At 53.4% G+C, this 70,655-nt stretch overlaps 1 long non-coding RNA gene across 1 annotated transcript; it reads left to right on the forward strand.

The window, feature by feature from the left end:
• Window positions 1–43,454: 43,454 nt before the first annotated feature.
• On the forward strand, window positions 43,455–56,438 carry LOC131820781 (uncharacterized). The gene is made up of 4 exons (XR_009349780.1): window positions 43,455–43,569; window positions 43,668–43,773; window positions 47,271–47,366; window positions 55,924–56,438. It is a non-coding gene; the product is annotated as an uncharacterized LOC131820781 (long non-coding RNA).
• Window positions 56,439–70,655: the final 14,217 nt, after the last annotated feature.

Raw genomic sequence — 70,655 nt, forward strand, 5'->3', positions numbered from 1 at the left:
GCAAAGTGTCAGGGACTGCAAAGACCATCAAGGGCCAAGGAGGCAGGGTCTTCTGAATTATGCTAGGAAGGTACTGTAGGGTTCTTAACAGAACATGTGACTTGGCCAGATTATTTACTTTTAAGAAAGACCACTCTGACTTGGTGTGGGAGGTGAAATTGAGGGGTTGCAGGGACATGGGTGAGAAGTCTGTAGTCAGAGCTCACGAAAGCTGGGCCAAGGTAGCTGCAGTGGAGTGGAGAAAAAGGTATGGACTGGAGAATTTCTTAGTGGAATGGGTAGGACTCTGCGGTAGGATAGACTGGATGTGGGGATCAGAAAGTGAGTGATGGTGGATAACCCAGGCTTTCCCCCAGTAGGAAGCGAGAGGGAGGATGGTGCCTCCTCCCACAGTGAGTGCCTCCTGGAAAAATCCTTCTCCTTCCCATATCCATTGAGCTTAGATTTAGGGCCTCACTCCATGTCCTACCTCACCACCTCCAGGAAGCTTTCCCTGCTCCCTTACGGATCTCAGAACATCAAAGCTAGTATTTGGTTATTTCTGTTTTGATTAGTTCTAGAATTAATTTGTGTCCATCCGTCTTCAAGGGAGCCCCGCATGGTGGTTAGGATCACATTTGAATCTTGGCTCTCCTGCAGACTTTGCTCTGTGATCTGGGAAAGTCAAAATTACTCCGAGCCTTGTTTTCATCTGTACAATGGAGATAATAATCCCTCCCTTGAAGGATTAATACTCTATATGACTGGCATATGGTATGTGCTGAGTGAGTGAGGTTTTTCCCCCCCTCCACTGGAGCTGGTCAACCTGCAAAACAAACGAGGGTCTCTACAGTGTCTCCTGAAACTTCTTGTCTGGAGCCTTTTGGATAGAGGTTAGTGACAGTGAGGTAACAGAAAGATTTTGAGGCCAGGGATGGGAAGGCTTGACTTCCTGCTGAAGACTTCCTATTTAAGCAAGTCAGGACCCCTTTGTCTACCTTGGACAAGAGGAAATAGGCTGGACCGCCCCAGAGATCCCACTGTTGCCCTTGGTCAGTTTCTGGAGGAGTTCCCTAGCTCCCAGGAGATACTGAGCCCTGTGGGATAGCCGACCTTCCGCCACTGGGACTGACTGAGGTTACAGCCAGGCCCCTGGGACTGGTGGCCTCTTCCCAGGTGGACAGTAGGTGGCGCTAAAGCTCTGTTTATCATGCTTCAGGGGCGGGCCTACTTGCCCCTCTCCTAGGTGGGTGAGACCCCTTCTCAGGCTTGGCCCAACTGCTTTTGGACCCCATCTTCTGCTGATGAGGCTCTGAGAAGGGCTGGGCTAGGCTGGGCTGGGCTTTGCTCTCTCTTCTCCAGAAGCCGGGAAAGCCACTTGCATGGCTTTACAGAGCCACAGGACTTGTGAGCAGGGAGGGCTTCCCAGGGCTCTTCTGGCCCATTTCACGGAGGACACCCTGGAGATCCCTTAGTCCAACAGTCCAGGCCTTGGGAGCAAGACCCTCTCCCTTTCCCAGGCCTCAGCCATGCTCATCTGCTCTGAGCCCCTCACACTTTGCCCATGCTGATTCTCCCTTCCCTGTTTCACCGTCAAATTCCAGCTTTTCCTCTACCACTCTGTGAGCCTCTGAGATATGGGGGCTCAGGGGCTCCTCTAGGCTCCCAGGACTGTGACTGTTTTGTGTGACTGGGTGTCCTGTGCCTGTCTCCTTTGCTGGTGTGTGTGGGGTGGGGGGCTGGCAGAGGGTTTGGCCTCCTGTTAGAACTCAAGTCTTTTTGGGTGAGTGACAGAGGATAGGTACACTGGGATGAGGGTTATTAGATGATTGCACACTGCTGTGGCCAGGGATGGGTACTGTAATCGTCATCTCCATTTTACAGAAGAGGAGATGGGAGATGGAAGTACAGGTCGTCACGTGGCCAATGAATGAGCGAGCGGGACCTAGCTCATCAGGCTGTTGGCACAGTAAGGCCTCAGGCCACAGCCAAAGGGGGTTGCAGGCCTGTGGGAGCCACGTGTCCCTGAGGATAAGAGTAAGGCTACTCTGGGGCAATCAGGAGGCCACTTGGGGGTGCCTGGGGCAGAAAGCCTTCAATAAATAAGGCTTCCATCCCGTCTTATAGCATGGGGAGCCCCCAGCTCTTCTGAGCCAGGCAGGGGCCTGGGACTTGAGTACCAGAAGTGTCCACGTGGCAACTATGAGCAGAGACCAGTGGCTGGAAGCCAAGGAAGAGGCTGACCTGGTAATCCAGGGAGAAGCACGGCCCAGCTCGGCGGGTGGCTCATGGTCTGGGATCAAGCTGGGCCAAAATAACAAGACTTTCCAAGGAGACCTGTGGTCAGAAGGCTGGAAGCTGGGAAGCCAGAGGCAAGGCTGCCCGCAGAAGGCAGGACGTGGTAAGAAGCTGGAAATATTTGCTGCAGAGACTCTCAGGGACTGGGGATGGGCAAAATGAAGGGCCTATAGGATGTTTCAGGTTTCTGGATCACAGTGTCAGTAATGGGGCTGTCTTCAACTTGCTGCACAACACTGATGTGTTCTAGGCGCCCATAAGGAAAATTCTAGCCTGGAGTCCCCCCAAAGGCCCCTGTGTCTGGGTGTCCAGTCTTGAAGTTATACAGAAGTCAGAAATAGAAGGGCCCTCGTGCTTAAGCTGGAACCCTTCATTTATCTGAAGGAGAAACTGAGGCTCAAAGAGGGACTGTGTCTGCCCAGTCTCACAGTAAGCCAGGTCTCCCGGTTCCCAGTGTGACTTGGTGGTGACTCCAAGGGCACTTTCTCCTGCTGTTTCAAGACTTGGATCTGATTCTTTGGAGGAATGACCTTAGGGAGGTCATTTGGTACACCCCACCACTGGGCAGCACCACCTTACCCCCAAGGAAGGAGGGTTCAAAATGTCTTACTGGTGGAAATTCATTCCTGGTAGTACTGGAGAATGTCCCTCTAGCCGCAGTCATCTGCTTGGAGATGTGTTTGGGGCTGGATAGTGTGAGGAGTTGCTGGTTAGTGGGGTGTCTGCTTGGTGACAACACCCAGTTCAGCCCAGCGCCTGCTCGCCTGCTGGTGGATGAGCTCATCCTCTCTCTGGGAGGCTTGCTCCCTGGGGCTCCCTGGGGCTCCCATGGGGTCCCAGTCAGGTCTTCCGCCTGACTCAGCAAAGGGGTCCAGCCACTTCTGGAAGGTAACTCTTCTCCTGGGTCATCAATGTCCAGAGGGACTGCCTCTTCGTGACACCCCATCCTGGATCTGGGGCCTCTGGCCACTAAATCCCAGCTGCCTCCAGCTGGCCTTTTGAGGGGCAAAGCATCATCCCACCCCAAGCAGGGGACTCAGGCAGGTCTTGACATGCCACAGAGCCTCTGTTCCTGGCCTCCTCACTCTTCCTCGGGCTCTGCCTCACCCCTGAAACAGCCTCTCCCTTCCAGGGAAGGGCACACTGAGGGTGCTCACCCCACTGGTCAGGAGGAGAGGGGACAAGCATTTGCTGAGCTCCTGCTGGTACCCAGGGTCCCTACCTTCTCTGGCAGTCTGTGGAGCTTCTCTGTGTGGCGTGGGTGTCACCATCCCGGATGAGCAGCTGAGACCCCAAGCTGCCAGGCTACTAAGTGGCGGGGGTGGGGGTGGGGGGTGGGGATGAGAACTTGAATGTCCCTATTTGTGTTTGGGGGGAAGATCATTATTGTTTTTTCTTCAAGTGATTGTAACTGGTGCAAATGGTCATGTATTTCAGCTATCACGTAGTAGTAGGGCTTAATAAAAATTTGTTGAAGGAATGAGTGAGTAGATGAACTAGTTCTCAGTGGTTGGGGGTGCTGGATGAGGACCTGTCCTTACTGGCATTCAGGCTGCTGCCCAGAGAGGAAAGTCCCCTTGGGAACCTGAGGGCAGAGCCACCCTTGACCCTCACAACTAGCTGGGGTGTCATTTCCTCTCCCTTTGTCCCCCACCTTCAAAGGAGGGGATGAGGGCCAGGATATGAACAGAGGCTGAATGAACAGTGCGATGTCCCCTCCGCGAGCTCCTGTGTCTTGCTCTCCTACCTCTGTACTCCCTGCTCAGCTGGGAGTACACCCCTAGGAATCCCTCTTTTCCTGCAGACTCCACTTTGCACCAGAGCCTGGGGTGGGCCTTCCCCGGGCTCCCTTAGCCTCGGGAATTGCCACCCAAGCTCCTGTTGTCATTGACTAGTTATGCGGTGGTTTCCCCGTAGGACCAGGAGTTCCCTGAGGGCAGGGCTTGTCGGCAGCTCCCATGACAAGGCCAAGAAGGAAGGTTGCTGAACCAGTGAAGGGTTGAATGAATGAAGAAATGAATGGATGAAGAGAGGCGCAGCACAAATATTCCCAATTGGCAAGCCTGAGGCCTCCATTCTGCACCAGTTGGCTGGTGGACCCTGGTCAGAACCGTGTTCCACTTTGGTTTCAAATACCCCATCTCCCCACTGGGGTCATGGAACCTCCCAGCTGTCCCTCAGAAACCAGGAGTGAGGGCAGGGTGGAGTGCACCCGCAGATTCTCAAGTTGCCCTGCTGTCACCATCCACTGAGTCCTAAGCCCCTCTGAGGAAGGGTGGTGGAAGGACTCACCAAGTCACTTCAGCCCCTCGCTGCTACATATGGCCTCATCCCTGAAATGCTCTATCTCAGCTCTGCTCTCTCTGCCCTGAGCAAGCCTGCTCAGCCGGCCGACCCGGAGACACCAGCCAGGGCTTGCTGGGGACAGGTTCCGCAAAGCAGCCCCAGGGGCAGACAGCATCTGCAGTGCTCTCCAGGTTACCAAGCCTGCGCCACTCCCCAGCCACTCTCTCCACAGCCCAGGTGGCCAGATCTGGTCACCCAGGAAAATGGAACCTGCAGAGGGAGGGGCTGGACTGGCCCCAAGTGCTCAGTGCCCGGTGGCCTGGCCGGGAGTCTGAAATCAAGTTGTAAACTCCAGATTGGTTTATTTCACTCCTCAGTGCCGCCTGAAGGTGTGAAATTGGGCAAGTAGGTAATTTCCTCTGGGCCCCATTTCTTTATCTGTTTTGGGAAAATAACTTGCCCAGGAGCCCTGAGGGTGCTGGGAGAGATGGAGGGGCCACTACAGGAACACTTGAGGACCTGGCCGCCTCTTTCTTTTCCAGCTTTCCCTGGGGCCAGTGAATGACCCCTGCCATCTCAGCGTCCTTACAGACTTCCTTCTCCATCTCCCCCAATTGTGACACCTCAACAAACACGCAGTCAGCTCTGGGGAGACTCCCTCCAAATAAGTGTCCACTATTTCCAGTTTTCTCCAGTTCTACCATCACTAATCTCATTGAACCCTCATCACTAAAGTTTCCCTGTGATCAGGACAGTTGCCCAGCCAGTCCCTCTCCCCCATCTTCCACGTGGCAGTGGGATAGCTTTCCAAAATTAGACCTGACCATGTCTGCTAGAAGCTCTTCCAGGCTCCCCATCGCCCACACACAACCGCCACGTTCTATGGGTCGATGCCTGGCTGTGCCACTTTCCAGCCTTGTATCGTGCCCCTTGCTCTTCACGCCTGGCCTTCTTCTACCTCCCCAAACTCCTGCCTCAAAACCTTTGCCTTTCTGCCCCCTCTACGCTCCCCTCACAGCATCCACTGCTGGCCAATTTCCTCCTTTCATTGCCTTCCTGGAGCTATCTTACTCGACTTCCTGAATCTACTTAGGTTCCTGTATGTACTCTCTGACTGCCTCCTTCCCCCAAGACTGTGATCTAGTCTCATGAAGACCTCTGTTGACCCCATGGGGCCTTTAGAACAAGGAGGAACCTCTAAATTGTCCCAATCTGGGGTACCAGGAGCTGGGCAAGTTGATGGGTTGTTGGTAAAGCCTGGCCCTAGGAGGGGGTGTGACCTCGGGCAACACAGTTGTCTTCAGCAGAGCTAGTCTCCCAAAGGGTGGACATTTGAGGCAGGACTCTGGGCCCTTCAGTCCTGAAAAGGGACCTGGCTGGCTCAGCACAGCCCATGGCGTGTGGGGATATAAGGTCACAGAGCTTCTGAGATTTGCCTCTGATTGCTCTGGGTCTATGGTTTCTCAGCCTCAGTTATCTGTCTGCTCCCAAACATCCTGTCTGGACGTTTTACCATAAAGCGTACCATAAAGCGGACATCGCTTTGCACTTGGAGCACTGTGGAGGCAGCCGAGCACCAGTGGGCCTTAGGGATACTTCAAATAATCCAATGGTCCCAGCGCAGGGACAGGGAGGCAGTGCTCCTGCCATCACATCGTCTCACCGGGTGCTCAGAGAGGCATTGCTGAAGTCATCTCTGGGGCACAGAGGGAAGGGGGAGATCCCAGGCCTCCTGCTGGTGTTGATAGTTTCATCCCTGTCCTCACTCGGGCCTCAGTGCCATCCCTGGGCTCCCACACCCTTCAACGCATGGCCAGAGGGCCTGGAGCACAGGAGGGTTTTACAGAGGTTGGTTGGTATTTCAGGGTAGATGAGGAAAGAAGCAGACAGACCAGTAAATACTTAGCTTCTGCACCGCCTTTAGGGCCCGTGTCCCTTGTCTCTTCTTGACAAGGTCCTCAGAAGGACCTGCCCACCCCCACCCCCTGCTGTGGGTGTGTGGCACACACACTTGCCTTCATGCATGAGTGTGCTGCTTCTGCCTCCGACCAGGGCCCCAAGGGCCTCCAAGGCCACGTCTACCCTCCAGATGGGGCTCGACCCAGAGGATTCTGTTCATGGTGCCTGATTGCTTAATGAGCTTGGCATCAGGGTTTGAATAATTGCACCATAAAGAATGTAAATCTAATCATAACAGCACCACGCTGGGCAACCCCGCATTCTCTCAGCTCTCAGGTGCCCTAATCCTGGGACGAAAGTTCCGTGGGAACCACGCTGCCCAGCTCCCTCCCACTTTTCTGAAATTATAACTGCAGTGTGTACCTTGGCCTCAGCAATTACGGTTGCACAAAGGGCTCCCTGCCCCCCACACCGCTGGAGTCTCGCAATAACAATGAGCGACCATTTACCGAGCACTTGTAATAGGGAAAGCATAGTTGCATCTATTAACTCATTTAATCCTCCTAATAACCCCGCGAGATAAGCGTTAGTGGATTCCCTGCTTTGCAGATAAGGAAGCTGAGTCTCAGAGGGGCTGAATCCCTTGCCTAAGGTGACATAGCTCCTCAAGTGGGAAGCCAGGAAGGTCTGCAGGAAGAGAAAGAAACAGAGGCACAGAAGGAGGAAATGGACTTATCCAACAGCTCGTGGTCAATCAGGGTTCACCCAGGTCTCCTGGGACCCCTTCTGCTATCTCTGGGGTTTGTGAGGGCTGAAGTGTCACGTCGATGTGTGACTGTGTAGCCGGAGTGTGTGTGTGTATTTTTTGGAGGTGTGGACTGGGGCCTCATTCTGGGAAAGTCAGGCAATGCAGCCAAAGTAAAGAGCTATTTTAAGGCCTCCCTGGCCTTCCCTGCTCCCCACATAGCCCCTCTGCTGAGCCAGGCTGCCGTGGCCGGGGGCCTGGGCCAGGCAGGGAGCGTGTGTTCCGAGAGAGCCCAGGGAAGTCTTGGCTCTGGGACATTCACACCCAATGAATTACTTCAACGCTAGATTAGACTTGCAGGCTTGGAGCAAAGTGATAATAGGGCTCAATTAAATTAATTTATATGGACTCTGTGCTCCCGGCCCCTCCCTCAGTGCCGGGGCAGGCCTGACCCACCGCACCTTGGCCCTCAGGCCCAGCCCACGCTGGGAGTTTTGGATAGCGGTTGGCGTTGGGTGCGGAGGCCGCTCCTTCCATGATGGGAACAGCAGGGCTGGGGCTGCAGGGGGGCGGAGGGAGGGAAAAGAAGCCAGGATTGTTGTTTTGTGTTTGTTTTCCGTCTGATGTGCAGGCTGGGATAAAATGACCCTAATGAAACAAAGGTAAGGACTGGTAGGTCTGGCTGAGGCCCAATTTCCAAGGTCCTAGGGAGGGTCCTTGAAGGCATCATTTGGGGACGCCCTTGGCCGGTGGCCTGGCCTGTGTCCCTCACTATTGCAGGCAAGGGGACATGTGGCTCTTTGTGGTGAGTGGCTGGGTAAAAGGGAGAGCCAGGTTCCCAGGACATGGCAACTTGCTGTGTGAAGGAATCACCGAGCCCTCCCAATCCAGCTGCAGTCTGCCTCTCCTGCTTCATCTCCTGGCCCTCATCCTTCTGTGCTACCTGCCTGCCCCCCTACTCTCTAGCTGCCCTGAATCCACCTGCAGTTCTCCTGGCTGGTGCTATTTGCCATTCTGCAAACCCCCTCCCCTGGGCCTTTGTACTTGCTGTTCTGTCCGGGGTGGCCTTTCCCTCCACTTTTCCTAGAGAGTGCCTGATTCTCTCCCTATCCCTGCACTTAACATTCCGAATGTGGGGGTCTGTCTCAGGTTCTGTTGTCTCTCCAGAAAATGGCCATCTGGAGGGCAGGGGCAGATCTGATGGCCCCTGTGGCCCCAGGGCCGTGATAGGGCTTGGCACAGAGGTGGCACTGGAGGGGTAGATTAGGTAATCTCAAGTGTCCCCTGCAGCACTAGTGTCGTGACACTATCGTGGCCTCTAGTCCAGGCCGGAGCCATCATTCAGCGGTGCGGGCTGCCCTGTATAAAGAACCGGGTGCCTTGTTTGTGGCCCGTCTCATTCACTGGCCTGAGATGAGTTACTCGCTTCTCCTCAGTTTCAGGTTCCCATTCTGCAAAAAGTGGGACTTGCTGGGGTGCAGGGACTCAGGCAGCCTTTGGCATAGGTCTTACTGCACCAAGGGGAGGCCGGTGCTGCTGCTGTGAAGTGGGGGGTGGGGGGGTGGGGCAAAGGTGGGCCCTCTGAACTGAATCTCAACCTACAGACTGCTCGAGGGCTTGCCCGGGAGCTCGGACTCTCTTGCTGTCTTTTCCCTGGCAAACGGGGTTCATTCCACAAGTATTTATCAGGTGCCCTGTGTGCTGGTCCTGTCTCCACCTCTGCCACGGAACCCCCACTTTGGGGCCCTTGCTGCCTTCTGCAGACTGAGACCTTCTGCCAGGCCCACATGGGTCTGAGCCCCAGAGAGCCCCAAAGGGTCTGGGGATAAGGAGTCAATCCCCCCTCTTTGCTGACTGGACCCCCTGTTTTTTGAATCCAGATCGAGGAGTTTGAACTTCACCTGAGAAAAGTGAGTGTCTGAAAAGCAGGAAATGCCCTGGTTGGCCGGGGACTTGGGCGATAAACCTGTCCTGAGTGGCCACCACGTGGGGTCTCTGTGGGCGGGCTCTGCTTCCCCCAGGGCAGGCCCATCTTTTCCTCTGGCATAGATGAGCTATTTTGTCTTCCTCAGACTTTCCAGCAAGGCATTTCCAACCACGGAAAGACCCCCCACCACTCTCCCAACTCCACCCCCACCCCACCAAGATGCCAGGCCTTTTTGGGGTTGTAAATTTACGGCGGAAGCGGAGGACCAGGCCAGCTGCAGGCAGATTTTGAACCTCAGCCTCACACTCAGCACCCACCAGGCGCCCTTCCTCCAGCCCGCAGGAGGAGCAGGCCTTTGGTCTGCAAAATGAAAGGCGTCTGTGGGGAAGCAGGAGCCTGTCACTCTCCCTGACCCCCAGCTTACCCCTCCCGGGCCCCATAGGCAGCCCCTGCTAGCTGAGCTAAGGAAGGGCTGGCTTGAAAGCCCAGAGCCAGCTTGGGCCCTCCACCTCCACAGGCCTCCTCTGCGTCTTTCCTTGGTCAGGACAGCTCATGGGATGGAGACTTAGAGCTTAGAATCCCAACCTTCCAACTCTGTCTTCTCTGGGCCTCATCTCCTCTTCTGCAACAACAGGGGGTTAGATAAAGTCGTCTGTTAAGTTTTACTGATTGTCTCCTTTTCCACCGCATTCCACATTCCTTTCTGAGCCGCTCTTTTGTGCCAAGGCCAGGGTCAAGAGAGATGCCAGGGCCCGCTGGTGTGTGGGAGTGGGGAAGGGGACAGGGAGTGGGGCTGAAGAAGTCCAGGACACACTTGTTTGCTCTGGAGGCCGGAGGAAGGAGGCCAGCAAGACTGCCCACCATGGGTGAGAGCTGAGTGGAGGACTGGAATTGCTGATGCATTCATGTATTGATTAGACAAACATGGGGCACCTACTGTATGCCATAAATACACTAAGTGTTGCCACTCTCGCTATTCTGTATGTGTGTGTAAAATAATGACCAAGAAAGAACAAAAGTTTTCAGATAGACTTGGAGGGAGGACATTCCAGGCAGAAGGGGCTCTAGGCAAAGGCAGTGACTCGTGAAAGAGTATCGTGGGTTTGGAGAAGGACACACGTTTGTGTGTGGCTGGAGCAGGGAAGACATGAATGTTTTCTGGTGTAAACAGCTCTGGAACCAGAGAGACACGAGATCAAATCCCTGCTCTGTCCTTACTAGCTGTGGGATGGTGGGGGGTTGCTTGATTGCTCTGAGGCTCAGAGTTTGTAGAGAATCGGCTATAATCCTTACTTCTCAGGGTTGTGAGAATTACACGAAAGGAGGTAGGGGAAGCACTAGCTCCATGTCTGGTAGAGGTCAGTGCACATATAACCAGTAGGGGCACAACAAATAGTTTCTTATCTGTCAGAATCTTCTTACTGTGGAAGAAGCTACCAAGGAGGGAGTAAGTTCCCTGTCACGGGAGGTATGTGAGCTGCTCTAGGAGGCAACGGACAGAGATCTTGAACCAGAAATCTCTAAGGTCTTCTAGTTCTCAGATCTATAATTCAGCCAAACATATATGGCCATCTATCCTGAGACATCCTTATTGAGGTCTGGAACTAGCACCCTTATCCCAAATTTGCTTTTCTCCAGGGTGACCCGGCCCAGAAACCTCAACATTCTCCACATGTTCTGGGTTCCAGAACTCTCACCTCCCTAGTTCCCTCCTCTGACCACACAGTTCCATTCCCACACAGGTCACCTCTCTCTAGGAATCCAGTCAGCATGGAGTAGATTGAGAAAACCACCTCCCTGGATTTGGGCACATCCTCTATTGATGTGGCCAAAGAAGCCAATGGTTGTTTGGCAGCCTGCTTTTCACTCAGCTGCAGCTCTGGAGACCCACCCACTTCGGCTAAATGCTCTCAGACATCTCAAGATTTGTAGAAGCACAGAGCATTCCAAGGAAGTGATAAATCCTTGTGGGATGAATGAATGAAGTGTCTGACTTTTGGCTCAGGCCAGCCCTGAGGAAGGAAATCCAGAGAATTAGGGGGCGCAGAAGGATCCTAGGCTGGGGGCCATGTTGCAATCTTTCCTTGGGAGCTCAGAACACTTCCTGTCTCCCCATTCATCATCTCCCCACCCTGCTGGTTGCTTTCTGTCTTCACAGTGCCCCTCTTTGGGGGATGGAGTCACAGGCTAATAAGACTAATAGACTCAAGGAATCACAGGCTGTCAGTTCTGCAGGCCTCCACAGAGGATACAGTTCGACCTCCTTTTCATATAAAGGGTGAAACCAAGGCCAGAGGAGAGGGAGGCTGGCAAAGGTCTCCCAGAACCAACCAGCGAGTTCCTGATGGAGGACAGTGCTGGCAGGTGGTGAGGACCACGTTGGTGATGTAAGTGTGGGTGGCTCTGGACCCAGGGGGACATCTGGTTCATCCTATTGCTGAGGTCTTGAGGCTACCCCCATCTACCACCACCAAGAACCCTGCATAAACTAAAAAAAATCTCTCAGCTCAGTGACCCTGGCAGAGTCCCAGGCCCCAGACCCTGCTGGAGGAGCCTGGCAGAGGACCGTGGGAAAGCATCCATCCGGAGTACAACCACAGGGTTGGTTCAGGTGCTGGTTCTGGCTTTGCCCCTGCTCTCTATGGGACTCTGGGCAGGAGCCACCCCTCACCGGGCCTGTTTCCCAGCTGTGAAAGGATGGTGCCAAACTGGACTCCAGGGCCTTTGGGCTCCCACCAGCTGCTTATCTGAATGCTTTAGCAGGGAGGAATCTGAACTCACCTTCAGCATTTCCTGCCTTGGCACACATCAAGACCCCGATCTCATCCTGGGGTCCCAGGCCTGCCTCCAGGGAGAGATTGCTGTGATTTAAGGTTCCAGATTTCCTAGACCATTAGTGTCATGATACCTTATATCTGGACCTCAATTGCTTTTTAATTAAATACGAATCCCTCCCAATCCTGGTTTTCTGTGCATCTCTGGAAGCCTGTGGAGACTCTGTTCTGCCTGATGTTCTGTGTAGCCCTGCTTTCTGCTGTTCTGTTTCCTCCCTTATTTTAGAAAGAGAAGTGCCTGGGATTATTTATGGACACCTTCTTTGTGTTGGGTGCTGAGGCCCCAAATTGCATCCCGTAGATGCCTAGTACCCCACATTTGAAGGCATCTATGCAGAGATGGAGCAAGGGTCGGCCCCGAAGTAGTTCTGTGATGGGCACTTACTGCCAACCTAAGTATGAGATACAGCAGGGGCTGGAAAGAGAGGCATGGTGTGCAAGGAGACTGTCCCCTCCTCTTGGCAAGTCCTGGAGTCTGGGGGCAGAGAGACGTGTGTCTGATTCTCCCCTAAAACACCATCTGAAGCCTTGAGGCTGGAGGGAGAGGAGAGTGGGCTGCATGGTGAACCCTGCTTTGGCAGAGTTTGGCAGGCAAAGAAAGAATTTGCCTGTGTGCCAAGGTGGACACTCTGAAATGGAGTGGAGGCACAAATCATTTAGCAAGGATGAGTCTGGGGGTCTGCTGCCTGCCAGGGACAGGTGACCCCCACAGAAAGTGTCAGGCTGCATCTTTAACCATCGCCTCCCACGGAAAGGAAGCAGAGGGAGGCCCGTCTGGTTCCTGCCCTATTACAGCTCCCTGAGGAACACCCAGGGCTCATTCTGCTTAGGAACACAGCCAGTCGTTCAGCTCAACCAGCTCCCAGACCAGCAGTCTTCCAGGACCTCCTCCAGCAGACTGATTGGGTAGAGAGCCCTTCCCCACAGGGCCACAGAACAGCAGGGCAGGCAGGGGGATTTACCTCAGTGGTCCAGTCACAGGGACCCTGGCAGCTTCCCTTTGGCTTAGGGGGTGCAGTCGCTCCCCAGAGAGCTCGGGGTGCCATGCGTAAGGGGATCCCGGGCGGTCCCAGGGCTTGTAAGCCGCCTGTAGTGACTTTATGGGGCAGCCGTGTTCTCTGGGCCCATAAAACACATGGAGTTTGAGGCCCTCAGAGTTTCCACATCTTTCAGGCCCAAGGCCAAAGCCAGAGGAGAGGAAGCCCCAGGGAGCGGCACCTCTTCAGGGAGGCTCCCGGTGCTAGCGCCTGCCAGGGGCCCGGGGGCGGCTTCCTGCCTCCTCCAGGCACCTCAGCCCTCGCGCCCTCAGGGCAGGGGGACCCTTCCATTTCTAAGAACACATTTTGGTCTGTTTCGATTTTGTAAAATAATCTTATATCCTCCTTTCACAGGAGATGAAGCTGACGCTGAGAGAGGAGTGAGGGTGGCTGGGGACTATGAAATGGCCCCGGGGGGCCGGTCCTGGGGCCCCTCCCACCCCCCACTACAGAAGGGGGTTCTCGTCCCTATGAAATTGTACTCAAAGCAGAGTTTATTCCACCCCCACAACTATATATGAAAGAAATAATGTGGACAAGGTTTTAGGCTCCAGCGTGGTGGATAATAAGAATTGATTTGGCCTCAGAACAGCTGTGAGAGCAGACGGGGCAGGGGAGGGCATGGAGGGGATTGCCTGATGTGAAGCCACATGGCAAGCTGGTGGCAAGCTGGCCAGGGCCATTTGGGTGAGGGGCCGGGGTCATCTGGTGTGGAGGCCTGTCATTCTCAGCAAGCCCCCACCCCACCCCACCCCCACCCTCTGGACCTTCCGGGAAGGTCACCTTTCAGCTGGCTGATCTCTGGCCTACAAGCTCTTCCTCCTCCGGATGGGAGCTCACTCTAGACCCCAGCAGCTCTGTGGAAAGAATCCTCAGAACCAGAGACACCAGATCTTTAGGAGGGAACCCTGGCTCTAGCAATCCTAGCCAAGTGTCCTCTGCAAAGTGACTCTTCCACTGTTCCTTGACGGGGAGCTCACTCCTCCCAGGGCTGCACCCCCGTGGGGCTGTTCTGCCTGGGAGCAGGTCCTCCCACACACTGGTTCAAATTATTGTTTCCCTGTGCTGCTTTTCTCTTGGCCCCCACTTTACCCACTGGGACCTCACACCGTCCCAGAGCCCCAGGTGGGGGTGTGAAGGGACTGGGGTTAGCTCTGGGCCTGAGACAGCTCTGTGTCTGCTCCCTGGGGGCCTGCCTGGGTGCCCTGTGATAAATGCGTCTCTTCTATATAATGGGGAATTTAAAGCAAATGGTATTGAGGTGGTCATCCTTTTTCCCTGACCCTCAAAGCCTTGGACAAAGGCCACCTCTAGCCCTCCGAGGCCCTGCTTGTAGTCTTTCAGTTCCTTCTCTGGGAATGGTTACCTCTTCTTAGTATTGTCTCTGTCTGAATCAGACCTGCCCGGGGAAGAGCCCTGAAGGTCTGTCCTGGACCCCTGCCCCAACACCAGGCTGGGGACAGAGGAGGGTTTAGTTAGCATGGGAGTGAACTGAGAGGTGGGTGGCCCCGGGCAGGGTCACAGTGCACACTTTGCGGGAGGGTGATAGAGCTTGAATCCTGACCACAGCACAGGTCTTCTCTGTGAACTTGAGCAAGTTTTTAAGTTTTTAACTTCCCTGAGTCTCAGTTTCATATAAAATGGGAATAATACTCAGAGGCAGAGTTAAATAATAAAAATACATCTTATTATAGGCATTCAACAAATTACATTGAATTATATTATACAATATATATTATTATATTATTTTGTTTTATTTTTCCCACATAAGGCCAAGCATTTCTTTAATAAGTGTGTGTTCTATCAAATGCGCCTACAGAATGTAATTGTATTGAACTTATCTGTGCATCCTGCCTGTCCTACTGGGCTTCTAACTGTCCTTCCCAATCCTCAATGACTGCATAGGGCGGGCAACCAAGCAGACTGTGTGGCCAGTGGCCGGCTGGTGGTAGTAGACTGGCCTTGGAACACCCCGCTTTCGGAGGTCTGGAGGCCAGCACGGGCAGGCTCAGGGGGCCAGGCCTTCTGCCAAAGTTGGGCAAGCTCCACCCACCCTCCTGGCCTGGCCCAGTTAAAAGGTTCTGCGCCACTGGATGTGGAGTCCCTGGGGCTGAGGAACCTACGGGAGAGGGAAGGCCCCAGCTCAGGCCAGGCTCTGCACACAGATGCCTCTTCCCTTTCCCCAGCTGGTTCAGCTCATTCTCCAGCCCTTTTCTGAGCACCGACTGTGCGCCGAGCCCTGGCTATGCAGTCTCACTGCTCACTGACCTTCGAGGCGGGGTTATCATTCCTAATTTGCAGATGAGGCTCAGAAAAGGGAAGTGACTTACAGGGTTACCCAGTCTGCCGACTGTGGGGCCAGGACTTGAACTTGGGTTTGTGTGATTCCAGAGTCCCAAGTGTGTTCCCACTACTACACCATGAGTGAGAGATGGGTTATGACGTGGGACATCCCCCACCCCTTCATTCTTTCTGTAAACACGTCCAGGGAGGGTGTTGGGTGGGTACATATGGCCCCTGCCCTCAAGGAGCTCATCGTCTAGTGGGGACAACAGCCAGGAAGCTGAGTGCACGAGGGAGGCTGGAAAGGAGGGAGAGGGAGAGGATCATGAGGAGGGCTGGACTGGAAGAGAGGAGATGTTTTCAGGACTCTTCATTCAAGAGACTTTTATTAAACTTCCAGATTAATTTATTTTGGGCCCATCTTGTGGCAAAAGGGAGGCGGTCCACAGACGTATGTAGAAAACAACCAGTTCTTAAAGGAAGAAGGGACAATAAGAAAAGAAAAAAAATATCAGGATACAGGGGGTGAGGTCAACTCACAAAAGGCCAGGTGGGAGGTTCTCTCTACTCATCAGATATAAGTCTGGAACACAGCTCTGGCCTTCTGGGAGCCCACATGAGGCAGGAGAGACACCAGTGGTTTTCCATCTAGTTTTTAGTATTGTGTCTCCAGATGAATTCTGCTTTCTCATGAACTCTCAAGCAGAACCCCAGTGCATATGCTCTAGGTGGAAGGAGATGAAGGGGCTTGGAGCCCCAACCCCTTAGCCTTCCCTCAACCATCTTGGCTTTTCCTCTGAGGATCCTGAGGGCTCAGTTTAAGAACACCAAGCTAGGGATGCCTGGATGGCTCAGGCAGTTAAGTGTCTGTCTTCAGCTCAGGTCATGATCCCAGAGTCCTGGGATTGAGCCCCACATTGGGCTCCTTGCTCAGCAGGAGGCCTGCTTCTCTCTCTGCCCCCATGCTCTTGTGCTCTCATGCCCCCATGCCTCTCTGCTTCCCATGCTCTTGTGCTCTCTCTCTCTCTGACAAATAAATAAGACCTTTTAAAAAAAAAAAAAAAAAAAAAAGACTACCAAGCCATACTCTTCTTGGTCCTTTAGCTGAAAAGTGAAGGAAGCTAGGGGACCCAACTTTGGTTGACCTTGAGCCCAAGACTGATTCTTCCTCTGGGACCTCCTCCATGCCAGGCTTGGACTGGGCACTGGGGACCCAGATGAGTCAGGCCATCCTTGCCTGGGAGCCTCCTCCCTGGCGGAAGAGACAGGTGTGTGGCAGGGACATTGGCTGGCTGAGCCAGCATTCACCTTGCATCTGCCCCTTTACCTTCCTCCATTTATATATTTATAATTGCAACATGGGTAGGAGATGTTGAGTTCCATGGTGGGAGGAGGAGGAAGACTTTGACTGGAGTCCTGGCTAGGGTAGGAGGACCAAATCAGAAATTTCCAGCACTTATGAGACTTACTGTGGGCTAGGCAGGGTCAGATCCAGATTTGGGAAACCTGAAACTTACACAATTTAGGGAGCCCTCTTTAAGAAGAACAATACAAAATCAAGCCCAGAAGTGAATATTTATTTCAAATGCAAAAAGAATTCACAATCAATTACACATTTTTTAGAGTGGAAAAACACCACAAACTTCACCAAATTCAGAAAAATTATATTTTTCCTAAGTGCCATAAGTACCTCTAGGACACTTCTTTTCTTTTTTTTTTCTTTTTTTTATAATTAATTTTTTTTTAATAAACATATAATGTATTATTAGCCCCAGGGTACAGGTCTGTGAATCGCCAGGTTTACACACTTCACAGCACTCACCATAGCACACACCCTCCCCAATGTCCATAACCCCACCACCCTCTCCCTACCCCCCTACCCCCAGCAACCCTCAGTATGTTTTGTGACATCAAGAGACTTTTAGGGTTTGTCTCCCTCCGGATCCCATCTTGTTTCACTTATTCTTTTCCTATCCCTCAACCCCCCGACGTTGCATCTCCACTTCCTCATATCAGGGAGATATATGATATTTGTCTTTCTCCAATTGACTTATTTCGCTAAGCATAATACCCTCTAGTTCCATCCACGTCATTGCAAATGGCAAGATTTCATTTCTTTTGATGGCTGCATAGTATTCCATTGTATATATATATCACATCTTCTTTATCCATTCATTTGTTGATGGACATCTAGGTTCTTTCCATAATTTGGCTATTGTGGACATTGCTGCTATAAACATTCAGGTGCACATGCTCCTTTGGATCACTATGTTTGTTTCTTTAGGGTAAATACCCAGTAGTGCAATTGCTGGGTCATAGGGTAGCTCTATTTTCAACTTTTTGAGGAACCTCCATGCTGTTTTCCAGAGTGGTTGCACCAGCTTGCATTCCCACCAACAGTGTAGGAGGGTTCCCCTTTCTCCACATCCTCGCCAGCATCTTTCCTTTGCTGACTTGTTAATTTTAGCCATTCTGACTGGTGTGAGGTGGTATCTCATTGTGGTTTTGATTTGTATTTCCCTGATGCCGAGTGATGTAGAGCACTTTTTCATGTGTCTGTTGGCCATCTGGATGTCTTCTTTGCAGAAATGTCTGTTCACGTCCTCTGCCCATTTCTTGATTGGATTATTTGTTCTTTGGGTGTTGAGTTTGCTAAGATCTTTATAGGTTTTGGATACTAGCCCTTTATCTGATATGTCATTTGCAAATATCTTCTCTCATTCTGTCAGTTGTCTTTTGGTTTTGTTAACTGTTTCCTTTGCTTTGCAAAAGCTTTTGATCTTGATGAAGTCCCAATAGTTCATTTTTGCCCTTGCTTCCCTTGCCTTTGGTGATGTTCCTAGAAAGAAGTTGCTGCGATTGAGGTCAAAGAGGTTGCTGCCTGTGTTCTCCTCAAGGATTTTGATGGATTCCTTTCTCACATTGAGGTCCTTCATCCATTTTCAGTCTATTTTCATGTGTGGTGTAAGAAAATGGTCCAGTTTCATTTTTCTGCATGTGGCTGTCCAATTTTCCCAACACCATTTGTTGAAGAGGCTGTCTTTTTTCCATTGGACATTCTTTCCTGCTTTGTCGAAGATGAGTTGACCATAGAGTTGAGGGTCTATTTCTGAGCTCTCTATTCTGTTCCATTGATCTATGTGTCTGTTTTTGTGCCAGTACCATACTGATGACAGCTTTGTAATAGAGCTTGAAGTCTGGAATTGTGATGCCACCAACTTGGGGTTTTTTTTTTTTTCAACATTCCTCTGGCTATTTGAGGTCTTTTCTGGTTCCATATAAATTTTAGGATTATTTGTTCCATTTCTTTGAAAAAAAATTGATTTTGGTAGGAATTGCATTAAATGTGTAGATTGCTTTAGGTAGCATAGACATTTTCACAATATTTGTTCTTCCAATTCGTGAGCATGGAACATTTTTCCATTTCTTTGTGTCTTCCTTAATTTCTTTCATGAGTACTTTGTAGTTTTCTGAATATAGATTCTTTGCCTCTTTGGTTAGGTTTATTCCTAGGTATCTTATGGTTTTGGGTGCAGTTGTAAATGGGATGGACTCCTTAATTTCTCTTTCTTCTGTGTTGTTGTTAGTGTAAAGAAATGCAACTGATTACTGTGCATTGATTTTATATTCTGACACTTTACTGAATCCCTGGACAAGTTCTAGCAGATTTGGAGTGGAGTCTTTTGGGTTTTCCACATATAGTATCATAGCATCAGCAAAGAGTGATAGTTTGACTTCTTTGCTGATTTGGATGCCTTTAATTTCTTATTGTTTGATTGCTGAGGCTAGGACTTCTAGTACTTTGTTGAATAGCAGTGGTGATAATGGACATCATTGTCGTGTTCCTGACCTTAGCAGAAAAGCTCTCAGTTTTTCTCCATTGAGAATGATATTTGTGGTGGGGTTTTCCATAGATGGCTTTGATGATATTGAGGTATGTGCCCTCTATCCCTACACTTTGAAGAGTTTTGATCAGGAAAGGATGCTGTACTTTGTCAAATGCTTTTTCAGCACCTATGGAGAGTATCATATGGTTCTTGTTCTTTTTTTATTGATGTGTTGTATCACATTTGATAGTCTTTGGTATCACATTTGATACTCTTTTGGTACTTGATACATGATACATTTGATACTGATCAAACACTGTTTTGATTTGTGGATGTTGAACTAACCTTGCAGCCCAGGAATAAATCCCACTTGGTCGTGGTGAATAATCCTTTTAATGTACTGTTAGATCCTATCGGCTAGTATTTTGGACACCTCTTTTCTTACAACTTTGGACTACATACTCTTTATTTGCTTCCTCATAGTACAATAACTTTCACAGTGTTTTCTCTGGAAAGACTAGAAGGACAACTGATTCTCCCTTCTTGTATGGTTATGTTTATTGAATACTCATTGTTAGGGTAGTTGGGATGCATGAAATATGCCACTTTACATGTAGATACACTTGCTGTTTGTTGTCCTGCTACAGATTGTGTTCCACAAATCCAAAACTTCTGGTAAGTTCTGTTTCACAAGATTCCCATCAAGGAAAAAAGGACGTATTTATAATGTCTAATTCCATTGGCTTGGTCATCAGTGACGGGACAGACGGACGAGTTTCTGTTTTGATGAGGCCTAAATGATTTGCATGCAGTTTGCCACATTGGATGCTGAAAAGAATATCCCCCAGATGAACCTACAGTTCCATACATTTCGAACCTTGTTTTTCTTCCACTACCCACAGACCTCCAAGGCCATTCACAGGCCTGGTGTTAGCTGAGTGGGCTCAGTGGGCAGCAGGGAACTTGGTTCTGGAAACTTTCTACACCAGGGCAGCAGGCACTAACTATACCTATAAGTGACTGTAAAGCGTATAAATATAAACCACTAATCCCAAATCACTGTAAATGTGTCCTCACCTTCCCTTTAGCTAGATTTCCAAAAGGCCTTAGCCCCACAACAGCCCTCAACAGGGAAGAAAGATGGGAGGGGGATTCGGCATGGAAAGAGAGGGTGCTATCAACACTTTATGGTTAAAATAGCTTCCATTTTACAAAATTTCCCAAAGATGTTTGGCCATGCAATCACATTTTGAGAGTATCTTCTTGAAAAAGGACAAATGCAAGCAAAGGGCCTTGAAATGCTGACTTCATTACCTCCTGGGTGAAGCTGCTTCAGTGCCAGTCACTGTTCTAGTCAGTTTATACATGTTGTCTTGGGAAATCTCATACCTGCCCTGTGAGGTAGGAGTTTTTATTGTTGTTTTTTAAGATTTTATTTGCTAGGGAGAGAGAGAGAGACAGACAGACAGACCACAAGCAGGGGGAGCAGCAGGCAGAGGGAGAAGCAGGTTCCCCGCTGAGCAAGGAGCCTGATCTGGGACTTGATCCCAGGACCCTGAGCAAAGGCAAATGCCTGAGCAAAGGCAAATGCTCAACTGACTGAGCCACCCAAGCCCCTGTGAGATACGGTTTTTAAGGATGAGGCTGAGAGAGATGGAGGGGGAAGCCAAAGATCATACAACAGAAAATAGTGTTGAATTCAGAACCACGTGACTCCAGAGCTGGTGCTGGTGGTGTCTTTGCTGCCCAGAAGCTGGTGGGACTGTTGTCAAGAGTTGGGTGGATGGGGTGGACAGATTCCTGCCTTATCCTCTAGTGCATTGGGTGCCCAATTGTTTTTACTGGGAGTTTCGTGAACAGACGAGCCCAAATCCTCCTCCACGGCCACGTTGCAGCTCCCAGGGGAGTCTTGCATGGGCTAGGCAAGGGCAGGGGGCGGGATGTGCAGGTAAATTGATTCTCAGGTCCCGAAGCCTGGCAAACCCATCCTTGTCCACTCGCTGCTCCAAGGTAGTACCAAGCCTCCCTCTGGAGTTTTCCAAGATATCTAGGGAATGAGATGCCCACCCGGGTGGCCCATTCCAAGGTTGAAGAGCCGGAACGGACAATGCCAGATTGCTCCAAGCCGAGCTCAGTTCCGCTTGAAGCATTTTATGGGCCCAGCCTGGGTAAACACGAACCTCATTAATGTACCGGGGGGCTCCACCTCCGCTGCCGTGAGTCTCACCTCCCAGAGCCGCAGGCGCTGAAGCGTGAGGCCCCAGGGCAGCATGGAGAAGACAGAGCTGGGGCTGAAATGGCTGCCCGGCAGTGGCCCTCGCCGGCTAGTCTCCTTTCACGGACAGGGGACTGAGGCATGGGGAGGAGACGGCACCCCCTGCATTCCATCCCTGCCGCAGGCCCTTGCCCTCCCTTAGATGCAGATGGTGTTTTCCAAAACATCAGTCAAAACACATGGCGTGATAGTATCTGAGTCCTTATGGGAGCAACTGGAAAGAAACACAACCACCTTGAAATCACAACCGCTGTGAAAACTCTAGGACTCTCTCTCCCCTTGTTCATCACTGAGTCCCTTCACTTACTGCACACACCTTTCCTGAAAGCAGCTCCATTCTAGGCCCCAAGCTGGGGCTGGGGACCCCAAGATGAGTCAGACCTGGCCTTTATCCAGGATGAAGTCACAGTCTGGTGGGGAGACAGGTGTGGACCCAGGCAATGGCAATGACAGAACGCTGTGCTCGGTACTGGGACCCAGGGAAGCTCAGGGGCTCTGGAAGCCTCGAGGAGGGTCCCCCTCGCATAGCCTGGGGTCAGGAGGGTAGAGGAGTTCCCTAGAAGGAGAAGTGAAATTATTTTAGTTTTTTAAAGATTTTGTTTATGTGACAGAGAGCAGAAGCAGGGGGAGCGGCAGGCAGAAGGAGAGGGAGAAGCAGGCTCCCGGCTGAGCAGGGAGCCTGATGCGGGACTCAATCCTAGGATCCCAGGATCATGACCCCAGCGGAAGGCTGAGGCTTAACCAACTGAGCCACCCAGGCGCCTCAAGAACTGAATTTTAAAGATGAGTTAATCCAACAACTCAGCTATGAGAAAGCCTGTAAGATCTAAGGCATCACACCTGCAAAATAACGGTCCTTTAGAGGGTACAGTGGGGTTGAGTAAGAGAGCCTGGCCCACAGTAAGCGCTCTGTAAATATCTTTTGGATAATCAGTGTTAAGAAGTTTGGTGTAGCTAGAGTGTGGGAGTTTTGGGGGGTGTGTGGGGGTTGGAAGAAACTGGAGAGGAGCTAGAGATTGAGACAGTCTTAAAGGTCATACTAAGGAGTTTGGGTAGGACCCTGTGGCCACGGGGGAGGTGATGGGGCAGGGAAGGGATGTGGCCAGATCTGCCTTTGAGAAAGGGCACTCAGAAGGTAGGGCTGGAAATGGGCTGGGGTAGAGTTTCCGATAAAATATAGGACACCAAGTTCAATGTCACTTTCAGATAAACGGTAAGTCTTTTCGTTGTTGTTGTTGTGTACTTGGCAACGTTAATCTGGAGCAGGGGTGGAAGGAATGGGAAAGTAGACCCATGAGGAGAAGGCCCGGCAGTGGTGCAGGAGGGAGGTAATGAGGGCCTGAATGACGGTTGGGGCTGTGGGAGGAGAGGAGAGGACAGCCACGAGGGTGAAGTGTTTGTGTGTTTGTGTTAATGAAAACTCGTTCGTGAAACATAACACGCACGCAGGAAAATGCACAATTTGTAACAGCTTGATAAATTATCAAGAGTGAACATACCTGGGGTGCCTGGGTGGCTCAGTCAGTTAAGGTCATGATCCCAGGATCCTGGGATCAAACCTCCACATCGGGCTCCCTGCTCAGCGGGGGGCCTGCTTCTCCCTCCCGCTCTGTTGCTGTTCCCCTGCTTATGCTGGCTTATACTCTGTCAAGTAAATAAATAAAATCTTAAAAAAGAAAAAAAAAAAAAGAAGAGTGAACACACCTGAGGAGTCACCACATAGATCCAGAAACAGACCAGGGCCCTGTGCCTGCCTGGTCAGGACCTCCTCCTGAAGTAACCACTGTCCCATCTGCGGTCACTGCAGCCTCCTTTTGCCTGCCTGGGGCTTCTTCGTCCAGGATGTGCCCACGTGCGTCTGGCTGCTTTAGTGGAGCCTCGTGTCCATGAGGGTTAATCGGGGCTGCTTGTCACGGAGTGCCGTCTTCATGTCTGTTGCCACGTGTCATTCTGCTGTGTGACCAGAACGTGGTTCATGAGCTCTTCCCACTGTTGGTGGGCATTTAGTGGCTAGCAGGAATTCCGCTGCTGTGAATGTTCTAGTCCCTTTGTGCGGGCTCTATCCAGTAATGGGCAGGAGACCACCTTTCTGGCTTCCAAGACCCCATTCAGTGCATCTCTTCCCAATGCTGCGCCCAGTGCCGCCACACTGACGGTCTGCCACGGGCTGTGCTGGGATTATTTATACCATGGGAACTGGCAGACGCCACAAATCAGGGAGCTTGTTTCTCCCCCAATAAGGCTGGCAGGTCAGCATTTACCTGCCTGCCTCCGGGGAAGTCCCCAGAAGTGGACTGCTGGCCCCCTGGATATGTTCTGCCCTAAAGGCAATGCAGTTTTCCAAAGCTCTTGTGCCAACTGGCACCCCCTGCCCCAGGAGCATGTGAGAGTTTAAGGGGGTCCACGCGTTCATTGTGGACAGGCTGTCATGAGGTGGGGCTGCCAACTCTATGGACAGGCTCACGAAGGGCAGGGAGGGTGAGCCAGGACCCTGGAGAAAGCCCACCCTCTGTCTGGGGTCCTGCTGGGGGGCAGAGAGAACATAGGGGGAGACTGGGGTTAGGCGTCAGGGGCACTTTTGGATGTGCAGGGCTGGGTCTGCAGGCCCTGTGGGATGTCCAGGGGTTGTCAGATGTGTGTGTCAGCAGCCAGCCCGTGGTCCAGGGCCTGGGCGTGAGTGTGCTGCACGCCCCCACTCGCTGCTCTCCTGTAACCCTTCCTCAGCTCCCCCAGACTTCATGCCAGACCTCTGCATGTCTTCTCGCTCCTTTTCCACTTTCCTCCCTACCTCAGTGTCCCTATCCAGACTGGCGACGTCTTAGAACGGGTCGTGTCCTGCTTCCCCATCCCCCCAGTGCCCCGCTCAGGCCCTGGCATGGAAGAGATGCCTGATGGAAGTCTACTGCATAAAAGTTGATAGCACCTGCGCCCAGTCCTCCATACAGGGCTCCCCGTGCAGGAGTCCGGGAATTGGGCCCGTGGATGGGCCGAGTGTGTGCATCTTGGGGGAAGTAGATGCATGGGGGGTGAAGGAAGGGGGAGTGGGCAGGGGAGAGGCGAGAAGGGGGACACGTCCCTGAGCAGCTGGGCCGTGGGGGGGTTGTACACAGATTACGCTGAGACCATGGCCCATTTCACCCAGGCAGCTCTCTGCGAAGCCAGGAAACGGTTTGTATTTTCAGACGGAAATGAGTGGATTTTACTCATGGGGAGCAGACAGCTATGGGAAACAGTTCCAAGGGAAACAGGCCATGGGATGGGGGGGCAGCGGGTGAGGGCCAGATCCAGCAGCTCCCGCCTCTGTGAGGCGAGTGGGGGGCAGGTGTGGACCAGCAGGTTGACAAATGGGCTCCCCATGTCCCTTCCCACGCTGCTGAGAGATGCCTCTCCCGAGGGGGTTCTCTGCCCCGGAGACTCTCAGAGGTGCAGGGGGACCAAGCAGGAGGGGAAGGGCACCCAGACTCTTTGTACCACCTTGCAGACCCCACAGATCTGGGCTGGTGATGGGAGGGCAAGGCCCACTGTTGTCTTGCCTGGGAGGCCAGCACAGGGATGCCAGAGAGCCCCGGGAATTAGCTGGAGGCCTTTTGGAGGCTGGAGTGTTCCTTCGGTGGCTCCATTCGCTCATCGTCCTTGCACCAGCCAGCCAGCCCGCCGGCGTGCACCCCGCTGAGGTCCCTGAGCCGCGACGGGGTGATATGGCGATGCAGACTCGGGGCCTGACATCAAGGGGCTGCAGACTTAATGTGGAGGGGGGTGCCCCTGGTAGACAGCTAAGGAATAGTAAGGGGGTACCCTGAGTGGCAGTCAGCAGGGACTCAGGGAGCAGGTAACATCCGAGTTGGGTTTTGGTGGGAAGAGGAGAACGTCAGAGGGGAAGGTGAGGACACAACCCTCTCGGGCACTGTTCGAGGAAAGGCCTAGATCCTCAGGCCTCAGGAAACTCTGAGGAGAAGGGCAGGGCAGAAGGAGGCTGTGGGTCTATCCCTGGGCTGGCCTGGGTTCTGTCCTCCCTAGTACCCTGGTTCTCCACACGAGGCCCACTGGGAGCCACCCATGCTCTGCTCAGCCCCTGGAGGCCTTGACGGACTCTGGGAACCGTGCACAAGGACTCAGTGAGGCTCAGCTCCCCAGCCTGGAGGGGGTCCTGAGCTTTCCAGGCCCAGCTGAGGGTGGGTGAAGAGTTGCCCAGGAGGAGAAACGCCAGGCAAGTAGGGAAGAGGCTCAGGCTAGAGCTTGAGAAGCTCCCATGAATTTGTCCCCTTGTTCCCTCCACAGTGGGACTCAGGCCGTGGCCTCTGTTTTCCCCTGCGCCTCCAGTCTTGCCCCTTCCCATCTATCGCCTGCCAGCAGCCAGGAGGGTCCTTGTCCCCCCAACCAATTCCATCTGTCCCGAAGCTCCCCAGTGCCCGACCTTGATTGTGGATCCCTTTTGGATCCAGCCCAGCCGCCTCTCCAGGCCTCTCCTTTCTTCCAGCCTTTCCACCGTGCTCTCCTCAGCGCCTATGGTAGTGTCAGCCTTTGGGGTTTTGAATGTGCTTTCCACTGGCACCCTGTGTCTATGTACGTGAATGTACGCATCATTCAAAATCCAATTTAGCACACCTCCTCTGAGCAGCCTTCCTTGATTAGCCCCTTTCCCAGCAGAGTTACACACACTCTTCTGGGTGGCCCCTGGCCTCCCACAAGCTCAGCTCACTGTTTCAGAGGGTGTCCTATGCCTGTCCTCTCAGCAGCCTGGGAGAAACCTCAGGACAGCTTATGGAGTGGGAGGTCAGAAGGGGAGCTGAATCGTCCGGCAGGAAATGCCTCTGTTGAGTGAAGATTGGGTATAGGGGAGTGGGGTATAGACTACGCTAGGTCCATGGTGGGTGCTCAACCTAGAGACTGAGCAGACAGGGATGTCTGGGTTGGGAGAGGTCAGTATGGGCTGGGTTGGGCTGGCCTAGCAAGTCTCTGGGGAGACAAAAGCTATCAGGGAGAGAAGCACACCCAGCAGGCAACAGTCTGAAGAAAGACAAAGGGCAGGACCCCATGGAGAGTCAGGGATGGGGAACAAAGAACACCAGGAAGTGACATGATGAGAGGGACTCTGGGAAGGCCCCAGAATGATGGCCGGTTCCCTCTGAGCTCACCATGGCCAGGCATGGGCCCTGCCCTGGCTCTTCTAAACCACAAAGCCCTCTGTGAGGTGGGTGCTACCATCATTCCCATTTGACAGAGGAGAAAACGGAGGCATGGGGAGGCCTGACCACCTGCTTCGGTCAAAGCCAGTATCAGGGATTCCAACACCCAAGATCATGACTACCACATCCTTCTGTGTCTGCTCCCCTTGACAGAGGGGGAAACTGAGGTCCCAAGAGCACAGTGGCTTACCTGAGGGTGCCCAGCCTATCCGAGGAAGAGCCCGGCCTGGGGCCCAGGTCGAGCAAACCATCCCAGCCGGGCCTTCCTAGCTGCAACGCCCACCGCAGGGCCCTTCCTCTGCGCACCTGGAAGAAGTTCAGAGGGGCTGAGCTGGGAGGGGAGTGGGAGGGCCATGTGGCTTGGCACCTCTGTCAAGACAGACCCTAACCCCAGCCGGCTTCTTTGAAGGAGGCTGAGGGCAGGGGTGGGGTCTATGGAATCCTTGGAATGTTCATTGCCTCCTGAGCTCCAGGCCCAGGGATCCCAGGGGCAGGGCTGGGAACAATGGGGGTTTGGGTGTGGGGGCTTCTGGGACTGTAGGGGGCAGGGCTGGGAGGGGCAGGGCTGGGCACTGGCTATGCAAGGTCCTCAGGGTAGGGTGGCTCAGACGAAACCACAGAGCAGACAGGGAGTAGCCTCCTTTCTCCTGGAGTGGGTGCAGAGGCTGCTGGTCCTGCTATCCTGCTTGTGGGGGATGCTTAGAACACCCACACGTGCCCGGCCCCTCGGTCTCCGCAGGCCCCAGACAGCCTGTCAGCGTGTTTGGGATGCACACCCCTGGTGCAATGTTTGCTGGCATCACACAGGTCCTCCCTTCGGACACCTCCATGGCCCACTCTTCCTCCTGGGCTCTTACCTCAACTCCACAGAACCTGGGGTAGAGGCCAGTCACCTCAAGGTAGGCACCATCAGCCCCATGAGAGTGCGTTGGGTTCCCTGGCCCAGGGTCCGAGTGCCAGGTGCCCGGTGGGCCCCCACACCCTCCTGCGAACTCCGCCTCCCCCTCCCCTCCCACCTACTGAGGCCATCCATTTGCTTGGGCTGCTCTCAAGGCTGCAGAGTAAGGGACCCCAGTGATCTGGTGTTCTTGTCTCTCAGTAGTCCAGAAAGATGGAAAGGGTGTGGGTTTAGGGTCAAGTCCACATGGGTTCAAATCCCAGCTCTGCCACTTCCTGCTGGGTGACCTTGGAAAATCACTTCCCCTCTCTTGCCTCCCTTGATGGCTGCTGTGAGGACATCACTAGATGCCGCTGGTAAAGACCCCACCACAGGAGTGGTCTCTCTCCCCATCTCCGCGTCCTCCTCATGCCTCCTCTCTACCCCTTTTGCCCTCTGAGAAGTCAACAGAGTCTGGCCAGCTGAGGCAAGGAAGGAAGGCTCAGCCCAGCACAGGCTTCCAGACTCTGCCCCTGAGGGGCCATCTGCTGGGGGTCCTACTGGGGTCCCTGGTATGGTCTCTGACACCGAATGGCTGCCATCAAGAGCCCAGAGCCTGTCTTGTGCTTCCTGGGAATTCTAAAGTGCTGGGAGCCACACACACCTGTGTCTCCTTCTCATGGCTCACCCTCATGACCTCACACTACTGAGTACCGTCACATGCTTATTTGTCCCCACCCAGCCAGCCAGCCACCAGCTGGCCTGCACTGAGCTGGACACCACGGCTCCAGGCTCAGTGCCGGTGAGGGGGAGAGAGAGGAGTCACACCCAGGAGTCCCAGATCTCAGGCTGACCCCAGGTGCCCCGGGTAACGGGTGCGGACTCAGCATGATCCGAGCTGGGAAGCCCAGGGACTGTGGGACTCCCAGGAGAGGACTTGGGGGGGAGACTCAGAGGGGCTGCCTGGAGCAGAGGCGGTCAGTCTGAGTCTTAAGCGTGGAGATGAGTTCTGGGGAGCTAAGGGGAGGAGGGCTGGTTGGCAGGAGACTCCTGGGTGTTGGACCAGACAGACAGGGCAGACGCAGACACACTGAGCCCCAGGCTGGGGAGACAGTGGGCTGCTGGCAGAGAGGGAGGGCTTCCCAATACACACTGGCCAAGCTCGTCTTGGGGTATGTGGTGACGGCTCCTACTCCGGGCCCCACACAAGGGGACTCTCCTAGACTGTGGAGCCCACCCCCGAGGCTGTCCTGGGCCCCACAGGCTGAGGCTACTGAGCACCACACCTGTCCCCATGCCTGCCCTGTGGTGAGAGACCATGCGGCTCAACAAAGCCCCTATCCAGAGGGGTGGGCACCCACTCTCTGGGCCATCCTGACACTTCTAGAAAGACTCTGGAACCCTCCCTCCTCTTCCAGTCCTACTCTCCTGGGCTGCTGTCCCCCATCTCTTTGCCACCTCTCTTGGCTTGTGCTGTGCCCTCCACGCTGTGGACAGACAGCCCCTTCCTGGAGCAGATGGGTCTGAAGGAGCAAATGCGTCCTGTACTGTGGCCTCGCGTCACCAGGCCTCAACCAGGCATTCAAGGCCCTCTCAATCTGCCCCCAGCGCCCTCTCCAGCCCTGTGCTCTGGCACTTCTGTCCCCACCCCATCGCAGTCCTTGAGCCACACCAGGGACACTCGGGGCCAAAATGGACCAGGTGTCTTTGGGCTGTGAGCATTTTGCCTGCTGTTCTCTCTGCCTGGATTCTATCCCTTCAGTGCACACCGCCCTGGGGGTTTCTTCTATGCCAGGCGCCCACAAGAGACCTCCCCTTGAGGAGCTCTGTTTGTGGGGGGTGATGCCTGCAGCCTCTGGCAGGAGGGAGGCAGATGTGGGGTGGGGGGGGGGGCAGGGAGCCTGTGGGATGATGTGGCACAGGTCAGCTGAGGGACACCCAGGAGAGGCCACAGTGGGGTGAGGCAGGAAAGAGACGCAGAGGCCCAAGAGAGCAGCCCTAGCTCTCTCTTAGGCCTGTTTCAGCCACGGAGCTCTCCGAACGTTAACCCCCAGCCTCGGCCAGGGTCACACATCTTGGAGAAGCAGAGTCACAGAGACATGGGTCTTCCTAGTTCAGGCAAGCCCAGCCAACCCCCCTGCAATGCTCTGGCGACTTCCCCTCACCCTAGAGGCCCATCCGAGGGGAAGGCTGGAAGCACCGTTAGCTGAGACCCGTCCTGCACCCAGGCTCCCCCTGTTAACGTTCCCATGGCGTCCCTGAGCAGGCAGGTGCAAGGGAATTGGCCTTCCCCAGGACTCCCTGCCCTTGTCCATCTGCGGTCTCTGACAGCAGGAAGGAGCAGCCAGATTAACAATTTCCCGGCTCCCCTTACTGTTCGCATGGCCCAGTAATCACTTGACAGTAATCACTTGACCGGGCCCTTGCCATCCTGTTAGGGAGCTGGGGGACCCCTTATCTGAGCAGACTACATCTAGCCCCCACCTGGGGCCCCGCACATGGGTACCCTGAGGTGACCTACCACCACTGACAACAGTAAGAAGGATACACAGGGGACCCCTCCCACCACCACCACCAACGGAGTTCACATACATCTTCTTGCTGGATACTTCCACCAACCAAAGGGCCAGCAGGCAGAAACTGAGGCTCTCAGAAGGCAAGGGGCTTGCCCAAGACCACCTTCCAGATCCCAAGTTCTGAGGCTCTCACCTGGCACCCTTTTCTCTGCCCCCAGCCTTCCATGCACCCTCTCTGGAAACAGGAGCTTCCCCAGGAGCTCAATTCGGGAACCATCTTACACTCTGACTTTTCTCACTTAAACGCAGCTGCAAAGCTGTCGTCCCAGCCCTGAATGATATCTTCACCCGGACTCCGTTGTTTAAGTGTCCCATCTGGCCCCAGCCTTCTCCCTCAGCCTTTGAACTTGACCAGGGCTGGGCTTGGGTTGCCCACTGTCTGAGGCTCCCCACAGGTGTGAAGCTTGGGGCAATTCCTTCAATTCCTTCCCCAGCCACTGCCCCCTGTTTCACCTCCCATGCACGCAGACACCTGCCGAGTGGTCTTCAGTGACAATGCATTCCCTCGGTCAGCAAATATTTGCCGCCTCTGCTTCGGCCCACCTGCAGGCCACCCAGGGTAGGAACAGAGGGGTTAGTGGCTGTGAGCCAAGGTTCCAGGCTACAGAGGATGCCCAGATCGTCTCTGCCTGGGTCACTGAGGAGCACAGGGGCCCTCTGGGCTCTGCAGATAAACTGGAGCTTGTCCAGAGGAGACAAACTAAGTTGGCTGGGTCCTCAAGTGCCTCCTGGGACATCTGGCTGGGAGGATGGGGATGCCCACCGGGAGAAGGGCCGACTGAGAGGCAAAAGTGGGAGAATGGAAGGCCATGAAAAATGACTTTCTCCCAGATGGAGCCAGCCCACCGTGGGAAGGGAGCTTCCCCGTGAAGGTGAGCTCCCTCCACGGATGGTGTGTGAGGTGATAAATGCGAATTCCTGCCCCGAGGTGTTGACTGGTCACGGTTGGTGCGTCCCAGCAGGCAGCTGTGTGGGGAGAAAGAGCACCAGGCAGGGAGTTTGACACGCGGCCTCCAGGTCTGGCGCCGTCCTTGACTGTGGGCTCTGACCTAGGTCCCCCGGCCTGCCGAGCCTCAGTTTCCTAATTGTCATGTGGGTACACTCATGCTCACCTCTGAGAGCTGTGGGGCAGTGGGTGAGAGGGGGCCCAGCACACAGTAGGTGCTCTGGAAATGTCCGTTTCCATCTACCACATAGAGACAAGCTAGATATGGGAAGGAATTACTCCTGTTTTACAGCACCCTTCAGTTCGGTGATCTGTCCGCGAGTCCCCTCAGGAGTACCCAGCTGCTGGTACCACCTGGCTGAGGGACCAGGAAGCCACGTACTGTGGACAGACTGGGCCTCCCTGGGAAGGTTGGGAGTCAGGGGTCCTGTACCGGGGATGCCTCTAAAGACCTCTAAAGGCACTCTCCCCTTGGAGGGGAGTCCCAACCTGTCAGATGAACACAGAACATGAGGTGAATGGGTACCCCATTTCCATGCCGCTTGTCTGATTCCCCACCCACCACCTGGCCACTGCCTGCTCCAGAACCTTCTGTGGCTGCCCAGTGCCCACAACATTCTTACAGACCTGTAGGCTACAGCCTACAAGGAGACAGCCTACTGTCTCCTTGGGCTGGCCTCCCTCTCCAGCCTCACTCCCACTGCCTCTGACCGTAGCCCCACCCCCGACCCCCCATCCTTTTCTTGCTGCTCCCTTCACTTGCAATGCTCTCCCCATCCCACCTCAGCCTGTTAAACTCCATCATCTGGGCTTGAAGGAGCTGCTAGAAACAGGGTAGATGTGAGCTAACTAGGTCAGCGTCTTTGGAGTTTGGATCCGCGTGGCCTGTCTGTCTGGGCGTGGTACGAAACTGTAGTGCAAAGTGGCCCTGCTGTGTGGCTTTGTCCCCTGAACAGCGTAGGCTGGTCTAGGCATTGAAGAACACTTCATCGGGTTCCTCCACCACCAGATGCTTTTGAGATTTGGTGCAAAGGAAAAAGGCAACGGGTTTGGGGTATCAGCAAGAGTGTTACTGGAATGATGGACTTTGGATAAGGTGGAAGCCAAGAAGAGGGAGCTCCCAGAGGAGTCAGAGAGAGCAGTAGCACCGACTAAGCGAGGTGGGGGTATCTGTAGCAGCAGTGGGGTGTGGACCGGAGATCCTGAAGGTGGTGGTTGTGGCCAGTGATGAGGGCTGGGGGGAAGCCGCAGGCCTGGGGGCCGAGGGAAGTGGAGATGACAGTGGGAAGTGAGAGGCAAGTCCAAGCCACCACCCAGGATCCGCCTACCCCCCCTCCCCACAAGGCCAGGGCTGGACAGGACAGCTGGATTCTGAGAGCAGAGCTGTGGGTGTACTGTGGAGGATGAGCAGGTGGGCGAGAGATCAGCCCAGAGGGCAGTAAACGTTCTCTCTAAAGGGCGGATGGTAAAGGTGTTAGGGTTTGTGGTCCATGTGGTCTCTGTGGGGCGAGAGCAGCCAACGGCAATCAGTGAAGGCATGGGCTGGGTCCCAGTAAATCTCTGTTTACCAACACAGGCCAAAAGACGGGATCCGGCTCACAGAGGGAGACAGACGACCCCGGGGTTCCAGGGTAATAGCCTTGAGCTGGAGATTGTCTGGTCTTTCTGGAAGCCTGTTTAATATAGTTGGCGGTATTTAACAAAATGTTAGCGGATCCATGAGGGACTTCACCAACTTTAATTGTGGAAAATGTAAACCCTGTATAAAAGTACATAGAACGGTATCATGAAATCCCCCATACTGATCTCCCAACTTCAACAATGATGGATACACATCTGATCACCTCTACCTCTGGCATGAAGCTCTCACTCAACCCCAGCATTCTGGCCACCGCATCCGCCTCCCCAGGGACCCTTGAGTTCATGGAGAGCAGGGACTGAGACTGGTCTATGTAGGTGCCTCTGCCCACACCAGGTCCTTGGTCATTTTAGGTGGCCTCAAGGTCACTTAGAGGAGGGACCCTCTGGTTAGGACCCACTCTGGTTAGAACTCTTGCATGTGTCATCTCCCTGTTGAGGGGAGGACCGTTATTCCCATTTTACAGATGAGGAACTGGGGGACAGAAAGGTCGACTGTCTTACCCAATGTCATGCAGGTAGAAGAGGTGGGTTGGGAACCCACGTTTTTTTGGCCCCAAACCACACTACGGCCCTCGTCCACCCAGTCCCGGAGAGGAGGACTTTTCCAGATTTGTTTTTGGAAGGGTAGATTTGGGTGCCACTTGGGGTGCCCCAATCCTGATCCTTTTCTCATTGTCTGAAGGACCTAGCCTCAGGGATGTGGGCAGGGGACTCAGTACCCACCCACTCACATGAACCCCCTCTGCCTCTGCCTCTCTCCCAGTGACCTCAAAGAGACCATCCTTCCTCCCTTGCCTCTGGCAAGGATCACCTGTCCTCAGCTCCAGGGCCTGTGGTTCACCTGTATAATCGGATGCCAGTGCTTACCCTAGCTGGGCTCGAGGAGGGCACAGGACACAGTATGGTTAGATCCTCAGGGACTTGGACACTTCCTAGGCTGCCCCACTCACTTTGCAGGTGAAAGACTAAGACCCAGCAAGGGGAAGGGCTGTTGGAAATGGTTCTAGGGCAACCCTCCTCCCACAAACACTGCTTCTCTGTTGAAAGGAGACCTAGCCCTTGATCCCAGGATCGGGCCTGACACCCTGCTTTGTCAGGATTAGTGGTTCATTGTCAGAGCAACCTTATGAGGTAGACATTGATATCATCTATCAAGATATTGCATATCGGCTGGGACCCAGAAAGGCGAACTGGCTTGCCCAAGGTCACACAGAGGTGGCTGTGATTTGAACCCATTCGTGCGGGTCTATAGCTATGCTAAGCTCTTCTGCTCTTGCTCCTGGAACCGACTCAGAGTTTGCCTGCTGGCCTTTCACTGGGGCTGGGGAATGTTGCGGTTAGCCTGACAGCCCCCTGGTCCCTCTGGTCCACTTTCCCCCACCCCCTGCCTGGCTCGCCACCCATCCACCTGTTCCAGCAAAGTAGGCTTTGATGGGCTATTTGCTCTCACACTCCAGCAAGAGAGGGAAGCAGGAGGGCCTGGGTGGTGCTGCTTGTCTCCTCTGGCTCTGCAGAGAGCCCCCTGACCTACCCAAGGTAAGAGTCCCGGGCCCCGGCCTGCCTAGCCCCAGGTGGGCCTCCCAGTTCATCCTGCTCGCAAAGCCAACAGACCGTGGCATCTGCAGACCGTGACCTCCTCCCAGCAGACGGCAGCTCCGTCATCATCGCCCGCTCCAACGCCTCAGTGCGCTTGGTGGGGCCCAGCCTCCTGCCTCCCTGAGCCCACCCGTGTGAGTCAGATAGGGACCAGGGGTGGTGAAGGAAGCCTGGGACAAAGGAACAGGCTGGTGGTCCTGGCTCAGCTGGGTTGCGGTGTGGCTGTGTGACCTTGGGCAAGTGACTTGAGCTCTCTGAGCCCCCCTTGCCTCACCTCTTCTTTTGCAGGTTCAGTGAACCAAGGTGTGGAAATAGGCTTTGCACGGGGTAAACCGCTGTGTGGATGGGAGGGGCTCCCATTATGCTTGCGCTCTCTCCCATGACCCATTTCTCCCGCCCTTTCCCAGTGACCCCTGTGGTCACGTCACATTGACGAGGAATGCTCCCGTGAGCTTCAAGGACCATTGCCCTGGCTCGAGGGCCAGTCTGCACACACTCCCATGCAGAGAACCCAGACTGTCCAGGCAGGCAGGGGCCTTGCGGATCCCTCATCCAGCCCCCGCTTACTCAGCAGAGGCAGAGAGACATGGATGGGGAGCTCCCGGCGCAGATGGGGGAAAAGCAGCAGGCATGTGCTGCAGGGAGAGAGGTTGGAATCAGGCAGTAGGGTAGGTACAGCAAGTCAGAGAGACCTCAGGTCAAATTTTGGCCTGGAGACAGGGGGCATAGGAGGGCTATACAGCTCTGCTGGTCGGCCCCGTGCCACTCTAGGGTCCACCCTCTCCATTACAGTTGTTCTGTGATTTGTATATGAAGGCAAATTTCTGCTCCGAGGAAGGGGTGCCTTTTGTCTATGTACAAAGATGCCAACTCCCTGCTTTTTGTCATCTCTTTTACTGCACTTCTTGCACCTGCCTGGGACTACTAGAAGGCAAGGGCTGGGTCTGATCACCAAGATAGGACTTGCCACAGAGAAGACGTTTCCAAGCATTTGCTGAGTGCCTGAGTAACTCCCTGGGTGTGCCCTGCAGCTGAGAACCCTGTGAGGGCCTGAACCAAAAAGAGGTCCCTCAAGCCCAGGCAGATTGACAGATAGGAGAACATCAGAAATGCCCAGGTAGGAGAGTACAGTGGGTTGGGAAAGGTGTTCCCCTCTCCTGCCCAAAGCCCACAGTGTGGGTGACATACAATCTACCTTTCCTGAGGCACTCCTGCCAGGGCTGTGTACAGGTGTTCAGGTTGTGCACTGCACAAAGGGCCACCTGAGGGGCTGGGAGCTGCAGTCCAAACCGGAGTAAGGCTGCACTGCCAGGGGAAAGGAGCAGATTGTTTTATTTGTACTGAGACACCACATGGGGCAGCAGCAACCCTGCCCCTAGCCTTTGTCCAGACCTAGACCTTTCTCCAGAGCCTCCCAGGCCTCCCCAAACTTCACTTGAGTCTGGCTTCAGGCCATTGAAAGAGGGCTGCAGACTTGAGATATGGATAGAGTTACTATGATGCCAACAAGTGACATAACAATATGGCAAGGGTAGTAACTGGGGGCGCTCTGCCCAGACTGATCCAGTTCAAAGCCTAGCTTACCCACTGATAAGATGTGTGAGCTTGACAAAATCACTTAACTTCCTTTAGCCTCAGCTTATTTATTTATTTTTTTCTATCAGCATACTAAAAAAAGCAGAAGTGCAATTGACAGAGTTAAGTACACCAATCTGGAGTGTACATCTCAATTGCTTTTTCCACATGTATACATCTGTGTAGCCACCACCTGAATTAAGATATCCATTTTCATCCCCCTCGAAAATTCCCCGGATGAGTCTCAGTTTCTTCATCTGCAAAATAGGAGAAACAAGAGCCTCACAGAGGGTGGTGGAGATGAGATAGAGGAAGCTCGTTGGGGATTTATTCTGTATATTTATTTATTTATTTATTTTTCTGAGAGAGGGAGAGAGAGAGAGAGCAGGAGCACAAGTTGGGGAGGGGCAGAGGGGGAGAGAGAGAAAGAGAGAGAGAATCTTAAGCAGGCTCCATGAGTAGTACAGAGCCCAACACGGGGCTTGACCCCACAACCGGGATATTAAGACCCGAGCCAAAGCCAAGAGTCAGACCCTCACCTGACTCTGCTGCTCAGACACCTCGTTGAGCGTTTTCATGGTGCCCGGCATTCTGTGTGCACTCCACCCATGGAGGGCTATTATAATTTCCTTCTCACAGTCTGACACTTAGCTATTTCTGCCTCATCAATAGACCCATACCTTACCTCTGGGGAAACTGAGGCTTGATGAGGCAGGAGCCCTAGCTTTGCTGTGTGACCTTAGGAAAGTTACATCCCTTCTCTGGGCCAAAGAAGGAGTCAAATTAGATGCTCCCCTGGGTCTCATTTGACCTCTTGGAGTCTGTTGTTAAATTCTGCAGTCTGAGGTTGGGGGCCCCTGACTGCTTCTACTCAGTCAGGGGGTCTAAGCCTCTGTGACTTGTGTGTGTTGGGGGTTGGGGAGACAGCTGGCTTTTGGCTATCAGTCAACTGGGCCTGTCCTTGGGGATGGACCAGCTGAGCCCTAGTTCAGCATGAAGTCGCTGCTTAGCCCCAGATTGCGTGCAAGACACTTTTAGGGATCTGTTTACCTCCCCTGCGGTCCCCGACCCAGTTCACATTTGTCAGAGAGAAACTGGAGGAGCCAGACTTGCCCTTCCTCACCTCAGCCAATTCCGGGACATTCCTGGATCGGACAAGAGTAGAAGTGACAAGAGAGAAGAATAAATCCTGAAAGACAAAACTGCATTTTTCCTCCATCTGATACAAAGTCCCCACTTGGTCTTGCTGGGGGAGTTTGGAGCTGGGGACGCAGAGGGGAGCAGAAATCTAGATGTGGATAAAAGGAATTTGTTCCCCGGGAGTGGGAGATCTCAGTCTCACCCCCACTATCCAGGCAAACTTGTTCTCCATTTATTCCTCACTGGCTGGCCCAGAGGACATTCTAACTACCCCTCCTCGGGAGTCTTTATGTCAGGACCATACAGGGAGCAGATCCAGGAAGGGGCGGGTGGCCTCAGCAGGACGTGACCCCCCGGCACTGCAGGGCTGAAGCAGAGGTGGGATGTCCCCGGGCAAGGAAGTGAAATGAGGACCCCAGTGTGACTCGAGGCCAGATGGACAAGTGTTTGAATTTTGGCCCCCTCTTCTACTAGCTGGTTGACTCTGGAAAGCAAGCTGTGCCTGGAGCCTCAGTGTTCTCCATCGGGCCATAACGATGATCATACCATCTCCCAGGATGGCTAGGGAACCCCAAGTGACCATGTCTGTCAAGTGCCCAACCAGAGGCATAAAATTAAGATCAAAGGGAATATTGTGATAGTGGGATTTTTTGTCTCGCTCTCTGAATTCGTTTTTGTGGCTGCTGTCACGAATTACCACAGATTCATGGCTGGAAACGACACAAATTTATCTTACGGTTCTGAAGGCCAGACGTCCAAAATGGGTCTCAGAGAGTTAACAGGAAGGTGTCAGCAGGGCTGCGTTCCTTTCTGGGGGTACTGGGGAAGACCCATTCTCTTGCCTTTTCCAGCTTCCAGAGGCTGCCCCCTTCCTGCACCCATGGCCTCTTTTCCCTCCAGCGGTGGCCCACTGAGTCCGCCTGGCAGCCTACCACTCACACTCTTCTCTGGCCCCCATCTTCCGTGTCCAAGGACCCTTGTGATGACCGTGGGCTCATCCAGGTCATCCATGGTAACTCCCTTTAAGGTTGGCTGATTAACAACCCCCATTCCATCCACAGTCTTAATTTCCCTTCGCCATTTAATGTGACCTATTTATGGCTTCCAAGGGTGGGGAACAGCTTCATGGGGGACATCATTCTCCCTGTTGCTCCACCCTCATCCCACGTTCCTGCCTTGGGAAAGGGAAACGTTGCCACTCCTGTTCGGTGGGAACCCATCAGCACTGCCGACTGGTGGACTGGCGGCCCCAGTGCTGTTTTCCTTTCTTTCCTCTTTCAGATGGGTGTTGACCTTGCAGTTTCTCCCAAGTGCAGGGTTATTGGGGGAGGGGGGAAACCACGTGGCACAGGGCCTCCAGGACACATCAGACTCTGAATGAGAAGAATATAAGTTACCTAATATACATGAGTCTTCCCTTCATCTCCCAGCCGGGGAGAGGGATGAGAGGGGAAGGTCTTACCTTGCATTTGAAGAAGGGCATTTGTGAATGTCACTGGGGGTGGACAGACCTTATTTTTGCCACCAGTGTCATTTCCCCTTTTATTCCAATGACAGCACTCTGCCTTTGCTTTGGGGCGATCGTCCCTCTCATGCACTCTCCCACACCCCACTTCATGTATTTCCGAGAGCGTGGTCCCGACCCCCCATCCCAGAACTAGCCGTGAGACACAAGCCCAAACCATCAGAGCGTCCATATTCCAGACCATGGTGGCACTCTCAGCCTCAGAACCTTGAGGGCGAAATACTGGAATAAGTTGCTGGCGCTACTGTTTCTCTCTCTTTTGGGGACCCGAGTCAGGAATATACCCCCTAGTTCTCTTTCCACCTCCTGGAGCCTGAGAAGAAGCAACGTGGAAACCAGGAGAATCCAGAGGTGGGGCAAACAGGTCCTGGAGACAGAATTAGAGTCCCTGAATGAAGCCATGCCTGAAATTCTCATCCCTTTGGACTTCTTTTTAGATCCATGAATAATTTTTTTTTTTTTTTTGGAAGCCAATTTTGGTCACTTATATGGCAATGGACTGTGGTTATAACTGATAGACTTACAAATGCTCTATCATTGACAAAGAACTCTGATATCCTTGACTCTGGGGAAAGCAATCGCTGAGCTGAAGTAAGGAGTACCAGCCCTAAATCATGGATAAGAAAATTTAGCCCGAGAGAGTGGATTTGATTTGCTGATTGCTGTGCGTTAGTTACACGCCAGGGTCAGGTTTCCTAAGATGAAACTTACACTTTTTCTCCCCTCTGGTGTCACTGCTCCAGAGAGTGAGGGATCAGAAGCAGTTCTGGGATGAAGTACAGTTTGCACTGAGCCTTGACAACTAGGGTTCCTAGAGAAGAAAGCAGGAAGGACATCATCAGGAAAGAAACAGGTGGGCTGAAACCAGAAGGTGGCGGTATGTGTGACAGAGAGGGATGGACACACAGGTCAGGGCAGGTTGGCCCGGCCTGGTGCCCCCCGCCCCAGGGAGATGTAAAGGACTGAGATGTCCCAAGGGGCAAAGCTAAGCCCAGAGGGCAAAGCACCACTGGTGGGAACTGAGGCCCCTGATGTCTGAGGAGATGGACTTTGGAAGAGGCAGTAGGGTCTGTCCTGGGTCCCACGGATCACACACTGTGGGGTGATGCCACTTTGCTCGGTTTCCCGAGGGGACCCCTCTGTTTCAGATTGGGGCAAGGGGTCTGCTGTCATCTTAGCTTGAGCAGACACCCCGTGAGTGCTAGCTGTTAGTATGATTATCCTCAACAACATCGTTGTCGTCATCATGGTAGGCCCACTCCTTCCCATTCTTTCTCCCAGGGCAGCTGATGGACCAGCGGCCTGATTCCTCTCCCTGGTGTCTCTTGGGCCCAGAGCGCCTGTTGCCTGCAACTTGGAGCTTGGAGTCTGATTCCTAGCCTAGAAAAGAACATCTTCAGTCCTTTGACTCAGGGATGTTGTAAGTTACCACAACTGCGACGCATCACGTGTGTGTCCTTTCGCATTCATCTCCCCTGTTCTGTTCACTTCTCAAAGGATGGGCACACATCTGTCTTGGTTGGCGTCCTGCTTAGTGCCTGGTGTATGCATGAGGCTCCCTAAATATCTGCTGAGAGAAAGATCGAATGAGGGACCCCTGAGACCCCAAGGACCCACTCTGAGCTCTCAGAGTGAACAGACAGTGGCACCAGGACCACGGGCAAAGGCCCCAGCCTCTGAGGTCCTGGGAGGCCACTACTGGCCACTCATGAAGGGATGGTGGAGTGAGGGGACCTTTTCCTGGCAGCTCTACGAGACAGGTGGGATTTATCCTCATTTTAGAGTTGAAGAAACTGCAGCTTACAGAGGCTTGCTCAAGATCAGCTTTTCAGTGAGTGGTGGGCTGGGACTTGATCCAAGACCTGCGACCAGGGCCTATCTCTCGAAGCCCATCTAGTGCTATTTTCAGTGCCCACAAATCGGCCTGTTTATTTTCATCTGAATGTTCTATTTATTTCACCAGTGATTTCTGTTTGCAATAGAGCTTTTTTTTTTTTTTTTTCTTTTTAAAGTAGGCTCCCTGCTCAGCATGGGGCCCACACTCAACTACCCTGAGATCAAGACCTGAGCTGAGATCAAGCGCCGGATGCCCGACCGACGAAGCCACCCAGGCGCCCGGGCTAGAGAGCTTTTTGTTCTCAAAATGCTATTGGGCAAAACTAGAAAAAGGGGCAAGCATTCTTGGAGTGTTTTCCACAGCCAGTCATGGTGGGGTACGATATCGGGATGCCAGCTCCTGCTGTTGTTCCCAAAGACCCTAATGGAAGTCATTACACAAGCCAAGCTGCTAACCTGTAAGCAAATGTGTCAACTTACCAACAATCAAGAAATTCCCTGATCCATGTTGGATATTAGCCAGGGGCTGGAGATCAGCCAGCTAAGCGAGTTGCACAACACTCTCCCTGGAGGGGGATTGTTGGATGGGAGGGATTTTCCAGCTCGTGACTTGGATGAACCTGGAGTTATTTCCCCATTGAGCAGCCCCAGCCTGAGAGGCTCCAGCAGCTTCGGCTGAGGGTGGCTGGGACAGACCAGCCTGTCCACGCCTAGCCTGATGGTGTAGCCCTCAGAAGTCTCAGTAGGATTTAGCCTACCCAAGCAGCCCAGGAGAGCCCCCTGGAAACCCAGGAGCTACCCTGGGTAGGGGGCTGGTTTCCAGGGAGATAGGGTACCCGCTGACTGGCCGGTGGAGGGCAAGAACCTGAGGAAAGGCCAAAACCGCAAAGGAGGAGACCCCGGCCCTTGGAGCTGAAGGGTCCAGGGTGGAGGAAGAGGACGCTGTGTGGGAAGAGGGCAGGAAGGGGGATTTGGCACAGGCCTGTGCTGCCTGGTCTCAATTTACTTGTGAGGAGGCTCCTAATAGCTGCGTAAGAGCTGTGCACGCTTTCCTGAGAGCCTGCTAAGTGTTTATGGAATGATTTGTGAGGAGAAGTTTCTTTGGAAGCAGCTTGGGGAAGGTATGTTATTAAGAGAGAGAGAGAGCTCTCTCTCCAAGTTCCCGTTGGCCCGCTTCCCCCAAGGCCCCTGGGGTCTGGGCAGCCCATGGTCACAGCAGCTGTTTGCTATTTTGTAGGCCGTGGGGCCTCGAGTGTATTGGGGCTGGGGGAAGTTAGGGAAGTAGGGCAATTTCCTCCTCCCTGAGGTGGCGTCATGCAGCAGAGGACGACCAGAGCCAGAGTTAGGAGCTTGCCTCTGAGGGAGGTGCCCTGGCCTGGGAAAGCGTGGGGGCTGTTGCAGGGGCCGAGAAGGAGCGAGGTCGGCAGGGCCAGAGGCAGCTGAGAGGCTGTAGATGATGGGGACGGAAGCGTAGCCTTTGGCCATCGAATAAGAAGGAAGCTACTGGGGAGGGATATGGACAAGCCAAAAGGACAGGGTGGAGCCAATGACCCAGCGATGAGTTTGTTCTCTCCAGGGAGGCGCCCTGGGCTCAGGGACTGTCTGGCTTATCTTGACATCACCAGCATCATCAAACATCAGGGCTGGCCCAGAGCAGGGGCTCGGTGTGATGAGTGGTGGGCCCTCACCCAGCCAACCATTCCACCACCAGACAATATGGCCCCGTGCTGCCGTTGGGCCAGCCCTAGAAGTTAAGTCCCCATGCCTCCTGGTGTGGGAAGCTCAGGACCACCTACTAATCAGCCCCTCGGTGGAAATCTGCCCACCCTGGTCTCCACAGAACAGCCACTTTACCTCAGGAACCAGCAGCCAACCACACAGGTCTACTAGGCAGCCCTGGTGACCAGCCATTTCGGATTCTCTGGGGCCGCTGCCAGGGCCTGTAGGCCCGTTATGATCTTTATCCCAATTTATTTGCACACCAGCCATGGAGGATTGGACTTTTTACTTGCCATGATTTTATGGCTAAGAAAAGCTGATGTCCAGGGATCATGGTCACGCTGCTAAGATCACACAGGGAGGGATCAAACTTCTGTTCAAGCCAAAAGCTGGGGTAAGCAATACTGGTGTAAAGTGTTCCCCTATGTTGTCTTACCCTGCACGCCACAATTGTCACTGTGATGTCTCTGTTCGGTTGTCTCCATGCTTACTCGGGAGCTCCCTTAGGATGGGAGGCAGGTGGGCTTTATCCTGGGTCCTTAGCTCCCAGTACTGGGCCTGACATGGAGGAGATGGCCGGCTGACTGGGTAAACTCTAGCTCAGAATTTGGAAGGCAGGATACCAAGGAAGCGCATGAGCAAGTTGGCAAAGCTCCTGGCATGGTCGGGTCTCGGGGAATGGCCAGTCCAGGGTGCAGGGGTATATATTTGGGGCACTGGGTCTCAACGGGTGCCAAGTACCAAGCCCAGGGGCTGTACTGGAAATCGGAGGGAGTGATTTTTGGATGTCACAATGATTGAGGGTGTCCACCAGCAACTCCCAAGTGGGGACATCTAAAAATCATTTAGAACATTTGAGTGAACGAAAAGCCTAGGCCTTAAACCTAACTCCATTTTCTGTATGAGCACAAAGGATTTTTTTTTTTTCCCAAAGATTTTATTTATTTATTTGTCAGAGAGAGAGAAAGAGCACAAGCAGGCAGAGTGGCAAGCAGAGGCAGAGAGAGAAGCAGGCTCCCCCGCTGAGCAAGGAGTCTGAGGCAGGACTCAATCCCAGGATCCTAGGATCATGACCTAAGCCGAAGGCAGTGGCTTAACTGACTGAGCCACCCAGGCATCCCACAAACGATTTTTTTGCACGATTCTGATATACCCCAGATTTTCTGGGAATGTGACTACTTTGTAAATTGAAGGAAGATTATCCTTTTTTTAGAATGTGTTGGAGGCCGATTCACTGTTTCAGAAAAATGACGTCACCATCAAATGGCAACCCTTCTCACGACTCTGGAGTGACCTACGACTCGGCCAGCCTCCATCTAGGCCCTTCTAGTGTGGCTTCTTAGGGGAGCTGGCCCTGAGCAGGAAAATAATGAAATACGTATTTTTGTTATAAATTACTTTCCATTCATTTCATTTCAGTTTTACTCAGTGGTGTGCGGGAGCCAAGTCACACGACAGCATAGCGCGTGTATTTCTCCCCAGCTCGGAGTTCAGCGTCATCACGTCAGCAGTTTTGAAATTAGCCGTGGTGGAAGTATTTACAGCATGCAACTTGGCAAAGGGTATAAATCAAAGATTTTTTTTTTTCCTTCAGAAATTTGAGTGTTAAACTTTACAAGCCCACCACGGGTGACATTAGCTTTCTTCGTTGTGTCTGGAGGCAGACTACATTATCTAGGAAGACCATTTCAGCCTAATAAAGGAGGCATTGGACCCCATCGATGGAAAACCACAGAGGGAGGGAAAAGAGCCACAGATGCTTATAGGTAAGGACATCCTGCCCAGGGCAGGTAAGGAGTGCCCTCCTGCAGAAGGAGATTGAGTCCCTGGGAGGAGGCCTGGGTGGGGGTATCAAGCAACCACAGGAGGGGCTGCCCACCTCCATCCCCCGGAGACCAGAGCCAGACCAAAGGCAGCCATGGCTCCCTCCCTAGGCTGACCTGTGCTGTTCTCTATTTTGACACATAAAGCTGGTCAGAAAAGGAGAAGCCAGATGGCCTTGATAGCGGCCTGCCCTTGAATTGGCCTCTTGGGAGTTTTGACCCTCCATCAAGCTGCCCCCTAGGGTCAGCCCTAACCTTCCCCGCCCTGTTGCACTCCAGCCCACTTCCCAGGACTCAGCATCTGCCTAATATGAGCACCACCCAGCTTTTTGAGCCCCTGCTGTATGCCAAGCACTGTGCTACGTGTTTCCTGTTATCCCGCTCCCTCCACCTCCCATGGGAAGCCCTCTTATTTTTCAGATAAGGAGACAAGCTCAGATTGAGGGTATGACTTGCCCAGGATCACCCAGACCGCAAGTGGTGAAGCCAGAACCCAGGCTGTCTGACTCCGCACTGGACTCTTAGCCCCACACTTGAGCTTTCAAAGGGAAGATGGTATCTGTTCAACTCCTCCCTTGATGAGGTCCAATGTGTAGGTCAGAGCTGGAAGGGACCAGAGAAATGACCTAATTCTACGAGCCTCAGCAGTTCATAAATCCACCCCGCCCCCAACATACAGCAGCTTCACTATCAGAAAACCTGCTCCCACCGTGAGAGAGGCAGGGGCCTCTTTTTTCTAAGAAGGGATGTTTCTATTGGTGTTTATCGTGTAGGTAGGGTCAGGCTGAATAATGGTGATTTCAGCGGTGTCACGGAGAGCCAATATTATTGCTATGGCTTTAAAACACAAACAACAAAAAAAGAATCTATTAGTCACCAAGGAGTGTAATAAGCCCGTTGAGTAATCAGCCTGCCGGCCATGGTACCTGTAAACCGCATGGATGATAAATGAAATACCACTGCCAAATTCCTGGACACTTGCGGGTGGGCGTGAGGCCTGTGGGCTGAGAGGTCACAGGCCTTGTCCTGGAAACTCTGTTTCCTGCCAGTGGACTGAGGACCCCTGCACAAGTTCATTTCCCATTACATAGATGAGGAAACCGAAGCCCAGAAAGGCAAAATGGTTTACCCAAGGTCACCCATCAAGTTCAGGACAGAGTCAGGGCTAGAGGCCAGCTCTTGCTGGCTGTCCACAATCTGGGAGGACAGCAAGTGCTTTTGAGCTGTGGCTGCGGTCACATGGTGTGTTCTCCGTCCCTCTCCGATCTGCCTACCTCCTCCCTCTGACATCCTTGGCTGACCTCAGACCCTCTCCTCCCTCCCCACTTGGCAGATAAGGCTGCCAAAGTTTCCAGAGGGACCTGGGGACAGGGTGTGGCTTCCGGAATGTCCAGCCTTGGGGACGGGCTGGAGAGAGAGCAGGATTTGGGACTGCTTTCCCCTTCCCCAGGCCTGTCCACTTGCAGCTGCGTGGGCGGATCCAGACGTTCGGGCACTTGCCAGATGGACAGAGAGACCAAGGTTTCCCCAAAATCCAATCAGAAAGGGCCTCCTTGGAAGGAAGAGAGACAGGGAAGGATTTGGCCAAAGTTTTGGCTTCTGAGCATGCTTGATATTAGCCACTAGTGTTCGCCAGCCATTTCCCTTGCCCGGCCTCGTAGTTTTCCTCCTCTGAGAAGTGGGCAGAGGGATGCTCATCCAGTCCGCAAAACTCAGATGAGTGCCCAGTCATCAAAGTTAATAATTCAGGGCTTACCATGTTTCAGGCACTGAGCTAGTCACAGTCCGCGTGTTCTTGTATCTCCATCTCATGGATAGGTTTTTGTTTTTTGCTTTTTTAATTTATTTGACAGAAAGAGAGATCACATATAGGCAGAGAGGCAGTCAGAGAGAGAGAAGGGGAAGCAGGCTCCCTGCTGAGCAGGAGAAACCACAGGCTATGGGCAGGCTCCATCCCAGGACCCTGAGATCATGACCTGAGCTGAAGGCAGAGGCTGTAACTGTAACCCACTGAGCCACCTAGGCACCCCCCCTCACGGATAGGTTTTTTTAATTTCATGTTTCTATGACAAGGTGACGAGGGCTGGGGGAGTTTTAACAACTTGTCCAAGATCCATACCCAGGGGCCAGTGGGAAGCGTCTGTGCCACATTCTGAAGGTACTTTGAGCAGGAGGACGGTGTCAGCTGGAGTAGGACTCTTCGGTCAGCCTTGGAGAGATTGAGGCAACAACCTGCAGAGGATGGCGGCACTCTGTGAAAACCACGTCCCGTGGCCCAGCCGCTCTGAGCCTGAGAGGAGGGTGTCTGACAACCTCCATCATGATGTCACTGATAGGCTGCTGGTCACCTGGCAGCTGGGGGATCCATCGGCAGAGCTGGAGAGGCACAGGGCCGTCCCAGGGCCTATCCCCTGGCCTGCTCCCTGAGGAGCAAGTGTGGATCCTGGGAGGGGAGCCAAGTGCTAAGAATGACAACAGTGACAAGGCCAGCCACCAGGAAATGCGTCAGGGCGTCCCAGACAGTTGCTGATTTGATCTCCTGGGAAGTCCTGGGAAGCGGGGATTATTAGCCTCATTTACATATAAAGAGACTGAGGTCCAGAGCAGGGAAGTGGCTAGTTCAGAGTCACCCAGGATCTTGATTTGGACCAGGGTCTGTCTGCCCATAGCCTGTGGTTTCTCCGTGACCCCGGCACCGGTCTGTGTTTGTTGAAGCACACTGTGTGAGTCACCACACCTCCCTAGGCCTCGGTTTCCATGACATGAGAAAATCCATTCCTGCCCTTGTTAAAAAGTGTTGGAAGATTTCAATGAGGTCATAGATGTAGATGATGTGCTTTCAAGTTCAGCCAGTGATTGACACCTTGCTCTTACGTGATTTTAGGAGGATTGGTGACTCCATAGCCAAAAGTATCACCTCCGGCCTGCCCCCTGTCTCAAAATTCACCCTTAGAGATACTCTCCAGGGTCTGATTTGTCCCAGTAAGTCCCCCGGCAGAGTGGTATGTTTGGGGCACAATCACCCACCAGGCAGTAGAGGCTTACACTATGACTGGGTCAAGTTCAATGGCTTCCATGAAAGCAAATGGTCTGGGAAGATGAGCCGTTCCTCTAGATCTGGGTGAAGTCCTTTCTAAGCTCAATCCCTTCCTCTTAGAGACAGATGTACCCCTTCCCACGAAGGGCAGAAGCGGTCTGGGGAGGAGTTCTGGAAGTCAGAGAGGTGGGAGGCCTCACTGATCATAATCTAGCCAGACAAAAGGCATTGGGAAAATGGACAGCCCCACCCGGTGGCCCGAAGTGGCTCAGAGGTAGTAGGGACAGTGCTGAGATTAGAAGCTGGTGTGGGTCCTGCCAGAATGGACAGGCAGAGTGAGGTCAGATGCAGGATATGGGGGGCAGGACATCTCACTCATTACCTTCAGGACTTTAATTTACAGACGTGACTGAGCGTCTGAGACGATGCCATCTTCAGCAGTGAGCTTCCAGGCCGGGGTGATGTCATCTGGGACGTGGGACTGAGGGATACTTTCCAGGTGGGTCCCCATGGAGCTGATGGCTGGCAAACACCTTCCATGTTTGCTTGCAATGATGACTTCTTTGGAAGGCTCGGGTCTCCAGATTATAAATCCATGAGCACAGCCAGACCCATGGTAATAAGACCACAGTCACCAAAATGGTGTGTGGTTACACTTGACGGGTTTTTATAATTTCTGTGGAAGTTCAGGTTCTGAGGGGTCCCATGGCAGGTGAGCAGTTGCCTGGCCTGTTGGACAATCTGTGGTTAATGTGTCCCATGGGAGGGTGTACCCAAGGTTTGGCCTCCGGCCCTTGTGGGATAGGAGGAAGTTCAAAAATTTATAAAGAGGGGTGTGTGGGTGGTTCAGTTGGTTAAGCATATGCCTTCAGTGTGGGTCATGATCCTGGGGTCCTGAGATCAAGTCCCACATCAGGACTCCCTGCTCAGTGGGAAGACTGCTTCCTCCTCTCCCTTTGCAGCTACCCTGACTTGTGCTCTTTCTCTTACTCGTGCGCACGCACACACACACACACACACACTCTCCATCTCTTTTTCTCAAATAAATAAATAAAATCTTAAAAAAAAAAACCATCAAAATTTATAAAGTTAGGTTAAGGCATAGGGCAAGATGGAGACTCATTTAGGGGTCTATTTGCTAGACTGGAATTTTAAAAGGAGTTGTTTGAGGAGAACAATTATGTTCCTCAGGGAAGCTGGCTCTCTGGGATCTGTTGGGAACATGAAAGTTTGACTGAATGCCTCTTCCAGGAGGCCAGAATTGTGTATTTTGAGAAGTAAAAAATGGTGTCTTGGTGACTACCAGCAATGTCTGTGCCTCTGAAGGGAGTGAGGAATGTCCTGACAAGGTCTGATACTGTGGCCTTAGTACCTGCGGATGTGTGATCTTCATTTATATTGTGGGCATCTGTGAGGCAGGAGATTTCAGAGTTCTTCATCTTGTAAAGGACAGTTTTTAGGGAATGGCTGAAAAGGGAATATGGGACCCTTCATTGGCCAGAGCACCCAGGGCAGGACAACTGATTGCTTCAAGTTTTGCCAAGTGTCCTATCCTTTCTCAAGGAGAGTCAAGCTAAGGGATGGAAATCAGCAACATTCCATTTATTTCTGTCATGTCAGATGCTAGCTAGCCATGCCATTCTCCCGTGCTCTCTATTCAGTTCACCCCTAGGGGCTTCCTGGGTAGCCAAGGGGGCTTGGGGAAGGGTAGCCTCCTACAGCAGCATGACATCTGGCAAGGGACTGAGGACAGGGGAAGCCCCCTCCTCCTGCTGGTGGAATATGCCAGGGGGACCAGGTGTGGCTCCATCCTATCATGAGGAGGTTTTGGTAGCATTGCCAAGGTTTTGGGGTACTGTTCCCATGACCCAAACCATAACGGGCACCTGGGTGGGGAAAGTTAGGCTCAGGGTCTGTGAGAATCTCTATTTCCAGGAGAGACTAGTAGGTAGCTGGGCTGGACGTAGGAAGGGACCTGGCAACGTGGGTGGGACCAAGAAGGGCAGCCAGGACCCAGAGGGTGGGGCCCACAGTGGGGGAGGTGCAAAGGGCCAGGGTGCAGGGCTAAGCGGTGGAAGCTACTGCCTGACCCTCGGTTTGCTCCAGGAATGGATTTCTGTCCAGTCCCCTGGGAAGGCCAGGGCAGACCAGCTTCTGGGAAGGGCTCTGCAGACCAAGGAGGCCACAACACAGTTAAGGGTTTCTTTCAAGGTCTCTGACATGGCTTACACCATCAGCACGGTGACCTCTGCACAGAGACAGGATTCTTTGATTTCACCTCACGTGGATGGGAGTGTGGGAATGTGTGTCCATTGCCACGTTACCAGGAAAAGGTACATATTAGATGATGGGCCTCCACACACTGCAAAGCTGAAGAAGAGCACAAAATAATTCTTTTCCTGCCCCCTTGCCCCTGCCTCAGGGCACCCTTCAGAGAGAACAGGTATCACTCTCTCCTCTCTGCTCTCCCTCAGTCCTGACTGTCCTCTGTGTTAAAATTTTAATGGGCTTTTTGTTTGTTTTTATATTGAAATACTTAATTCACAAGGAGTTGATCTATAGGTTTAACTCATTCTCTATCAAATTCCCAGCAAGGCTTTTCTTTTAATAGGTATAGACTAGATTATTTCAAAATTTATAGGAAGGGCAAAGAAACTAGAATAAAGCAACTTTGAAAAGGGATAATAAAATGGGAAGAATCATTTAGCTGGTTTCAAGACTTTGTATATAGCTACAGTAACCAAGACGACATGCTATTGACAGAGAAATAGATCATTGAATAAAGTCCACAAATAGACCTTCACAAATAAAGTCATTAGATTTTTTTTAAGCCTTTATTTATTTATTTGAGATGGAGGGAGAGTGAGAGATAGAGCACAAGTGGGGGGCAGTGGGAGAGGGAGCAGGCTCCTTGCTGAGCAACGGGGAGGAGTCGCCATCCCAGGATTCTGGGATCATGACCTGAGCTGAAGGCAGACATGTTTTAACCAACGGAGCCACCCAGGTGCCCCTAGCCATCAGACTCTTGGGGAAAAAAAAAAAAAAAGCTATTTTGAAATCATCATGGATTCACAGGAAGTTGTAAAGATAGTACAGAAAGGTCCTGTGTACCTCTACCCCGATCTCCACAGATGGTTACATCTTAGATCATTCTAGTCCGATATCAAAAGCAGGAAACTAACATTGATAGAATGCACGTGTGCTGTTCTGTGTCCTTTCATCTCATGTGGAGACCCGTGTTACGGCAACCACAGTCAAAATACAGACCTGTTGCCTCCCCCACCGGCAAAGATCTCCTTGGGTGCAGTGGGTCTCGACCACCAGCCCTCCGCATGGGCTCTATGCACTCCCCTGCTTCCCTGGTCCCCCCTTCACCTACCTACCCCTCATGGTCTCCATGCCTCTGGACATCTGCTGCCCCTCCTGTCCCACCTATGTCACCAGATGCCCTCCATCTAGCCTGACTGTCCCTGATCCCAGCAATTACTACTCTCTTCTCCATCTCTGTAATCTTTATCATTTCAAGAATGTTATATAAATGGAACCAGACAGTGTGTGAACTTTTGAGACCGGCTTTTTCACTCAGCATCATGCATGCTGCTGCGCACATCCATGTTCCTCCCTTTATTGCTGAGAGGTGTTCCATGGTCCTTTTCCTTCTCCCAGACCTTCCTTCTCTTTCTGGACTCTGAACCAGGTGTCCCTACCTGGGTCCCCCCCATCTGGGCTGTGAGTGGAGAGGGTGCGGGGTTTGTGGGCTTGGGACTGCAGGGACCTGGCAGGCAAGCAGGTCACTGTGGCTATGTCCTTCAGCCTCAGAATGAAACATGAAACAGGGCCAAGCTGTGCAAACCATCTCAGGGCTCTTGTCTGCTTTTGTCACTCAACTTCCGTGCCCTCGTGAGACTGCATTTCTGTTCTCTCTTCCCCTTTACCAAAGATGGCTCAGCTCGTGCCCATCTGCCATCTTGGCCCGGTGTGGCCAGGGCCTCTGTCGTGAAGGTGTGGATGTGTCTCTCAAGGATCAGACTGGGCAGCCTGGCCCCACCAGCCGTGGCAGCCTCTACCTGGCCCACTGGGTGTGAAACAAGGGGGCACGGACAGCATCTTGTGACCAAAGGAAGGGCCGGCGTGCTGCGTTCTGGGCCCCGGGTACCAAGGAGTGGAGGTTTCCAAGAGACACTCCCTCTTCTGCCAGCACTGCTTGTGTCAGAATCTTCGGTGGTGAGGGAGGGGGTAAGGTGTGGGGAGGTCTCCTAGCTCTGAGCTCATGCCCTGGGCGGCTATGAGCAATCCTCTTTAGGACTCATCTCCTCAACTGTACAGTAAGGGTTTGGACCCCACATTCTCAGGCCCTTCCTCAGTTACATTCTCAGGGTGCCCAGCGGCCTCCCTCTACCAACAAAAACCATTCTTGGTTCCCAGCTGCCCTCAGAGTAGAGTTCAAGCTCCTCAGCACGGCAGTCAAGGCCGTGCCTGAGCTGACCACTGATGGCGTAGCATCTCCAACTCTCACCTCTGCCCGCCTTCTCCTTTCAGGTGACAGTAGCATGCAGCTGGCTATGACTCCCCAGCCGCACAGGCACCCTTCCCTTGCTTGATCTGCTGTCCTCAACTCCCGATGTAGACATCACCTTCTCTTGGAAGGCCTCCCTGACTGCCTTTACACCCCATACTCCTTTTCTCATCCAAACAGCCCACTGTTCTCATCTGCATCGCCTGTCCCTGCACTCGGCTGGCCTCTCCTGGCATGGGTCTCTATGGGGACCTGGAAGGGTGACACAAGGCTACAGGGTCCTGCACAGTGTCAGGCATGACACAAACCCTTGCACTGGCCACCTCCAGCTTGGGAAGGTGATGCCACCTCTTTCTCCCCCTCCCCTCCACCTCCCCGCCCTCCCCCTCCTCCTCCTCTGGCTCCTGGGTTGTCATGCCCCGGGGGTGGGTGAACTCACACTCTGATGTGGCTTGGCCAAGCTGTGCTTTCTTTTGAACGCAATGAAAACCAAATAACACATTGCTTGTCATTGTTAGAAAAGTCAGTAGGATAGAAAAGCTGCCTCTTTCCCTCCTCCCACCATGGTCCCCCGCCCAGCTGGATTTTCCTATTCCTCAGAGCCCAAGCTCTCAAGAGAATGTAGAATTCTAGGATCTTGGAATAACAGGATAATGGAACCTTAGACTAATGTAATGCTAGAATCCTATAATCACTGTATCACAAAAAGCCACAATAATGATATTTTAGTATTATTGAAGCCAGAGTTTCCTTTTACAACATGGAATCTTTGTCTATGGAATCCTAGAATCCCATCCTGTTGTTGCCAAAAACTTTGGGTTGGACCCAAGAGTCCACCTCTTCAATATCCATGTGCTATGGACTGAATGTTTGCCCTACCCATCCCCCACATTCATATCTTGGAGCCCTAATCCCCAGCATGAATGGTATTCTGAGGGGGTTTGTGGAAGGTAATTAGGTCACAAGGGTGGAGCCCTTGTGGATGGGATTAGTGCCCTTGTAAGAAGAGACACAAGAAAGATGATCTTCCTCTCTATTAAGTGAGGACACAGCAAGAAGATGTCCATCGGCACATCAGAAGTGGGCCCTCACCTCTCCAGAATTATGGGAAATAAATGTGTGTGGTTTAAGACACCATGAAAACTCCTCTGCCTGGGCTCACAGCAGGTGAGAGGTGGGGACAGCTGTGGTCCTCCCAGAGGAGGCCCCTGCCCTACACAAGATCCACACGTCCTCGGGGCTGGGAGGAAGACCGTGGTGGCTGGATGGACACGAGGCTGACCCCAGCTCTATGAGCCTTTGGCATACAATAGCAGACAAGGCACTCAAGCTCTCTGACCCCCCCAGTTTCACTGCAGCAAGGACAGGGGAATTTTAATTTTAAGAGTTTGATCCACAAACTCTTAGCTCGTGTCTTATCATCGTTCTAAGCTTTCTCCTGACTTGAGGCACTCGGGGTTTTGAACAGTGCTAGGCTCTCTGAAAAACTTTGGTGACCTGATGAGGTTCAGAGGTGCAGGGCAGGAAAACCGGCTTCCTGGGGACAAAGCCGGGCTCAGGCTGTGGGTCACACTGGGGACGCTGATCTCAGGTCTGCTGGGGAATGACACAAATGAGGCTTCTGGTTAAGCTTTTCTTGAGCGTCTACTCCCAACCACAAAGCCTTCCTGACAGTAGATCTGGGACATTCGCTTACTTGCCTGAGCCTCAGTTTCCTCAACTGTGGAGTCCAGAGAGCTCAGCTTGCTCATCCAGGACTCAGTCCCCAGGCCTACAGTTTCCCATGGGCAAGCTTACATTTGCGCACTTTTTAACCTACAACACAGCGTGGGCCAGAGGCCCTGACACACGTGACAGACTATCCCTGTGCGTTAGAAAGGACAGCAGGGTTCACCTGGTCTCTCTGTCACATGTGTCTTCTCACAGGTCAGGTACTCAGTCTGTCATTCCTGCCCCCTCCCAGAGAGGGTGGTGGTCTTCTTCTCAGTCACAGAGCAAGAGCTTGGTCAAGAGGCTTGGTCTGGACCCCAGTCTTCTGTCTCCCTCAGGCTGTTTTCTTTTTTTGTTTTCCTCCACTGGGTGGCATTTGGCTCCCAGTCTCTGACTTATTTACATATTAGAGAAGAGGGGATTGAAGCTGAGGGGGGATGCCTTTTAGGACATCAAAGTCAACTGAGCCTCCCGTGCCCTTGGTGGGAGGTCTGGAGGACCTGCCCCATCAGCATGTCAGCAAAGTCAAGGCCCCTCCAGAGGGGCAGGAATGTGGGGGGTGGTGATGGGGGACGGTGGGGAACTGGGTTGGGATCAAGTTGCCCTGAGATGGAAACAAACACCAACTCCAAATCAAACCCAAATAGAGATTCCAGGAGGCACTGGGTGTCCCAAGCCGCCCCAGGCTAGGCTGGCATAGGGAGGGGGTCAAAGGATGAAACCAGGGCTCCCCAAGGGGCGTGTGGTTCCCAGGCCTCTGCTGAGCAGCCCTCCCTCAGAGAACCAGGCAGATGGAATTTCCGCGCTGGGAGCCTGCAGTTGGCTAGTGCTAGTGCGGGAGAGCTGCTCAGGGCTGTGTTTACAACAGCCAGACAAACATCCACAGGGGGCTTGCTGTCTCCCAGCAGCCACCAGAGAATGGGGCGGGTTGGAGGACCCGGCCAACAGCAGTGCTTCCAGACAAGCCACATGAAGGCTGTGGGCTCACTGCACTGACGGGAGCTGGACTCATGGCGGCCCTTACTACTTCCTAAGGTGCTTAGTTGAGGCGCCCTCAGGGACCCACTCCCCACCCCCACCCCCCAACCCCACCCCCGGCCCACAGCGGCGCTCACCCATGTGCTCCTGGTTTCTGAGGGAAACAGGTCCTGATACTCACACAATGAGGTGAGCAGCACCTCGGGCCAGGCCTCACCAAGTGGGCAGATTCTGTACTTCAAGTCTGTGGGACTCTGGTGTAGGAGGAAAGGACCGGAGAGAACCAGCAAGTGCTAAGTGCTGACTGTGTCCAGGACCCTGGGCCAGCCTCTTGGGAAAACATTCTCTCCTGTAGTCCTGACCCCAGCCTGAGAGGCTGACCAGAGCCCCCACTTGGCAGATTGCTAGGGGGCCACCATGGTGAGTGGGGTGGGGGACAGGGGTCACAGCCACGGGTTGGGGGTCCCCACTGTGCCATACCTCAAGGCCTCTGCTCCCTGCTCCTTCCCCCTTCACACCCAGCATGAAATGCCAGCTGGGGCGAGGTCTCAGCTGTGGCCTTACTGTCCTTGTGGAGAGCTTTGAACATGTCTGATGCTTTTTCTTCATCCTTGCATTCCCTCTCAGTCTAGGGTTTTTCTCTCCTCAAGTGTCATTTATACTGCTTTTGCATAATAATTTTGATTTGAACTTGTTTGATTTGAACAAGTTCAAAATAATTTTGAACTTGTCTTCTCCCCTTCACTGACTGATCTTTGGTAGTTGTCGGGACACCGAACCCTTCTGGCGGGTCTGGGCCTCAGGCTGAGTGTGGGGTACAGATAGCTGCGTTCACCCACCTTTGAGCCTGACTCCTGGTGGGGGGGGGCAGCTGGACACGTGTGACCCACACTGGCCCAGTCACGTGCGCTCTTGCTGAATTTGGGGTTTGGGGTTCAGAGCCGCCTGGCCCTCCGTCTGCAGCTTGGCTGATATTACGGGAGAGATGGAGGGAGGGCTGAGGGGCGTCTGTCGGGAAGCTTGCTGCAGAGAGAGGCAGTGGTGAGAAGCACTCTGACCCCCTCCTCAGTTCTTGGCTGCTTTTCTAGGCCTCAGGAGACCAATGCTGGTCCTCAACCCTGCCAGGGGGTCTGCGGAACACCATGTCCTCAAGGTGACTAACCATGCTGGCCATGAGAGTCTTAACAACGGATTTACTGCATCTGAAAACTTAATCCCGCTGGGCCCTGTCTCCGAGTTCACTGCAACATTACCCACCATTAGCCTTGTCCACAGTTTCCAAGACCGCCCCACAAATAAAACCCTCCTCCTTCTCTTAGTGTTCTCTCCCTATGGGGCCATGTCCTCTAGATGCATGCACGCGCGCACACACATACCAGTGTCCATTGCCCTAAGCCATTCCGCCCGGACATACCTTCATCTACCCCCACCCTTCCAGAAGGGTCCAAACTCCAATATCACCTCCCACTGACATCCCCATCTCCCATCACCCTTGAAATTCTGGATTTTGTAGGATACAAGCCCTGCCCAAGGTTGAAAGAGTGATCATTCCTTTTATTCCATAGGCATTTTTATGCCCTCACCTCTAGTAACCAGCCCCCACCCCAAGCAGTCCTCGCATCCTTCCTCCCCACGGATGGCACCACTTCCCTGTCCCATGTCCTAAATGGGGCAGCTTTAGAGGCCCCTCTCTGTCTAGAGCAAGGAGACCCAAGCAGCTAGGGTGATGGAACCCCAGGTACCTGTGAACATGACCGCATCGAGAAGTAGGGTCTTTGCAGTTAATCAGAGAAGCTGCAATTATACTGGAGAGGAGCAGGCCCTAAATCCAGTATGACTATTGTCCTTCTAGGAAGAAGAGAGGACAAGGAGTCAGGAAAGAGCGCCATGGGCCAGCAGAGCCCCAGACTGGAGCAAGGCCCCTGCAAGCCGGGAAGGGCCAAGGCCGGCTGGCCCACCAGAAGAAGGAAGGGGAAAGGAAAGCTTCTTCTCTAGAACTTTCAGAGAGAGAGAGAATATGGCCCTGTTGACCCCTTGATTTTGGCCTTGTAACCTCCAAAATGGTGACGGAATACACTGCTACTGTTTTAAGCCACCCAATCGTGACAGCCCTGCCAAGGGCCTATAGGGCCTTTCAGACCTGGCAGACCGGTACTGCCTTTCCTCCCAGCCCACGTGCTCTTTCTAAAACAGGGCTAGGATTGCTCCCTCCCCAGCTCACACCTTTTCTATGGCTCCCTATTGTCCTGGTATCCACGACCCCCCATCACTGGTCCTGGCCTTCTTTCCTTTTTCGGCTACCCCAAACCATAGCTTCGGCTCTCCCCTCCATGTCCTCCCTCACGCTCTGCTGGAAAATATAGCACTTTTTCTGGTCCACTTCTACTCATTTTTTTCTTCGTTCAGTCCTTATAACAGCTCTGGGAGTTAGGCGTTCTCATCCCCATTATACAGATGGGGACACCGAGGCCCAGATAGGGCTCCGGGAGCTTCTGCGTTGGAAAGGGCTTTGGCAAGATCAGGGCCAGGCCCTTTGGGGGCAGAGGCAGTGTTCCACGGCCTCCCTGCCACTCCCCCTCCCCTGCCTGGGGAGCCCCCACCGCCCCAGGAACATCTGTTCCTCTGGCCTCCAGCTGCTGCCCGTTTCAGGATAACAAATTATACTGTAACCAGAGGTGAAATCAAATGCAGGCCAAATAGTTTTCCACGGCCATTTAATGCGAAATAATTCCAAGGCATCTGTCTTCCTCACCATGTGGGGCTAGAACATGTGGGGCTAGAACACGTGGTGCCGAGAAGGCCTGAGCAGCCAGACCCCAGCCTGCTCCCACAAATAAATAAACAAGGGGCGGCCGGCAGGCGGCTGCGGTGTAAATCAGGGCCTTTATGGGGCAAGAGGCCTGTCAGGGCCCAGACCCCCTGACTGCCTCTGAAAGAGAACACCGGTAGACACCCCTGTGAGAAAGCAGAGACTGAGCCAGGATGCCCTTTCAGGGTCCCCCGTCGGGCCCTTGGCCCCACTGGCTGCCAGCCCTGGAGGTCTTGGGAGACACCCCCACCCACTGATTGTCCCGCTCACTCGTTCACTCGGTCCTCGGCGCGTAGTAAGCACTCGGTCAAAATGTGTTGAATGAATAAATTCACTCCTTTCTTGCTTCCATGCCCCTCTCCCCTCCCACCCTGTCTCTGCAGCACAAAGGTCCCCTCACGATGCAAAGCCCTGGCGGGGCCCCTAATTTGGACGAGCCTGGGTCCTAAGCCAGGCCCTGGGTCCCAAGCCAGCCCCTGGGGTACCAGGAGGGGTGAGGCTGAAGGGAGAGGGAGCAGCCGGAGGCCTGGAGCACAGCCTTCTGCCAAGACTTCATTCAGAGATGGTTCCCCCCAGACAGAAAGGGAGCCTGCGGGTGAGCTCTTTGGCTAACAGCATAAGCTCCCTCTGTACCCCAGAAATACCGTGCTGCTGGCACCCCTGATGACGATCCTTCTGTTTGCGTCTCACTGCCCTGCCACTGGGTCCAGGAAACCACCCCCCCTTCTCTTAAGGGCTCAAGGTTTGTGGACTACCCCAGGGGTTCCCTTACCCCACACCCCCTAACCCCTGCACTCAGCAGTCCCTGGTGCTCCATGAGGGGCGACCATTACTGCCCCCACTTCTGATCAGGGTAGTCCTCACCACTCTCTTTTCACCCTCCATTTACTTAAAACATTTTATTATTGTAAAATACACAACACAGAAATGCTGCCATTAGTGACATTCAGCACACTCACCGTGCTGTGCAATCATTACCATCCTCTCGTTCCAGAACATTTCCAGAAGGAAACCCTGTACCCTTGCCCTCTCCTCCTGGCCCCTGGCAACCTCAAGTCTCCTCACAGCATTTTTATTTTTATTTATTTATTTATTTTAAGATTTTATTTATTTATTTGACAGACAGGGATCACAAGTAGGCAGAGACACAGGCAGAGAGGAGGAAGCAGGCCCCCTGCCAAGCAGAGAGCCCGATGTGGGGCTTGATCCCAGGACCCTGAGATCATGACCTGAGCCGAAGGCAGAGGATTAACCCACTGAGCCACCCAGGCGCCTCTCCTCACAGCATTTTTAATGTTGATTCTAATACATGCCAAACAGGACACATGATCCCCAGGTCCCTGGAGGGGGAAACTGAGGACCGCATGTGTGCATGGCTGGTAAATCTGGTCCCCCTCCTCCTGTAACTTGGTGCCCCCACCCTCCACAGAGCCGTGTGTCCAGGTGTCTTTGGAGGCTGTTGCAGATGCCCTGCCCCCCACCCCCAGCAGACTTGGTGCTACTGGTAGTTGAGAAGCCAGAGAGATGGTGCTGTGTTCAGAGCTCAGTCTCAGTCACCCAGTATACGTAGGCTATTGGTTGATGCGCTGAGAAGGCTTCAGGTGACAGTGGCAGTGTGGGCAGGGAAGGTGACAGGGAGGGAGTCTGCTGGGCCCCTCTTGCTTTCGGCTCTAGAGCAGAAGGTCACATGGTTCTCTGGGGCTTGCCGGCAGGGTCTGAGCATATCTGCCACACTTAAGCCCTCGTGCTCATACACCTAGACCTCAGTTTCCTGTATCTGGACCTACCTTTCTCCCTCAAACCTCCCCAGACTGGAGCTCCTATTCATCCCTCAAAACCCACTCAGCATACCCTCTGCTATGAGGTAGGGCAGTGGTCTCAGTGTGGTGAAATCAGCAGCTACAAGTCTCCACAGATGAATCTGCCTCACAGCTAGGGCTGAGCACCCCAACTCAAGTGGACCCTTCTTCTCTGTGCTTCCCTTGTGAAGCTCCCTCCTTCTCATTTGGAGAATGTCCGTTCAGGGGTCTGTTCCCCTCACTGTACGGAGAGCCTTTTGAGACAACAGTCTGCAGAGTGTCCTGGTTAAGAGCCCAAGACTTTTGTATAAACAGTTTTACATTTGAGAGATAATTCAAATATCAAACAATTCACCCATTTATTTTTTTTATTTTTATTTTTTTATTTATTTGACAGACAGAGATCACAAGCAGGCAGAGAGGCAGGCAGAGAGAGAGAGAGAGGGAAGCAGGCTCCCTGCTGAGCAGAGAGCCCGATGCGGGACTCACCCATTTATTTTTTTAGATTTTTTTGTTTACTTGAGAGAGAGAGAGAGAGACAGCACACATGCAGGCTGGGGGAGGAGCAGAGGTTAGAAGGACAAGCAGACACTGTGCTGAGCACAGAGCCCAACGTGGGGTTCGATCCCATAACCCTGAGATCATGAACTGACCTGAAATCAAGAGTTGGTCACTTATGCAACTGAGCCACACAGGTGCCCCACAATGCACCCATTTGAAGTATACAGAGATTTTTTGCTATATTTCATTATTAATTATAAAAATTAATTAATAAAATATATATAACAACAAATTTGCTCTTTTAACCATTGTGGAATGTACAATTCAGTGACATTAATTATATCCACAGTGTCTGTAACCATTGGAGCCCAAGACCCTGCCTTCAGATAGATCCTGGCTCTCCCCCTTCATAGCCATGTGAGGCCTGGCTTACTCATCTGGAAATTGGGGATACCAGGGACCGCCTCAGTAGTCATCGTGAAGCCCCTGCTATGTGACGTCATCACACATGTGCTGTGTGGCCTCAGACGTGTCCCTGGCCCTCTCTGGACTCAGCTCCTGACATCAACAAGGCAGAGTCGAGATTAGGTGAGCTCAAGGGCCTGGGAGCTCTGACAGCGCTTACTGGCCTGCCCCATCAGTGGTCCTGTCTTCACTGTGATCATAGCCCTGGGGCCCACTCCCACTCCTCAGAGAACTTCCCCGTATCCCAGTGGTCTTGCCACCATGGCAGACTGTGCAACACAGCCATAGGTGATGGGACCTAGGAGGACATGTGACTCAAGAGAATTTGGACTTGGGATGCGCACACTAGTAGGGTCGCCAGCGCTGGAGCTGGGAGATAAGGTCTGCAAAGGGCTTGAGCCTGGCTTTGAGGGGAGTTGTGGTGGCAGTTAGGGGAGACCTGGTTAGAACAGGTGGCAGACCAGACCCTGACATGCCAGGGAAAGTGGGAGCCCCATGGTGGGGAGAGGAGGCTGAGCTGGGGCAGGAGGGCTTGGCAGAAGGGAGGGGAAAGAGAAGAGGACTCCCAGGCCATGTGGCTTTGGGCCAGTCCGGGCCCCTCCCAGAGCTTCGATTTCCCCTTCGGGTGGTGGGGTTGTACTCAGGGGTGCCCGGGTCCCTTCCAGCACTGACTTACCCTTATGGAGTGTGAGACCAGGCGGAAGCAGAAACGTTCCCTCACTGGAGCTGTTCTCATCCATGTGTGTAAAACTCGTCCCAGAGGGCTGGGGTCTGGCTATGCAGCTGGAGTCCCCAGGACAGGACAGAGGGCTGGAAACCCTATGGTCCTCAGGGGCTGCTCATGGGCTGCAACCTCTCCAAGCTAAGGCCTTGGGCCAGGTCCAGCAAGGGCTTCCCTTTCTGTCTTTAGAGCTGCAGAAAAATGCCCAGACTTCAAGCCAGCTGGGTGGGCATCTATGCGCCCTCCTAGCCGGAGGGCCAGAATCCAGAAGATAGCCCTGTGTTGGCTCCGTGCAGTGTGAGCCCCGCAGGACCAGGCTGGCCTATTCGCTCTGAGAGTAGGGCGCCTGGGCCTGCCTGGTAGGCCATGCTGGCCTGCAGGATGCCACGTTTCTGAGGAGCAGTGTCCTCTTAGAACCAGCATGGGCCAAGTGTGGCTTGAGATGGTGACTTAACCTCTTTGGGTTTCTGTTTTCACATCTATAAATGGGGAATAAAACTACCTCCAGTTTTTACAAGTCTTAAATGAGATGATGCATATATTGTGCTTAGTAGAGGCCCTGGTGTGGTCTGTGCTCTCAAAACGGCAGCCTGGCTCCCGCACCCAGACTGGGCCTCTGGAATCTGGGGAGTGGAGAAGGTGGGTGGCTGGGAACCAGGAGGTGCTGAGGGGATTCCTGGAGGGGGCAGGGCTCCCCAGAAGTCAGGGGAGAAGGTGCCCCCACTAGCCCTGAGGGATTTCTTGCTTCCTGAATCCTTCCCTGTTCCAGGTCCTGGTCCAGCTAAGCTTTCCTACCAAATCCTTCCAGTTGGGGCAGGAGGATATCTGGCCCTGCTCACAGCAGCCACTGGGCACCAAGGGGCAGGGGAACAGCCTCAGGCTCCAGGAACAGATTCTAGATTCATTGCCTGCCCACTGTGTGGTCTTGGGGCTCTGTTTTGGGGCCTCAGTTTCTCTCCCTGTCAAACAGGGCTAATGCCCTCTGCCTAATTCGGATGGGAATGAAAGCAGATGAGGTGATGGGGGTAAAAGGTTAAGGATTCTGGTCTGAGAGTAGACCTGGGCCAGGCCTCAGACACCATCTCCATGTAGACGAGGGACACTGAGCTACCAAGGAGGACAGTGATGAGTCCCTGCTGGAAAGACAGCTGAGGCCAGGCCAGACACTGAGCTCTACCCCCTGCAGGCCTTCCTCACCCCACACTGCCTCTAGGAGACAAACACGAGGGGGGCCATTGCCTCATCAGATGTCTCCCCTTTCGAATGAATCATCTAGGAACTGCCTGCCAGTGCCCAGTATGGGGGCGGCAGAACTCGGGGGGTGGGAGGGCAGGGCCGCCAGACCTCCCCTCTCCTGGCCAAGCCACACAGCTCTGCATGGGACCACCCTGTGCCTGTGTCAGCTGGGAACTCCAGAAGGAGCCAGGGCCTCTGTCACAGCCCCATATCCTCACACTGGGCTCTCAGCGAAGGATCATCTCCCCTCCTTGCCCAGTGGAAACTCAGGTTGTGTTTTGAGAGGTCGAGAGAGATGGTGATGGGTAAAACTAAGCTTCTGCTTTCTTAACTTCTGAATTTGTTCCGGCCCACCCCCCACTTTTTTTTTTTTTTTTAAAGATTTTATTTATTTTAGAGAAAGAGAGCATGAGCAGGGGAGGTCATAGGGGAGAGGCAGAGGGAGAGGGAGAAGCAGACTCACTATTGAGCAGAGCCCAATGCAGGGCTCGATCCCAGTACTCTGGGATCATGACCTGAGCCGAAGGCAGTCACTTAACTGACTGAGCCCCCAGGCACTCCTCCAGGGCTCCTTCTGCTCTCCCATGGCCTCGAGGCCCCACCAAATCTCTATGGTGCTTTTGTGAAAGTTATAAAAAAAAAAAAAAAAGGTGCCCTGTTTGCACAGATGCAGTCCCATGCCAGGATTTCATCTCCTAAGCACCCCCTCCGCCAGGTGACCTTGTGCAGTGAACACCCTGCACAGCTGGGTCCTGCCCAGCCCCCCTCACCACTCCCCACCCAGCTGGATCCCACTCTATCTTTGGGGCTCCCCCAGAGTGGCTGGCAGGGACACCCTCTCTCCAATCTCTTTTTCTTCCTCTCCAGGACCAACCCAGGCTTTCCTCCTGTGTCAGGATGCTCCCTGGGATATGGGCAGGGGGAAGAACAATGCCCAAGTTTATGGATCTTCTAGGATTTTCCAGCTTAACTCCTGGCTTATGGCTTCAGATGCCAACACTGAAGGGCCACCAGAGTTCCCTCTGCACCCACTGATGGGACTCGGTTCTCACTTCCAACAACATCTCCTTCTTTGTCCCCACAAGTTGTCATGCAGATCAGGTCCTATAGTTCCCCACTAGAAACCCTTCCTCTGCTCCCCATCACCCACAGGACAAAGTCAGAGCTCCGTATCCCATCCGCAAGGCCCTGCCTGCCTGGCCCCGTCTTCACCTCCAGCCTCAATTCACCTCTGGGTTCCAGACAGACTGAATCCTTCCTTTCCCAGAAGGCACCGGGTGGCTTCAAGTCTGTGGAGTACTGGCCCTCCTGTTCCGCCCTGCCCTAGAGATGAGCGATAGGCCTGTCCCAAAGCAGAGACCATTCTGTGTTCATGGCTATTTGCACGGAATCCACAATGGTTCGCCTGTTCAAACCTCACCCCAGCCTGGTGAAGAGACAGGGTGGAGATTTCGTGTCTCTGTCACTCACTGTTGTATCTCGTCGGGCACCCTCTTCTAAACACTGGGTGAAGGGAGGGTGGTCTGACGGCTGCGTGGGTGCATGGGTGGGTGGCAAGCAACTGGATCCAGACACAGGCAGGAAGAATTTGAAATGTGGTTGGATCTGCAGCCCAGGGCGGGGGTCCCCTGGAAAGTGTTCTAGCCTATGTGATTGGGTGGACTGGAGGCAGGGAAGGGGACAGCCAGTGATTTCTGGGGGCTGAGAAGGGGAGAAAGGGCCTCCATGAGGTAGCAGAGGGTGCTGGGGGTCAGGCAGCTGCTGCAGAAGTCCCTTTCCCTCCTGGCTAGTTGGGCACTGCCCAGGGACAATGAACTTGGCAGCTACATAGCAATCAAATGGAGGAGGGGTCTTGCTCTGCTCCACAGTCACCCCAACTCCGGGGGTCTCTCCCAGAAGTGCTTGGGGCACAGGTGAGAAATGGGGGCATGCCGTCAATGGGCAGCCTACACTGGAGGTGAGGGCCTTGTACCCTCCATCACATGGGCCTGGGGCTTAGATTTTTCAGTTCTCCCAACTCCCCGAGCAGGATGAGTCTGGGCTCTGGGGAGGCAAGGGAGGATCTTCTGAAAACCATTAACAAAGGATCTTTAGTCTGAGGGATACACAGACCAGAGGGGTGTGGTGCCTGCTGGAGAATGAGGGTGGGGAGGTAAAGAATGACAGACAGCTAGAAGGCAGGAGGGGCCTCCCGACCCGCCGCTCCCAGCCCTCCCGCATGCTCCTTTGCAGGCTGGGTGAGAACCAGTGTATGTCTGCACATCTATGCGTATCTGCATGTCCTCATGCTTCCGGGTGTGTCTGTGTGTGGCATCCACCGATCTGGCCTTGTGGGGCCACTAGGAGGTTTAAACAAGTTAACGCTTTGAGAGGGTTTGGTGCCGTGCCCTGTGCTTCCAGAGTTCTCCATAAATATCAGTAGCACTTAAGAAAGTTCACCCTGTGGGGCCATTGCCTCCGCCACAACTATGACCAGCATCGTAGGCTGCTTGGTACTTGGTGGTGACATTTCTGTGTGCTCTGGTCAGCTCCCTGTCCATCATCATCAACCCTTCAAGGCACTTGGCCCTCATCAGACAGGACCCTCTTGGTTTCACAGGGAAGGTGCCCCAACTTCCTGTCACCCAACTTCCTCTTCTCACTGCCATCCTCCTCCTGGCCTTCCCCAGGAAGAGACTTCCGGTGTCCCGTCCCTGGGCTCCCACACTTTCCTCCTGCAGGCCCCTTCTCTATTCCACAACTCTCCACTTTGTCCTGGCTGTTTCTCTCCTCAGGGGACACATTCGCATTGCCCCGCCCCCCACATACTCCAGCTCCTTTCCCTCAGGCCTAGCTCACCATCCCTGCTCTGCCTCATGGACCCTGATCACCTGAAGAACATGGCTGTTCCTGCCCAGGCACCACTGTCCCTGTCTTCCCCCCCACCTCTTGGGCCACAGGAGCCACCTCTTCTGCCTAGACTGTGAGTGTCCCCCTTCTAGCCTACTTTCCCTTATAGTCCAGCAGGCAGGCACCCACCCACACGTGACCATCTGAGCCAGGCCCACTCTCTGGGCTCCATTCACCTGCATCTGGGGAGATCTGTTCACAAAGGGTTTGAAGCCTGGGACAGACCAATGAACACCCAAGGCTCCATAAATCCTTCATGAAGTGTGCCATTCTCCCTGCTACGTCTTCTCCAGACATCCATCTTGCCCATCCTGCCTCCTTCATGGGATCGGGGCTCACTTCCTCATGCCAAGAGAATCCCCATCTCCGTCTTGAAGAAAGTCCTCCTCTGTGGCTGTCCTCTAGCCCATCCAAGGCCCAGACAGAGGCAAAGGGCCACACTGGGATGGGATGGCTTTGAAATGCTGCTTCACCTCTTCTGAGCTGAGAGGCCTCGAGAAAGTTCCTTCCACTCTCTGAACTCGGTTTCCTTACCTGTCTAATGTGGACACCACTTACTTCACTGTGGGGACGCATTTGACCTGGGGCCAGGATCAGAGTAGGAACTCAACTGTGGGCCGGGTGGCAGGATTTCAAAACAGCTGACCGAAAGGCAGTTGCAGCTGGAGCCAGGGCCGTGAGCTGTCCCCAGCCACGTGCATGTTCCAGGGCTGCTACTCTGGTTAGGATGGTCAAAGGCCACCTCACTGCAAAATCTTAGTCTCATGGGCCAACTTTAAAGTCCTTTTCATGCTAACAGTAGAGAGAAAGTAAAAGATAAAAATCAAGGAATCACGGTTATTCATTCAACAAACTTTCCTGTGATAGACTATGTGCCTGGCAATATGCTGAGCGCTATGGACGCAGAGATCTGTCAGACTCACTGTCCCTGAAGAACACTCACGGCTAGGTGTAGAGAAGTACATCCAAACAGAAAAAAAGGGACCCCTGTGTGGCTCAGTTGGTTAAGCGTCTGCCTTCGGCTCTGGTCATGTCCCGGGGTCTTGGGATTGAGCCCTGTATCCGACTTCCTGCTTAGCTGGGAGCCTGCTTCTCTCTCTGCCCCTCTCCCCAGCTCGTGCTTTTTCTCTCTCTGTAAATGAAAAAAATCTTTAAAATAAAAAAATAAATAAATGGAAAAAAAGCCTTCAAGGTGGTCACAGCTGGGACAGGAAGCCTGGTGGAGTGGATGCCCAGTCTAGGAGGTTCTGGAGAAGCCAGAGCCGACTCACAGATCCTAAGACATAAGAAACTTCCGTACAAACCCAGATCCAAAATATGTGAAGCTTTCTGAGCACCAGGAAGAGACAGTGGGGTGTTACCACTGATGGGGATCAGCAGGGTGCAGGGGGATACACGGCTGACACCTGGAAACCCATCTGTCCTGCCAGAGTCGCAGCTTATTCATCCTACCCAGCAAGCAAGGGAAGGGATGCGGACGGAGAGAGAGAAGCAAAGGAAAGAGCAGTGGTGGCCAGGCCACACACATCTCATCAGTGACCCTCTTAACAGACCAGAGAGGATCGCAGAGCTGGCATAGTATAGTATCTCCATGCACATAAGGCTGACTTCTAAAAGTGAGGTGGGGAGTGGGCCGAGGGGTACAGTGCACGGAGCCAGGCTTAGCCTCGACTCTGCCATGTACTGTCTGTGTGACCCTGGGGAAGTCACGATCTCTCTCTGGATAACAGCGTTTTCTTCTGTAAAACAGGAGTAGTAATTCCCACCTCTAGGGATGGGCGAAGGATTGACAGAGACCATGCTTCGGGACGCACGGGAACAGCACTATGCACAGTCTGGGATTCAGCAAATGTCATTTTTCTTTCTTTCCTCTTAGAGAGAGGGGCCATGCCCAGGACCCCCTGCCCTGAGGAGCAGTGGCACCCTCAACGGCCTGTTGGGGAGACACTGGTCTGTTTCAGGGACCCCAGGACTGAGGCAAGCCACCCTTCCTCCTCCTCATGCCAACATTTTTCCTTTCTGGAAGGACTCTTGGCAGGGAGTGGCAGGAGCTGTGGGTGGTGGAGAAGGGGGCCCTGTGGGGTGTACTGGCCTGAGCAGAACCTCCTGATGGTGTGGAAAGGGCTCACACCAGTATGTTTTGGTGGTTTTTCTTTCCTGTTTTGTCCTCTATAAGATACTCTTCCCTCCAAGCTGCTCTGTGCTTGGATAATGCCCAGTGGTGGGGGTGAGGACAACAGGAAGGGCTCCCCCAACCCAGATGGGTTATTGGAGTGTTAAGACCACACGGGGTTCTGCAGTTGAAGGGTCAGTGTTTTGGACTGCTCTTGGGGGTGACCTTGGGCTAGGCTTTCCTGGTTTCTTTTTTCCCCCTCTGACTAGTGAGAGAATTTGAACAACCTGAGCCTCAAAGGCCCTTCCAGCCCCAACATTCCAGAGCCTAGGGGCATGTGAGAATCAGACTGTGTTCTAGGCTTTTCTCTGCCACCTACTGGCTATGTGGCTTTGGGAGATTCTCAGCCTCTGTTTCCTCAGTTTCCCTAGCTGCACAGCAAGTAGGCTGGCCCTGGTGATCTAAGGCCTCGATAGTCCTGTCCATTGTTTTGAATGTCTCCTGTATTGGGAATCTTTACCTTTTTCCATCAGGGTGACCCTCCGAGAGTTTGGAGGTAAGAGTTAGAGGGAGGATGGGGCGCCTGGGTGGCTCAGTGGGTTAAAGCCTCTGCCTTCAGCTTGGGTCATGATCCCAGGGTCCTGGGATAGAGCCCCGCATCGAGCCCCGCATCGGGCTCTCTGCTCAGCGGGGAACCTACTTCCCTCTCTCTCTGCTTGCCTCTCTGCCTACTTGCGATCTCTCTGTGTCAAATAAATAAATGAAATCTTTAAAAAAAAAAAAAAAAAAAAAGAATGAGTGGGGGGATTGGGGAGGGGGAGGGACAGAGAAGGCTGGACTCCCAGGCCAGAGATTGGGTCCTGGATGTGCATCTCCAGCCCAGGCCACTTCAGACACAGTTACTTCTCCCTGTGTAGCACACAAGGTCCTATTTATGCTCATTGTCAGAATTCTGGCCAACTAGCTGGCCAGGCAGCCCGTTTTTGGATGAAAAAGGATTTGCACAATCTTATAGCTGGTCAGTGGCTAAGGTTGAACTCGGGAAGGGAGGAGACCTATGGGAACTCCATGGCTTCATATCCCTTGTCATTGACCATAGCAGCTCACCCCTCACAGGGCAGTCATAGAGTTCCACCTCTCACGATGTAGAAGGGGGAAACTGAGGGCCAAGACAGCGCGAGTTCGTCTATTCTCCCCACTGACTTTAGCTGTGACAATCCACAAGACCCAAAACATGTCTACTAGCAGCCTTGTTTGCCATCTTAAATTCTACCATCAGAAACCCCATATTTGGGTAAAGCATGTGTCCTATGGTCTGTGTGCAGAGGAGGGAAGAATGATAAGAATTATAGGCATGGGGAACCCAAGTGGCTCATTTGGTGAAGTGTCTTCTTTTGGCTCAGGTTATGATCCCAGGGTCTTAGGATCAAGTCCTGTGTCCAGCTCCCTGCTCCATAGGGAATCTACTTCTCCCTCTGCCCTTCTTCCCACTCATTCTCTCAATCTCTCTTTTTCTCTCTTAAATAAAGAAATAAAATCTTTAAAAAAATGAAATAAAATCTTAAAAAAAAAAAAAGAATTATAGGCATGTGGTATCTTCAGACTCCTGGAACAGCCAAGAAGGAAGGAAGGAGCATGGGCATCAGGGAGGGTCCAGGGGTCCAGAGGGGTGAAGCACTTGCCTGGGTCCTACAGAACATTGGGCTCTGTTGGGAAGCCAAGCCGGGGCCTGTTTTCCCAACCTGAGTGGGCCCCTTTGTCTGCCCCTGTCCCCAGCCTCCTCCTCATACATATGGGTCCTGGAAGAAAATGGGCCTGGAGTGGCAGGCATGGCCCCTCAGGCTGGGACAGCAGGTGGGGGCTGGGAATATCTCTCCCCCACCCCCGGCCCCGGTCCCGGTCACCCTTCCAGAGGGTGCTGTGGGCCGCAGCGGGTTAATGGTGCGGAGTCCACTCATTTCCTCTGGCCGGGAGACAGGCTGCACCACACAGCCCCCCATTGTCTGCTCCCCTTATCTCGGGAAGTTCCGCCTGCCCCATCCGGAGAAAGTGGCTGGGCCCCCATGCCCCCAGCCTCACCTTTTCGCCTCTTGGAAGCTGGAGAGCTTGGCAGGGCTGGGATCCTGCAGGTTTCCCTCTGTCTTCCCCAGGCCCCTGACAACCGTAAGAAGCCTGGATCTTGCCGGAAGGCCAGGGGGCACCGTGGAGGACAGAACCCTGGAGGGCCAGGGTCTCAACTGGGTTTCAGAAAAGTGTCACAGGGGAGTCAAGGATGAACTGGAAATGGTGAGGCTGGAGGCAGGGAAGGGAAGAAGCAGTGGAGGGAGGGAGCTTGGCCACATTCAGAGCCCCAGCTGGGACAGGACAGGGCAGGTAGGGAGCCATGGTTTTCTGCTTCAAACCCCTCTCTGAGGAGGGCACAGAGTCTCCGCCCATGCTATCCCCTCCCAGCTGAAGGCCCTCCTCAAGATGCCACATTAGGGTGCCACACGGCATGACAGAACTCCTCCAGGAAGCCAGGAAGCCTTCCCTGATTCCCCAGCCAGTTGGGGTCCTCCTTACAAGGCTCCGTGTCCTCCAATCCCTATACTTCACCCTTCTCCCCATCAGAACCCTGAGCAGGCTTTGTAAATACAAGTCTATCCCCCACGCTAGACTGGACATGCTTTGGCAGTGGAGACCCCTGCCCCACCCAGGATCTGGGACTTGACACACCCCCACCCTCACAAGCCTGGTGAGAAGTCGGAGCCACTGAGGCTTGCCCCATTCCCTCTCCTGGTAGGTCCCCTCTCCTGCCCTGCCTCCCCCATCTGCTCACCTGCCCCCGCCACCCCCCATGCTCTTGGCCAGGATATCTCTCTACCTGGAATGTGCTTTCCATGTTTCCACATTTCCCCTTGGCAAAATCCCAAATATTAAAGCCTTCTCAGGGGCCACATGTCTCTGGAGCCCCTCTAAGCCCATCACCTACCTATGCTGGTGACTTCAGCAAATGCCTCCCTCCCTTTTTGACCAGCCCTGCTCCATGGCTCCATTCAATATATTGATACAAGGGTTCACAGCTTTAAAAAAAAAAAAAGCTCAGAACAACTACATCCCTCCGTCCTAACCCTTAACAGATGGAGACATCCCTTGACGGATGTTTCATGGCAGTCTAGAGAAGAGCGCATTTTCGTTGTAACAGAAGCCTTGAATGCCTTCAGCACAAGAAATGACATAATAGGGGGAGCGCAGGCAGTTTGAGAATGATAAGGCCGTGGTATTTGGGATAAAAAAGTCTACCCAGAACCCTTTATATCCTACCCTGAAGGCAGCTTTAATAAAGGACTAATTTTCCAAAAATTCTCCCTCTTGTCATACAACCCACTAACTCTGGGAATTGGACACTCCGAAGGGTGGGAATGTACAGAGGACACCGGCAGTCCTGGCATGGGCACCTCGACTTCTCTGAGAGGTGCCACATCTAAGAGCCCAAGCCCCTCCCTGAGCTCCTGGGGAACAAGGGGGGCCGCAGGCAGAGGAGGCCCTAAGGGACTGTCCTGTGGCCCCAAGGACCTCCCCGAGCTTCCTGGGAACAAGGGCGGTTGCAGGCACAAGGGCTCTGAGGGGCCATCCCAAGGCCTTGGGCAAGTCTGCTTCTTCCCTCCCCTCCTCGCTCTGCTCCTCCCCTGCTCTTCTTCTGCACCTGCCCTTCTATTCAGCCTCAGTGGGGCTTCGCAGGATGCTGCAGGATGATCGACTGGCCTCCCAAATGAGCGTGAGAACCAGCTCCGAGCAGTCCCCACCTTCCCCTCCTCAGCTCTGCCTCTTCAGACAGCGTCTCCTCTCAGGCCTGCAGGGTGGACGGAGGGGAGGAGGGGAGGAGATCCCTGGCTGCATGGGTGTCCCCGGACGGGTGTTGGCACCTAGCAGGGGCTCAGTAAATGCCTTCGCCTGCCAGGCCATGGTCACCATAGCAGGGGGCGATGGAGCACACAGTGGGTGGGGACAGCAGCTCTGTTTCTTGAGCCTCGTTTCCTTATCTGTGAATTGGGGATGATGAGAATCCTCC

Source organism: Mustela lutreola, chromosome 1, assembly GCF_030435805.1.
Source record: "Mustela lutreola isolate mMusLut2 chromosome 1, mMusLut2.pri, whole genome shotgun sequence".
NCBI classification, from domain to species: Eukaryota; Metazoa; Chordata; class Mammalia; order Carnivora; family Mustelidae; genus Mustela; species Mustela lutreola.